Source organism: Oncorhynchus kisutch, linkage group LG17, assembly GCF_002021735.2.
Source record: "Oncorhynchus kisutch isolate 150728-3 linkage group LG17, Okis_V2, whole genome shotgun sequence".
NCBI classification, from domain to species: Eukaryota; Metazoa; Chordata; class Actinopteri; order Salmoniformes; family Salmonidae; genus Oncorhynchus; species Oncorhynchus kisutch.
The window spans coordinates 21,598,107-21,667,255 of record NC_034190.2 but is presented as its reverse complement, the minus strand read 5'-3'; the positions used below and the strand labels follow the sequence as shown (position 1 = coordinate 21,667,255).

At 45.7% G+C, this 69,149-nt stretch overlaps 3 protein-coding genes across 8 annotated transcripts; 1 reads left to right on the top strand and 2 right to left on the bottom strand.

Moving 5' to 3' along the window:
• Positions 1-1,163: 1,163 nt before the first annotated feature.
• On the top strand, positions 1,164-7,713 carry zftraf1 (zinc finger TRAF-type containing 1). 2 transcript variants are annotated; one of them, XM_020505226.2, is made up of 6 exons: positions 1,164-2,266; positions 2,990-3,084; positions 3,235-3,378; positions 3,909-4,129; positions 4,267-4,445; positions 4,536-7,713. In XM_020505226.2, exons 1-6 carry the CDS (start codon positions 1,964-1,966, stop codon positions 4,746-4,748), a joined length of 1,155 nt encoding a protein of 384 aa, XP_020360815.1. In that variant the 5' UTR covers positions 1,164-1,963; the 3' UTR covers positions 4,749-7,713. The 2 variants fall into 2 exon arrangements, with proteins under 2 accessions (XP_020360815.1, XP_020360816.1); XM_020505227.2 differs by having other exon boundaries at positions 1,166-2,266; positions 3,909-4,120.
• Positions 7,714-9,640: 1,927 nt separating this feature from the next.
• arpp21 (cAMP-regulated phosphoprotein, 21) lies at positions 9,641-33,969 on the bottom strand. Of its 3 annotated transcripts, XM_031793247.1 has the most exons (20): positions 33,703-33,969; positions 26,899-27,018; positions 19,308-19,454; positions 19,158-19,202; positions 18,927-19,010; positions 18,649-18,821; positions 18,492-18,551; positions 18,234-18,371; positions 17,949-18,045; positions 17,693-17,791; positions 17,602-17,624; positions 17,431-17,484; positions 17,093-17,295; positions 13,230-13,322; positions 13,023-13,156; positions 12,767-12,820; positions 12,484-12,651; positions 12,251-12,338; positions 11,840-11,973; positions 9,641-10,178 (listed from the first exon to the last, which is right to left on the bottom strand). In XM_031793247.1, exons 2-20 carry the CDS (start codon positions 26,905-26,907, stop codon positions 9,999-10,001), a joined length of 1,983 nt encoding a protein of 660 aa, XP_031649107.1. In that variant the 5' UTR covers positions 26,908-27,018; positions 33,703-33,969; the 3' UTR covers positions 9,641-9,998. The 3 variants fall into 3 exon arrangements, with proteins under 3 accessions (XP_031649107.1, XP_020360813.1, XP_020360812.1); XM_020505224.2 differs by lacking the exon at positions 26,899-27,018; XM_020505223.2 differs by lacking the exons at positions 26,899-27,018; positions 33,703-33,969 and adding an exon at positions 26,172-26,573.
• Positions 33,970-41,869: 7,900 nt separating this feature from the next.
• Positions 41,870-67,880, bottom strand: pdcd6ip (programmed cell death 6 interacting protein). Of its 3 annotated transcripts, none has more exons than XM_031793243.1 (18): positions 67,571-67,880; positions 59,939-59,993; positions 59,701-59,770; positions 53,699-53,826; positions 53,239-53,392; positions 53,049-53,149; positions 52,284-52,415; positions 50,280-50,502; positions 49,836-49,959; positions 48,991-49,168; positions 47,050-47,161; positions 46,749-46,918; positions 46,422-46,670; positions 46,151-46,285; positions 45,832-45,926; positions 45,507-45,624; positions 44,682-44,869; positions 41,870-44,539 (listed from the first exon to the last, which is right to left on the bottom strand). In XM_031793243.1, exons 1-18 carry the CDS (start codon positions 67,774-67,776, stop codon positions 44,314-44,316), a joined length of 2,664 nt encoding a protein of 887 aa, XP_031649103.1. In that variant the 5' UTR covers positions 67,777-67,880; the 3' UTR covers positions 41,870-44,313. The 3 variants fall into 3 exon arrangements, with proteins under 3 accessions (XP_031649103.1, XP_031649104.1, XP_031649106.1); XM_031793244.1 differs by having other exon boundaries at positions 44,057-44,539; positions 44,682-44,866; XM_031793246.1 differs by having other exon boundaries at positions 44,057-44,539; positions 52,284-52,400.
• Positions 67,881-69,149: the final 1,269 nt, after the last annotated feature.

Genomic DNA, 69,149 nt, shown 5'->3' with positions numbered 1-69,149 from the left:
ACCGTCCGCTTGCATAACTCAATTCTCAAACACATAAACCTAAAAAGAATGGTCGTAATAACTACCATCGACACTCACAGAATTACACAACAGACAGACAAGGCTTACTCAAACTCTAACCCCACCTGCTCACTTTCTTCTCTGGCTCACGAGTTAATATGGGTGTTTCAGATACAAGACAAACATTTATGGCAAAGTTTTCCTTTGAGAGTCTTTTATTTTCATTGACCAAATAGTGTAATAACAGTGTAATGATCCTTAACAATATCGCAACACCTGGGTCCTCTGGGGGTGGCCTATCACTGAATGCATCAGTCTATTAGCCTACATCATTTGACAAATGAAGGAGAGGCCTATTGATAGTACTGTTTGTAGGCTAGCCTACACTGTGTGTACAAAACATTAAGAACACCCGCTCTTTCCATGACATAGACTGACCAGGTGAATCCAGGTGGAAGCTTTGATCCCTTATTGAGGTCACTTGTTAAACCAATGTAGATGAAGGGGAGGGGACAGGTTAAATAAGGATGTTTAAGCCTTGAGACATGAATTGTGTATGTGTGCCATTCAGGGGGTGAATGGACAAGACAGAATATTTGAGTGCCTTTGAACGGCCTATGGTACTAGGTGCCAGGCACACTGGTTTGAATGTGTCAAGAATTGCAATACACCTTGGTCTTTCACGCTCAACAGTTTCCCGTGTGTATCAAGAATGGTCCACCACCTAAAGAGCATCCAGCCAACTTGACACAACCGTGTGACGCATTGAAGTCAACATATGCCAGCATCGCCACGTAACGCTTTCGACACCTTGTAGAGTCCATGTCCCAACAAATTGAGGCTGTTCTGAGGGCAAAAGGAGGAGTACAAGTACAACACAATATTACAAGGTGTTCTTCATGATTTGCACAGCGTATATTGTGCAGGGGCAGGGTCAACCAAGGGTTTTCTGGTAGCATAATGTGTCTGGCCATTTCTGGCTGTGTCCAGGAAGGTGACGCCATGCTGGTGAGGTGACGTGCTCCATTTTAGTTAAATTCATCCTACCAGTATATTCAGTCACTGGTCCGACCACGCTGACCCTGCAGACAGCCACTACGCATGCGCATCCACAATCCCCCCCCCCCCCCCCCCCACCACCACCACCACCACCCAAGTCATCTGATACAACAAAACATTCCACTGATAGCCAATCCGCGATGCAGCCCAGGGACTGGCAAGAAAGGCCATAACAGCTACTGGCAAAATATTGACAGTTTCTCCGAAACTCGGGCTTAGTTTTTTTGTGACCTTGGCTGAGTAACACCAGTAAGGATCGGAAATACTTAGCGCCGAGCTAGGGTGTAGTGAAGTCGGGGAGAGGAGGAGGCGACCGTCCGGACAGGAGAAAAACAAAGATGGCTGTGTAGTTAGAGAGTAGTCCCGGCGAACTGTCTGAACATATCTCTGCTTTTTCCAAAACTGACACTTCCCGGGGTCCGGTGGATAGTGAGCTGGTACAGGGGTAAAGCCATTAACCGATCTGCCGAACCGGGCAGTTGCTGAACGTCCGCTCACGCGCTGGCACGGCAAATAAAAGAATGGACAACACAAAAACATCTGACGGGGTGTTTTGTTATAGCTAGACAGCGGAGAGAACTGGAGTGTTTTGTGAGCTTGATACCTATAGCCTAGTAGCTAGCTGAATTTCGCTTATCTGCCAACATCGCTAAATATCCATCTACAAAAAACGATCATCAAATAACAATTTAGGATATTCCAGAACGTTTTACGAGGGTTCGTGATTCTAAATTCCAAGCGCGTTATTGCGTAACATTGCCTACGAACAGGCACGCTATCTAGCTAGCCAACTGACCCTGAGCTGGGTGGCTTGGTTTTCCCTTGCCTGTGACGTTAAACCTGCCAGCTAGGTAACATTTGTGACGGGTAGCTAGCTAACGCCTGACAATCACCACCACCCACCATGTCCTCGGTGGAAGAGCGGGGAGAGGTGGGCGTCGCGGCCACCCCAGGCTCCTCCTCAGGCGGCCTGGGTGTTGTGGCGGTGGGGGCAGCCCTGGAGGCAGTCGTCGGGGGGCCGTCTATGCAGGAGGAGGTGAGCATCCGGAGAGGAGAGGGGCTCGGTCCCGAGTCGGATCCGGACGAGCCGCCGCCCAAGAAGCGGATGAGACTGCCGGAGGGAGAGTCGGGAAAGCTGGAAGAGAGGCTGTATTCAGTCCTGTGCTGTACTGTATGCCTAGACCTGCCCAAAGCCTCCGTGTATCAGGTAAATACTGTCACAAACACGCCTGGCCTACTGACTTTGGCCCTCTTGTCAATGCTAGCTAACTTCGTATGAAGTAAGCCTAACTAACATGTCTGTTAGTTAGCTAACTAGGCTGTCAGGCAAGAAGTGGGGGTTGAAGACAGTTTGTAGACTGAGCACCACCTGTCATGGACTGTAACGATAGGCGAAGAGTTGTAGGGCCCAGGGCCGCAGCCTAGCAGCTACGTTAACTCTGTAGCTAACTTGTTCAGGAGGGTTAGCCAGAGCTCAGCGCAGTGCAGAGAGATGATCTGATCTATAAATCATCTGGATGTAGATAGCTAGGTGTCTGAAATGGCTGCCAATTCTATTCAGATTAGCCAACAACAAGACACGAACAGATACAGATGTGTGGATCCCAGGCTGCCCCCTAGGAGTTAGGAAAAGGCAAACCCCAACACATCTGCATGTAACACTGAATGAACTGCCTGCCTCACACCCAGTTTACACCTGTGTCATTACTGTGGTTTGGTACTGAGTAGTATGCCCTCAAATAACACCTGCTCTCCCCACCCCCAAAGACGTGTTAGAAAAGATGGCCATTCACAAACATACACACACCTCTGTGTTTCTCTGTACTATGCATTTCTGTATAGCGTATGAACACTGATTTATAAAGACAACTATCCACAGTATGGACACACCAACCACACCTACATTAACCCTTTCCTCTCTGCTCTACAGTGCACCAACGGTCACCTGATGTGTGCTGGCTGTTTCATCCACCTGCTGGCTGACTCTCGTCTGAAAGAGGAGCAGGCCACGTGTCCTAACTGCAGGTCTGTACACACAGTTTATAAATACAGTTGAATTGAGTGAGTGATTGACTGATTTAGGTGACTCTGTTTTAAGTGTGAGATTAGTAACCGCGTCTCTATAAAAATATATTTGGATTGACTGGTTGATTGATTACCCCCTTCTCCCTTTAGGTGTGAGATTAGTAAGTCCCTGTGTTGTAGGAACCTGGCTGTAGAGAAGGCTGTGAGTGAGCTGCCCACAGACTGCCCCTTCTGTCTCAAACAGTTCCCTCGCTCCAGCCTAGAGAGGCACCAGAGAGAGGAGTGTCAAGACAGGTACTCACCTCATTGGTATTCACGCACACACACACACTTTGTTTTTCTATCCTCGTGGGGACCTACAATGTATTTGTAGAAACGTGGTTTGCTTAGGCCTTGGGGAGGGAGGGGATATGACTTGCCGCTCTTCTGAAAAGAAAACAGCTGATCTACTTACTGACCAAACTGATTACAGGGTGTGTGTGCGCGTGCCTGTTGTTATGACGATCAGATGACCCTGCTGCAGGTGTTACTGACAGAACCAGCAGAAATGATACAGCCGGTCCCAAATCACGTCTTACCCCTCCCCCTCTGCCCTAACCCCTCCATGTTTGTAGATCTATAGGGTGATGGGTATAAGCAGTGCAGTGGTGGAGATTGTACCATATTCCTTCCACCTTACAGATCTGCAGAAACTAGGGGGTTGGACCAAGGGGGAAGGGTAGGAAGCAATTTGGGACTGGCTGATAGACACAAAACAAATTTTCTTATGGTCTTATTCCTCCTTATGATTGGCCCTAAACTCCCACCTCCTGATATGTTGCCAGGGTGACACAGTGTAAGTACAAGCGGATTGGCTGCCCGTGGAAGGGGCCGTTCCACGAGCTGCCGGCCCACGAGGAGGAGTGCTGCCACCCCACCAAGACTGGCACAGAGCTGATGGGCATCTTGGGGGAGATGGACCAGAGCCACCGCAGAGAACTAACCCTTTACAACTCTATATTCTCCCTGCTCTGTTACGAGAAGATTGGCTTCACAGGTAGGCTAGGTACACAGTACGCACTGTCTTACAAACCGTACCTGACCACCAGGACAATCGTTCCTATCGTTCTTGAAGGACCAGTCACACACATAGAAAACATGGATCTCTCTAATTCCTCCCTCCCCTCCCTCTCCCCTGCGCAGAGGTCCAGTTCCGGCCGTACCGCACCGATGACTTTATAACCCGTCTGTACTATGAGACTCCTCGTTTCACCGTGTTGAACCAAACCTGGGTTCTGAAGGCCAGGGTCAACGACTCTGAACGCAACCCTAACCTCTCCTGCAAACGCACCCTCTCCTTCCAGCTCATCCTCAAGAGCAAGGTACACACTCACTGAACTTATGCGCGCACACTCACTGACGTACACACACTCACACACACTCTTTCTCGCTAACCCTCCTCCTCTCTGTAGGTGAACTCCGCTATAGAGTGTTCCTTCCTGCTGTTGAAAGGTCCGTACGATGACGTGAGGATCAAGCCTGTGATCCACCACCACGCGTTCAGCAACGACACCAACGAGACAGACTACGTCCCACTGCCCATCACCGACTCTGTGGAGTGTAACAAACTACTGGCTGCCAAGAACATCAACCTTCGACTCTTCATCTTCCAGATCCAGAAATAGATGGGGGGGGGGTGAGAGAGGGGTAGAGGGAGGGGTAGAGGAAGGGGGAGAGAGAGGGAGGAGTAGAGGGAGGGGTAGAGGAAGGGAGGGGGAGAGAGGACGGACCGAGAGAGGGGTAGAGGGAGGGGGAGAGAGGACCGAGAGAGGGGTAGAGGAAGGGGGGAGAGAAGACCGAAAGAGGGGTAGAGCAAGGGGGGAGGAGAACGAAGAGAGGGAGAGCTTGTTCACCCCCTGAAGTTTGAGATTAAAGTGATACACCACTGAACCACTGATACCTCTTTACACAAACACACATACCACTGGCTGACATACTTCTGAGAGTTTTATAGAACCCTAACTTGGGGTGCTTTCATTGTTGCTATGAAGACAAGGTGGTGTTGCCAGGGGAATTCGTCTGTAGAGACTGACATGGTTCTTCCTATGGAGACGGGGATGTTGCTAGGGGAGAGAGGGTGTTGTTGCTATGGACTCGGTGGTGACATCTGAGCCTAAGGTAGCACATACAGTGCATTCGGAAAGTATTCAGACCCCTTTCCACATTTTGTTACGTTACAGCCTTATTCTAAAATAATTATTCTACACACAATACCCCATAATGACAAACCAAAAACATGTTTAGAAATTTTATTATAAATAAAAACTGAAATAGCACATTTACATAAGTATTCAGACCCTTTACTCAGTACTTCGTTGAAACACCTTTGGCAGCGATTACACCCTTAATTCTTCTTGGGTATGACGCTACAAGCTTGGCACACCTGTATTTGGGGGGTTTCTCACCATTCTTCTCTGCAGATCATTTCAAGCTCTGGAGCAGGTTTTCATCAAGGATCTCACTGTACTTTGCTCTGTTCATCTTTCCCTCGATCCTGACTAATCTCCCAATCCCTGCCACAGATGGTTCCAGGTTTCTTCCAAACGTGACTCTTGGCATTCGGGCCAAATAGTTCAATTTTGGTTTCATCAGACCAGAGAATCTTGTTTCTCAAGTTCTGAGTCCTTTAGGCAAATGGGCTGTTAGGTGCCTTTTCCTGAGGAGTGGTTTCTGTCTGGCCATTCTACCATAAAGGCCTGATTGGTGGAGTGCTGCAGAGATGGCTGTCCTTCTGGAAGGTTCTCCCATATCCACAGAGGAACTCTGGAGCTCTGATAGAGCTCCAATCGGGTTCTTAGTCACCTCCCTGACCAAGGCCCTTCTCCCCCGAATGCTCAGTTTGGCCAGGTGGCCAGCTCTTGGAACAGTCTTGGTGGTTCCAAACTTCTCCCATTTAAGAATGATGATGTGTTCTTGGAGACCTTCAATGCTGCAGAAATGTTTTGGTACCCTTCCCCAGATCTGTGCCTTGGCACAATCCTTTCTCGGAGCTCTACGGACAATTCCTTTGACCTCATGGCTTGGTTTTTGCTCTGACATGCACTGTCAACTGTGGGACCTTATATAGACAGGTGTGTGCCTTTCCAAATCATGTCCAATAAATTGTATTTACCACATGTGGACTCCAATAAAGTTGTAGAAACATCTCAAGGATGATCAATGGAAACGGGATGCACCTGAGCTCAGTTTTGAGTCTCATAGCAAAGGGTCTGAATATTTATGTAATAAGGTATTATTTAAAAAAAAACTGTTTTCACTTTTGTCATTTTGGGGTATTGTGTGTAGATTGATGAGGACATTTTTTCATTTAATCCATTTTAGAATAAGGATGTAATAAAATGTTTTTTAAAAATCAAGGGGTCTGAATACTTTCCGAATGCATTGTACCAACCAAAGCAGGATGGTCCGCGCGCGTTCCAAAGATGTGAATGTGAGTTTTGAATTCTGTTGACCACTCTTCTAGTTTGATCCAATGGAGAGGTAAAGGGTGTATGTGTGTCTTTGAGCCACCTGTATGCACACACACTCACTTGCTCCCTGACCTGCTCCTACTCTGTGTGTTTAGGACAGGTGTTCATTTTGTATCTGAGAGCAGCCAAGACCAGAGCCAAGATGGCTGTGTTTTGCCCTTTGACACACAGGAGAGGTGTTCATTTTGTATCTGAGAGCAGCCAAGACCAGAGCCAAGATGGCTGTGTTTTGCCCTTTGACACACAGGAGAGGTGTTCTGCATGCTCCTTTTTAATTAGCCCTTTAAACATTAGTTGTGATTTATATATTAACGTTATAAGCTAACTTATACCAATTCATATTTTCTTTTAACCCTGAATATTTAAATACCTGTGAACTTTTCCTTTGTAGTTAGTTTTTTGTGTGTGTGTGTGTGGAGAGACAGATTCATTTTGGGCCCAAGTGAACACATCCCTATAAACACACTTGCACACATGTGGACTCCTCCCTCTGCTCTGGTTGGTCTGTACTAGAGACCTGCTAGAATTGGAGAACCCCAGCTTGCTCTGAGAGAGGGGAAGCCCAGGGTTTGAACCTAGTTTGTCTGCGTGCCACGAGACTGTGTTGGTCCTCTGAGCTGAAGTGTAGGTATTAGCTTGGGGAGGTACCCCAAGTCATCTAGTCTCAGATAAGGCTATTGGCGATGGGAGGGTGGTTCATCTCAGAGAGGGAAAATATAACCTGAATGGTCCACCAGCTCAACCTTGTTCTAGAGGACTAGACCATGACTCCGGTTCTAAAGGGGGAGAACCCTTTGGGGCAGTGTGTGTGTGAGAGTGTGTGTGTGTATAGGGGGTGGGTGTGGTGCATTACTATGGTGACATGTTTATTAGAGCGTTAGACTTACTTGAGTGACGCTATGATGATGAGTGACGTTACTAAAAGTAGAATCTACTGTGATAGGTCAGGAGTAAAGACAGATCTATCTAGGTTGAGTATTTCGGTAGATCTGTCTCACCTCCAGGCCTATCTAGGGCTTGTATTCTGTGTTTTAATGCTTTCTGTCTCTATACCAATAGACTCACTGACTCATCTCACTATGGCTGCCTTTTTATTAAAGATCATGGAAACGGAAAAATACATTCCTCTCCTGTGAGTGAGTGTGTGAGGGTGTGTGTGTGTGAGAGTTATCCAAATTGTTAACTGCTGAAACTAGTGACAATGAGGATGATAACCCCTTTGGTCGGTCACGTATACTAAGTTTTGCTTTGCTTACTTCAATACTGTGGTGTGTATTATGTCCTTTTATGGAAATAGATGGCAGTGTTTGTGTTCCTGGGTCACTTCCTGGGCTATACTCACCAATGCCGACTGGCCACCTGTAGGGTGCCATGAAGCCAAATTGCCAAGCAGACAGCTTACATCCCTTTGCATTTTGAAAGACGGGGGGAGGGGAGTTGTGAGGTGTCTCCCCTGCACTGACAGAAGCCAAGCAGAACGTGTGTGTTTTATCAATTTGTGTTTGTCTCATCATTGACCATGTTGCATCAGTAAAGGTTTGTGTGTATGTGTGTGTGAGAGAGAGTTAGTGATGAAGACCATGAGAGTGAGTGAGGGAGAGAAAGACAGATACTGAGCAGAAAGGGTGAACAAAAAAATTGCCACATGAAATGTCTTAGAGTGGTTTTGTCTTTTTTTAAACCTCACATCACTCTTTTCCTTTCTGCAAAATGGACAGCAGTGGTTATTATGGTAGTGGGTGTCCTCATCTACTACAGATCCTACTATCCCACAACCACTAAATCCTCGATGGACCCTTAAGAGTGAAGACAAGACTTTGGAGACAGGACCACAACAAAAGGTGTAAATATACTGAAATATATATATAAATGCAACATGCATCAATTTCACTGAGTTAGTTCATAAGGAAATCTGTCAATTGAAATCAATTCATTAGGCCCTAATCTATGGATTTCACGACTGGAAATACAAATATTAATCTGTTGGTCACAGATTCCTTTTAAAGGTAGGGGTGTATATCAGAAAACCAGTCTGCCTCATGCAGCGTGACGCATCTCCTTCTCATAGAGTTGATCAGGCTGTGGCCTGTGGAATGTTGTCCCACTCCTCTTCAACAGCTGTGTGAAGTTCCTTGATATTGGCGGGAACTGGAAGACACTGTCGATCCTGAGCATCCCAAACATGCTCAATGGATGACATGTCTGGTGAGTATGCAGGCCATGGAAGAACTGGGACATTTTCAGCTTCCAGGAATTGTGTAGAAATCCTTGCGACATGGGGCTGTGCATTATCATGCAAAAAAAATGAGGTGATGGCTGCAGATGAATGGCACAAAAATGGGCCTTCGGATCTCAAATTGGCATCAATAAGATGCAATTGTGTTTGTTGTCCGTAGCTTATGCCTGCCCATACCATAACCCCACCACCACCATGGGGCACTCTGTACACAATGTTGACATCGTCAAACCACTCACCAACACAATGCCATAAATGTGGTCTGCAGTTGTGATGCCGGTTGAACGTACTACCAAATTCTCTAAAATGGCATTGGAGGTGGCTTATGGTAGAGAAATTAGCATTCAATTTCTGCAGTCATGTCAATTGCATGCTCCCTCAACTTGAGACATCGGTGGCATTGTGTTGTGTGACAACTGCAAATTTTACAGTGGCCTTTTATTGTCCCCAGCACAAGGTACACCTGTGTAATGATAATGCTGTTTAATCAGCTTCTTGATATGCCACCTGTCAGATCGATTAATTATCTTGGCAAAGGAGAAAAGCTCACTAACAGGGATGTAAATAAATGTGCACAAAATTTGAGAGATAAATGGAAAATATCTGGGATCTTTTACATGTTGCGTTTTATATTTTTCATAAGTGTAAGACTTGTTATAGATTGCGATCTGTGAATTACATTCTGGATCTATCAAAAAAAACAAACATCCGTTCAACAATTTAATAATTGTGATACACTCAATGCTAACAATGTCAGCAGTGTGTAGATTAGAAAATCAGATCAAATACTCAATGTGAAAGAGACCACAGCCGTTAGAAAGGTGACCTGTCAAAGCAGCCACATTAGTTTATTCTGCTCAAACACTACAATACATATATATAATCATTTCATATCCATACAAAACTCAACTGGAGTATATAAATGATGCTTTTAAATCAGTACAGTACCTCTGATACAGGTTTGGCACAATACATTGCCTGTGGTATACTGTGTGTGTAACAGCTTGAACACTGGTTGCATCTCAATCAACACAGTCCGGTGGGGTTGTGCAAGTAGAGGTGGGGGGGAAGGGAGGTCAAGTGTGTGTATGTGTGGGGGTTATGTAAGTTTAGGTTGGGTGGGGGCGTATGTGTGGGGGTTATGTAAGTTTAGGTTGGGTGGGGGCGTGTTAGTATTTTCCCGCCCACCCCTGGCTGCTGATGTTGCTACAGCTGGAGGCATGGCAGCCGGTGTGTAGAGGGGGAGGGGGTATGGGACCAGGGGGACAGGTTGGAGATACCATGCAGCAGTAACCCCCCTCACCCCGCGACATGAGACCAGTCTGGGGGTACGATACCCCCACACCACCCTGAGGGAGAGATTCAATTTAGGCACAGATTTGATTAGTAGCCTGACAACACTGCAACTTTAATTCAACACTGAGGAATTACTGTGGTCAGTTTATTAGGTACACCCATCTAGTACCATGCCGGACCCCCCTTTGCCTCCAGAACAGCCGGAATTCTTCAGGGCATGGAAATGTTGCTCATTTGGTCTAATATAAGCCATTTAGCAGACGCTTTTATCCAAAGCGACTTACAGTCATCCTGCAGACATTTGACCTTCCACACCATTACACCCCCACCACCAGCCTTTACCGTTGACACCAGGCAGGATGGGCCATGGACTCATGCTGCTTACGCCTCCTCAATTGTCCAGTTGGTGATTGCGTGACCACTTGAGCCAGCTCTTCTTGTTTTTAGCTGATAGTAGTACCAGGTGTGGTCGTCTGCTGCAATAGCCAATCCGTGACAAGGTCCGACAAGTGCGTTCCGAGGTGCCGTTTTACATACCACTGTTGTACTCTCACCAAGGAGCTGTTTTCGCCCACAGGACTGCCGCTGACTGGATGTTTTTGTTTGTGGCACCATTCTCTGTAAACCCTAGATACTGTCAAACGTGAAAAGCGCAGGAGTCCGTTTCTGAGATACTGAAACCTGCGCGTCTGGCACCGACTATCATACCACGCTCAAAATCACTTGGGCCACTCGTTTTGCCCATTCTAACGTTCAATCAAACAGTTACTGAATGTCTGGATGCCTGTCTGCCTGCTTTATACAGCAAGCCACAGTTACTGAATGCTTGGATGCCTGTCTGCCTGCTTTATACAGCAAGCCACAGTTACTGAATGCCTGGATGCCTGTCTGCCTGCTTTATACAGCAAGCCACAGTTACTGAATGCTTGGATGCCTGTCTGCCTGCTTTATACAGCAAGCCACAGTTACTGAATGCCTGGATGCCTGTCTGCCTGCTTTATACAGCAGGCCACAGTTACTGAATGCTTGGATGCCTGTCTGCCTGCTTTATACAGCAAGCCACAGTTACTGAATGCTTGGATGCCTGTCTGCCTGCTTTATACAGCAAGCCACAGTTACTGAATGCTTGGATGCCTGTCTGCCTGCTTTATACAGCAAGCCACAGTTACTGAATGCTTGGATGCCTGTCTGCCTGCTTTATACAGCAAGCCACAGTTACTGAATGCTTGGATGCCTGTCTGCCTGCTTTATACAGCAAGCCACAGTTACTGAATGCTTCGATGCCTGTCTGCCTGCTTTATACAGCAAGCCACAGCTACTGAATGCTTGGATGCCTGTCTGCCTGCTTTATACAGCAAGCCACAGTTACTGAATGCTTCGATGCCTGTCTGCCTGCTTTATACAGCAAGCCACAGCTACTGAATGCTTCGATGCCTGTCTGCCTGCTTTATACAGCAAGCCACAGCTACTGAATGCTTCGATGCCTGTCTGCCTGCTTTATACAGCAAGCCACAGCTACTGAATGCTTCGATGCCTGTCTGCCTGCTTTATACAGCAAGCCACAGCTACTGAATGCTTCGATGCCTGTCTGCCTGCTTTATACAGCAAGCCACAGCTACGTGACTCACTGTAGGAGCTCACCATTTCCGTGAACAGGGTGGTGTACCTAATACAATGGCCACTGAGTATATGACATGGTGGTTGTCATGGTTACCTGTGTTACACCACATGGGTGGGAGGAGCCAGGTGGATAAGAACCCAGCAATCTTTGGGCTTGGCTCTGAGGCAGCTGCAAACTCATCATCCCCTGGTAGGTCTGCTGCTGATTGGCTACGACAGGAGAGTAACCTACAAATACACACAGAGACAGATATACAGATAAACCCCCAGCAGATTATTCATAAAACATCAATCAATTGCTTGTTTGTTTAAAGCTAATTCAAAGCTGTATCATTTGCTGTAATATCTGACAAATGGAGGACTAGCAGCTAATCAGCATCTCTCTGTAGAGTAGAAGCAGCAGGAAAAGAGACCGGTTCACTGTGAGACCTCAGACTACATCTCTTACAGTGTAACGGCCCCCCTCCCTACTGCCGCACGCACGCACACACACACACGTACGTACCTGTAGGCTGTATGGCCTGGGTAGGTGTGGCAGGTCTTTGGGGTGCTGAGGTAGGATACTGAGTAGTAGAGTAGTAATACACAGGCACCTACAGTACAGAGTTCAACATCATGTCAACACATGGGACTATTCTATTATTCTGTTCTATCATTCTACGATTCTATGCTAACACATGGGACTATTCTATTATTCTGTTCTACCATTCTATTATGATTGTGTTGTGTTATTCCTACCTGAGTTGGAGGGGGTTGGCAGTAGCTGGGGGGGTTGTGAGGAGGGGGAGGTGCGGTATAGACATAACTCTGTGTGGGAGAGGCTAAGGGAGGGTATAGAGACGGAGCTTCCCCCAATGGCTGACAGCTCACAGTCATGTGACCAAACTGAGACGACAGGTCCTCGCTCTGAGGACCACAGAGAACATGTTAACAAAGACACGCAGACAGACATAATACATTTATACTGTTCATGCATACACTGTTATATCCACAAAAACACATGCATGAAAAAACTTAGTACCGTAGAGTATTGCAACTGCTGGGGAGGATAAGAGACGGACGAATATTGAACCACCTGAGAGAAAGCATTGTTATTTCCAGTCTTCTATTACAAAAACAGGCTCTGTTTATTGCTATTATCGACACGGCTGGAACACAATTTGGCCAATCGGGTTGCATGGACAGGACTGTTTATACATTTAGTATAACTAATGAATAGGTAGATTATTGTATTTGTATTCCAATTCTATATGGTTACTGTGAAATCAGTGTTTTACCTGAGGGACTGTGTGGCCAGCCATTGGCTGCTGCGGCAGAGGGGCCTGCTGCTGAGGCTGGCTTCTTGTTGGCTGCTGGGGGTCGGGGGGGTTGTAGATGGCAGGACTTCCATCTGGGTTCAAGAAGGGCTGGCCTGGGGTTAGAGGTCAAGGTTAAACTCACAAATCCCTTTTCACATATACATGTATGTGTATGTGTGTGTGTACCTGTATGTGGGTTCAGTAATATACTTCCTGGTGGAATCCCGTTCTCCATGGGCACCGTGAGGTAGTTGGAGCCTGTGGTGGGGGCATGGTCATCTGGGAGAGAGAGATACAGAGAGACAGATGACAGATGAGGTAAAGGGAGAAAGGAGGAGAGAAGGTGGGAAAGGGGGAGAGGAGGAGGGAAAGGGAGAGAGGAGGAGAGAAGATGGGAAAGGGAGAGAGGAGGAGGGAAAGGGAGAGAGGAGGAGAGAAGGTGGGAAAAGGAGAGCGGAAGAGAGGAGGAGGGAAAGGGAGAGAGGAGGAGAGAAGGTGGGAAAGGGAGAGAGGAGGAGAGAAGGTGGGAAAGGGAGAGAGGATGAGAGAAGGTAGGAAAGGGAGAGAGGATGAGAGAAGGTAGGAAAGGGAGAGAGGAGGAGAGAAAGTGGGAAAGGGAGAGAGGAGGAGAGAAGGTGGGAAAGGGAGAGAGGAGGAGAGAAGGTGGGAAAGGGAGAGAGGAGGAGAGAAGGTGGGAAAGGGAGAGAGGATGAGAGAAGGTGGGAAAGGGAGAGAGGATGAGAGAAGGTGGGAAAGGGAGAGAGGATGAGAGAAGGTGGGAAAGGGAGAGAGGATGAGAGAAGGTGGGAAAGGGAGAGAGGATGAGAGAAGGTGGAAAAGGGAGAGAGGATGAGAGAAGGTGGGAAAGGGAGAGAGGATGAGAGAAGGTAGGAAAGGGAGAGAGGAGAGAAGGTGGGAAAGGGAGAGAGGAGGAGAGAAGGTGGGAAAGGGAGAGAAGGTGGGAAAGGGAGAGAGGAGGAGAGAAGGTGGGAAAGAGAGAGAGGAGGAGAGAAGGTGGGAAAGAGAGAGAGGAGGAGAGAAGGTGGGAAAGGGAGAGAGGAGGAGAGAAGGTGGGAAAGGGAGAGAGGATGAGAGAAGGTGGGAAAGGGAGAGAGGATGAGAGAAGGTAGGAAAGGGAGAGAGGAGAGAAGGTGGAAAGGGAGAGAGGAGGAGAGAAGTGGGAAAGGGAGAGAGGAGGAGAGGAAGGTGGGAAAGGGAGAGAGGATGAGAGAAGGTGGGAAAGGGAGAGAGGATGAGAGAAGGTTGGGAAAGGGAAGAGAGGATGAGAGAAGGTGGGAAAGGGAGAGAGGATGAGAGAAGGTGGGAAAGGGAGAGAGGATGAGAGAAGGTAGGAAAGGGAGAGAGGAGAGAAGGTGGGAAGGGAGAGAGGAGGAGAGAAGGTGGGAAAGGGAGAGAAGGTGGGAAAGGGATGAGGGTTCCCCGAGAGAGGAGAGAGAGAAGGTGGGAAAGAGCGAGAGGAGGCAGAGAAGGTGGGTAAAGGGCGAGAGAGGAGGAGAGAAGGTGGGAAGGAGAGAGGAGGAGAAGAAGGGTGGGAAAGGTAGAGAGGATGAGAGGTCGAAGGTGGGTAAGGGAGGAGGAGGAGAGAAGGTGGGAAGGGAGAAGAGGCTGAGAGAAGGGTGGGAAGGGCGAGCCGAGAGGATGAGAGCAAGTAGGGTAGAAAGGGAGAGAGGAGAGAAGGTTGGAAAGGGCAGACGAGGAGGAGGAGAGAAGGTGGGACAGGGTGAAGAAGGTTGGAAAGGGAGCAGAGCGGCGGAGAGAAGGTGGGAAAAGAGCGAGGAGGAGAGCGAGAGAACGGTGGAGAAAGGAAGAGAAGGGTGGGAAAGGGAGGAGGAGGAAGAGAAGGTGGAAGGGAGGAGAGGGGGAGGGAGAGAGATGCGAGAAGGGGGAATGGAGAAGTGGAGAAAGGTGGAAGAGACTTTCTGAGGTGGGAAAGGAAGAGAAGGTGGGAAAGGGAGAGAGGAGGAGAGAAGGTGGGAAAGGGAGAGAGGAGGAGAGAAGGTAGGAAAGGGAGAGAGGAGGAGAGAAGGTAGGAAAGGGAGAGAGGAGGAGAGAAAGTGGGAAAGGGAGAGAGGATGAGAGAAGGTAGGAAAGGGAGAGAGGAGAGAAGGTGGGAAAGGGAGAGAGGAGGAGAGAAGGTGGGAAAGGGAGAGAAGGTGGGAAAGGGAGAGAGGAGGAGGAGAAGGTGGGAAAGGGAGAGAGGATGAGAGAAGGTGGGAAAGGGAGAGAGGATGAGAGAAGGTAGGAAGGGAAGAGAGGAGAGAAGGTGGGAAAGGGAGAGAGGAGGAGAGAAGGTGGGAAAGGGAGAGAAGGTGGGAAAGGGAGAGAGGAGGAGAGAAGGTGGGAAAGAGAGAGAGGAGGAGAGAAGGTGGGAAAGGAAGAGAAGGTGGGAAAGGGAGAGAGGAGGAGAGAAGGTGGGAAAGGGAGAGAGGAGGAGAGAAGGTGGGAAAGGGAGAGAAGGTGGGAAAGGGAGAGAGGAGGAGGAGAGAAGGGGAAAGGGAGAGAGGAGGAGAGAAGGTAGGAAAGGGGAGAGAGGAGGAGAGAAGGTAGGAAAGGGAGAGAGGAGGAGAGAAGGTGGGAAAGGGAGAGAGGAGGAGAGAAGGTGGGAAAGGAGAGAGGAGGAGAGAAGGTGGGAAAGGGAGAGAAGGTGGGAAAGGAAGAGAAGGTGGGAAAGGAAGAGAAGGTGGGAAAGGGAGAGAGGAGGAGAGAAGGTGGGAAAGGGAGAGAGGATGAGAGAAGGTGGGAAAGGGAGAGAGGATGAGAGAAGGTGGAAAAGGGAGAGAGGATGAGAGAAGGTGGGAAAGGGAGAGAGGATGAGAGAAGGTGGGGAAGGAGAGAGAGGATGAGAGAAGGTGGGAAAGGGAGAGAGGAGGATGAGAGAAGGTAGGAAAGGGAGAGAGGAGGAGAGAGGTGGGAAAGGAGAGAGTGGGAGAAGGGAGGAGAAGGTGGGAAAGGGAGAGAGGAGGAGAGAAGGTGGGAAAGAGAGAGAGGAGGAGAGAAGGTGGGAAAGGAAGAGAAGGTGGGAAAGGGAGAGAGGAGGAGAGAAGGTGGGAAAGGGAGAGAGGAGGAGAGAAGGTAGGAAAGGGAGAGAGAGGAGAGAAGGTGGGAAAGAGAGAGGAGGAGAGAAGGTGGGAAAGGGAGAGAGGAGGAGAGAAGGTGGGAAAGGGAGAGAAGGTGGGAAAGGAGAGAAGGTGGGAAAGGAAGAGAAGGTGGAAAGGGAGAGAGGAGAGGAGAGAGGTAGGAAAGGGAGAGAGGAGGAGAGAAGGTAGGAAAGGGAGAGAGGAGGAGAGAAGGTGGGAAAGGAGAGAGGAGGAGAGAAGGTGGGAAAGGGAGAGAGGAGGAGAGAAGGTGGAAAGGGAGAGAGGAGGAGAGAAGGTGGGAAAGGGAGAGAAGGTGGGAAAGGAAGAGAAGATGGGAAAGGGAGAGAGGAGGAGAGAAGGTGGGAAAGGGAGAGAGAGGAGAGAAGGTGGGAAAGGGAGAGAGGAGGAGAGAAGGTAGGAAAGGGAGAGAGGAGGAGAGAAGGTGGGAAAGGGAGAGAGGAGGAGAGAAGGTGGGAAAGGGAGAGAGGAGGAGAGAAGGTAGGAAAGGGAGAGAGGAGGAGAGAAGGTGGGAAAGGGAGAGAGGAGGAGAGAAGGTGGGAAAGGGAGAGAAGGTGGGAAAGGGAGAGAAGGTGGGAAAGGGAGAGAGGAGGAGAGAAGGTGGGAAAGGGGATGAGAGGAGGAGAGAAGGTGGGAAAGGGAGAGAAGGTGGGAAAGGAGAGAAGGTGGAAAGGGAGAGAGGAGGAGAGAAGGTGGGAAAGGGAGAGAGGAGGAGAGAAGGTAGGAAAGGGAGAGAGGAGGAGAGAAGGTAGGAAAGGAAGAGCGGAGGAGAGAAGGTGGGAAAGGGAGAGAGGAGGAGAGAAGGTGGGAAAGGGAGAGAGGAGGAGAGAAGGTGGGAAAGGGAGAGAAGGTGGGAAAGGGAGAGAAGGGAGACATTAAAGTACATGGAAAAGGATCAGGATCGTAGTTCAATTAAATTAGATTATTTTCTACCTCGTGCGTCCCAGCTGTGATTGGCTGGTCGGGCCTTGGGGGCGGGGTTTGGCCTCTGATAGGCAGAGTCTGAGTCTGTGCTGCTCCAGGGTCGGGGGTCATTGCTATAGCGACCTGAGTCAGTGCTGCTCCAGTTACTATAGCGACTATAGTCAGTCTCCGTGCTGCTCTGTCGGCTTGAGCCCGAGTTACCCCTGGTACCCCTGAAGGACACACAGACCAGCAACTGATTTAGACTAGTAAACTGGTCATTAAAGGCCCGGTAGTGTGTTCAGCTAAACGCTACTAGTACGGTCAAGATTCAGTACCACTCAGCCACCAGTCGAGAGCACACTCACCTAAAGAGCTGCCTTCTCTGGGTCGCAGCATGGGGGCTACCATCCTCAATAGACCTGCAATAACGACACACAATAATCATCACAATGTTATTACAACCGTCCATTGGGGAACATAAAAAAAAAATAACGTCAACACAACTTTATTTACGTCTAACATAAAAACAATATTACCTGGTCTCCTGGGGACAGGCAGGCTGTGGAAGACAGAAGAAAGAATAAGATGTGTGTTTGTGTGTGTGTTTGTGTGTGTGTGTGTGTGTACCTCCTGGTTGAATATCCTTTCTCTAGCTCTCTGGTACTCCTCCTCTCTCTCTTCCATTGATTTGCTCCGCCTCTCCTCGCGTAGTGGGTGGAGCCTCGCCTGGTGGGGGCAGGATAAGAACACAACCTCTCAAAATCTGGAACTCTGACAAGGACCTCTAAAAGCTGTCCAAATATGCAAGCTTATATAGTGCTTACATGCTACTAAGAAAGAAAGAAAGAAAGAAAGACAGACAGACAGACAGACAGCTAGCTACCTGGTTGTCTTCTGCGTTGTCTCTCTTCAGTATGGTTCTCCACTGAGTCTCCTCTCCTCTCTCCTCCTGGACATAGTCCATAAACCTCTGCTCTGGTCTACACACATACAGAAATAGAGAATAATACAACAACAATAATATGTCCTTTAGCAGACACTTTTATGTCCAAAGACTTATAGTAGTGAGGACACACGTTATTGTATGGGTGTCCCCGGCGGGAATCAAACCCACGATCCTGTTGTTGCAAGCGTACTGATATACCACAGAGAAGAGAGAGTTACGTACATGCGTGTGTTACTGGTGCTATTGATGATGACAGATTTGCCAGTCTGGTCCACATTGTGTTCCATGCCAAAGTAGGCTGCTACCCGGTGGACCAACATACGATGGTAGGAAGACATGTGAGGGAATTTCTTATAAGGACTGAGAGAGGGAGAGAGAAGAAGATGGGAGGGGATGACAGTCCTGCTTAGACAACACATTGAAGTAAATACAGTAAATCATATTTGCATTAAAAAAAGAATTATGGCCACACACACATACCCGTTGTCTGTGATGAAGTCGATCATGTCCTGCTCCAGTTTCAACAGCATCATCCTGTCCCTGAAAGATGCCAACACCATGACATCATATTATTACCATGACATCATTGCCAGCTAAGCAGTTACACACACATACACACACACACAGTTTTTTGTACCTGGGATTGCTGTTTAGGGTGGTGATGATAAACTGGTGCAGGTCAATCCCAGTAGAGTCTGTGTATTCCTGACTGGTGTCTGAGATAATTAGCGTGGGCACATTTGGCTCTTTGCTCTGCTCTTCCTCCTCGTTGTCATGGCAACCTGGCAGCATGGTGACTTCAACAGAGCTCTAAAACATCAAACATCACATGATGTGCGTGTTTTGTGTCTGTGTGTGTGTTATGAGAGTGTGTGTGTTGTGCGTGCATGTTTTATGTGTGTGTGTGTGTGTTACCTGGCTGTCTTGGGTGGTGTCAGGAGGGGATGGTGGGAATGACTCCTCACACACAGCCATGCTCCTCACCAACCTGCCTTTGGCCTGAAACAAGCAACAACATTAACCAATGAAATAGCCTCAGAAGTGCAAACCCTGCCCACCCGGGGCTAAATCAAGGCTGACACAGTGTACATACACAACAGTGATATATATGGCTCTACGTAGGTGTGTGACAGAAACAGAGTCTACCTTGGTTCTCTTCCTGGCTGGTTGCCCCTGGTTACTGACGGGTTTCTGTGTGACAAAATGTGACAAATCACATGGCATTCCTCAGGGACCACCAGTCATGTCACCTATCTGATCTATAATAACAACACCTCATTCAGTCACAAGTCTTACCTGCTGCTCCACCTTTCTGTTGTCATGGTGACACTCATCCTCTGTGGAAAGGGGGGGTGAGGATGGCAGAGCGGAGGGGTATAACTCGTTACATGACCTCAGCCCTGAGGATTCTGGGACGATCGCTTCAGACATCCTCTCTGAAAACTACAAAACACACACGTCAGTTACTGATATAAACACACACACCTACTTAATGTCACTTGCAGATCCCATAGAAAGGCTTTTACATATGCTGCCTCTCTCTGACCTCCTTCCCCCTGTACAACACACTCCATGGCTGCCTAGTTGGGTCTAAGGGTGTGTGCATGAGCGTGTGTGTACATAGTAAATGTGTGTGCGCAGTGAGTGTATGCGTAACGTGTGTATTCTTAGGCTTTTCTTAGTAACAGCAGCTGTGGGAGGCATCATCCGATCTGCCGGCAGCAATATTCCCAGAATTCCGAGCTGAGCTCCTGATCCCACTGGTGGGAAAAACCACATTCCGGCCAGCGCTCCAACCCCTTGGACAGGAACACTTATTCCTGTAACACCACAGTGTCATAGGGAACACTTATTCCTGTATCAGCACAGGGTCATAGGGGACACTTATTCCTGTAAAACCACAGGGTCATAGGGGACACTTATTCCTGTAAAACCACAGGGACATAGGGGACACTTATTCCTGTAAAACCACAGGGACATAGGGGACACTTATTCCTGTAACACCACAGGGTCATAGGGGACACTTATTCCTGTAACACCAGTGTCATAGGGGTAATATATATAGGGGTTAGAGAGGGGGTGGGGGGGTAAGGAGAGACAGATAGGGGTTATATATGAAACACCACCCTATTAGAGTTATGATTACTAATCTTGTGTCTAAAGCAGTTTGTCTAATAGATAGTTTGGGCAGATGTGGTCTACGTTTCAAATGGCACCTATTTCCTTATGTAGTGTCTGGTCCAAAGTAGTGCACTGCATAGGGAATAGAGGTGCCATTTGGGACACAGTCATGGCTACAAAGAAGTGTATTACATAGATCCAGAAAGAGGGGTAAAGAGATTTAGGGATACGGACAGAGAGAGATGGGAGAGAGAAAGGATACAGAAAAAGATGGGGAGAAGCAGTGATGAAAAGAGAGAGAGATCAGAGAGAAAGCTCAGAAAGAGGGTAGGGAAAGTGTAGAATCAGCAGGAAGAGGAGAGTGGAGCATATGGCTGCTGGGTTGAACTGATCACCATGGTAACAGAGCTTTATGGGAGACTTTAAGGAGGGGAGAGAGGAGAGTTTTAGCTGAACACTGCAGAAACTGTGACACGCTTGTTGGAGTGTGACAGATGGAGACGGGACACAGGGACTTGTGTCTGTGTGTTTAGGCCGTGCACCATCATTCATCTGCTGATCCAACTGCCCCTGTGCCCGAGGAGAGAAGAGTTTAGTTACCAGTTCTTCACCTGCAGAAAAAAGTGGTTTTGCACACCATATCGAGTAGCCTACTAAACTATACTGAACAAAAATAGAAAAGCAACAATTTCAATTTTTTTTACTGACTTACAGTTCATATAAGAAAAGCAGTCAATTGAAATAAATGAGGCCCTAATCTATGGGTTTCACATGAGTGGGCAGGGGCACAGCTTTGGGTGGGCCTGGGAGGGCAATAGACCCACCCACTTTGGAGCCAGGCCCCCCTAATGGGGAGCCAGGCCCAGCCAATCTGAGTTTTTTCCCCCACAAAGGGCTTTATTACAGACAGAAATATTCCTCAGTTTCATCAGCTGTCCGGGTGGCTGGTCTCAGACGAAGCCGGATGTGGAGGTCCTGGGCTGGCGTGGTTACACGTGGTTGGCGGTTGTGAGGCTGGTTGGACATACTGCCAAATTCTCTAAAATTATGTTGGAGGCGGTTTATGGTAGAGAAATGAAAATTAAATTCTCTGGCAACAGCTCTGGTGGACATTCTTGCAGTCAGCATGCCAAAACTTGAGACAATTCTGGCTTTGTTGCGTGGCAAAACTGAACATTTTAGAGTGGCCTTTTATTGTCCCCAGCACAAGGTGGACCTGTGTAATGATCATGCCGTTTAATCAGCTTCTTCATATGGCACACCTGTAAGGGGGATGGATTATCGTGGCAAAGGAGAAATGCTCACTAACAGGGACGTAAACAAATTTATGCACAACATTTGAGAGAAATAACCTTTTTGTTTGTATATAACATTTCGGGGATCTTTTATTTCAGCTCATGAAACATGGGACCAACACTACATGTTGCGTTAATATTTTTGTTCAGTGTAGTTCTGGGGGGGAAAAGTAAAAAAAAATCTTCATAACGTTGTGTCCGACCTTGTACGGCCAACCTGAGTCTGGAACCTTACAACGACAACAACACTTGGTACCTGCAGTGGGCTAACCACTGGTCAACCAGAGTCATGGTTGACTGGGGGCCACACATGTACGTACAGTGCACTCAAAGTATTCAGGCCCCTTGAATTTTTCCACATTTTTATTACATTACAGCCTTATTCTAAAATAGTTTTTTCTCTTCATTAGTGTACACACAATATTCCATAATGACAATGCACAAACAGGTTTTAAGAATGATTTGAAAATGCAAAAAAAAAAAAAAAAATATCACATTTAGATAAGTATTCAGACCCTTTACTCAGTACTTTGTTGATACACCTTTGGCAGCAATTATAACCTTGAGTCTTCTTGGATATGACACTACTGCAGATCCTCTTAAGCTCTGTCAGATTGGATGGGGAGCGTCACTGCACAGCTATTTTCAGGTCTCTCCAGAAATGTTCGATCGGGTCCAAGTCCGGGCTCTGGCTGGGCCACTCAAGGACATTCAGAGACTTGTCCCGAAGCCACTCCTGCGTTGTCTTGGCAGTGTAATTAGCTTTGTTGTCCTGTTGGAAGGTGAACCTTCGCCACAGTCTGAGGTCCTGAGTGCTCTGGAGCAGGTTTTCATCAAGGATCTCTCTGTACTTTGCTCCGTTAATCTTTCCCTCGATCCTGACTAGTCTCCCAGTCCCTGCCGCTGAAAAACATCCCCAAAGCATGATGCTGTCACCACCATGCTTCACCGTAGGGATGGTGTCAGGTTTCCTCCAGACGTGATGCTTGGCATTCAGGACAAAGAGTTCAAGCTTGGTTTCATCAGACCTTCATAGAGACAGCTCTAGGAAGAATCTTGGTAGTTTCAAACTTCTCCCATTTAAGAATGATGGAGGCCACTGTGTTCTTGGGGACCTTCAATACTGCAGAAATGTTTTGGTACCCTTCCCCAGATCTGTGCCTTGACACAATACTGTCTCGGCGCTCTACAGACAATTCCTTCGACCTCATTGCTTGGTTTTTGCTCTGATTGTGGGAACTTATATAGACAGGTGTGTGCCTTTCCAAATAATGTTCAATCAATTTAATTTACCACAGGTGGACTCTAATCAAGTTGTAGAAACATCTGAAGGATGATCAATGGAAACAGGATGCACCTGAGCTCAATTTCTAGTGTCATAGCAAAGGGTCTGAACGCTTAAGTAAATATGGTATTTGTTTTTTATTTGTAATACATTTCCAAATATTTCAAAAAACTTGTTTTGGCTTTGTCATTATGACTGTTTATTATTATTATTATTATTATTGAGTGTAGATTGATGAGGGAAAAATGTATTTAATCCATTTTAGATTAAGGCTGTAACGTAACAAAATGTGGAAAAAGTCAAGGGGTCTGAATACTTTATGAATGCACTGTATGTGTATATCATATTTCTCTGTAGAATCCACTTGACCCACTGAGACAGAGCTGATATAACCATAGTGGCCAGTCAAGCTACTATTCAGGGTGTGTGTGTGTGGCATTCCTGTGCCCTGGCTGAGCTAAGACATGATATTTTTACCCCTATAGACCTCCTGCTCACAACCTTCATTGGACTGTCAACTAAACCTCTCTCTCCTTCCCCCCCCACCCCCCTCTCTAACTCTCTCCCTATCTGTCTCTACTTCCCCCTCCACCCCCTCTCTAACTCTCTCCCTATCTGTCTCTCCTTACCCCCCACCCCCTCTCTAACTCTCTCCCTATCTGTCTCTACTTCCCCCCCCACCCCCTCTCTAACTCTCTCCCTATCTGTCTCTCCTTACCCCCCACCCCCTCTCTAACTCTCTCCCTATCTGTCTCTACTTCCCCCCCCCACCCCCTCTCTAACTCTCTCCCTATCTGTCTTTACTTCCCCCACCCCCTCTCTAACTCTCTCCCTATCTGTCTCTCCTTACCCCCCCACCCCCTCTCTAACTCTCTCCCTATCTGTCCCTCCTTACCCCCCCACCCCCTCTCTAACTCTCTCCCTATCTGTCTCTCCTTACCCCCCCACCCCCTCTCTAACTCTCTCCCTATCTGTCTCTCCTTACCCCCCACCCCCTCTCTAACTCTCTCCCTATCTGTCTCTCCTTACCCCCCCCACCCCCTCTCTAACTCGCTCCCTATCTGTCTCTCCTTACCCCCACCCCCACCCCCTCTCTAACTCTCTCCCTCTGTCTCTACTTCCCCCCCACCCCCTCTCTAACTCTCTCCCTATCTGTCTCTACTTCCCCCCCCACCCCCTCTCTAACTCTCTCCCTATCTGTCTCTACTTCCCCCCCACCCCCTCTCTAACTCTCTCTCTATCTGTCTCTACTTCCCCCCCCACCCCCCTCTCTAACTCTCTCCCTATCTGTCTCTCCTTACCCCCCCACCCCCTCTCTAACTCTCTCCCTATCTGTCTCTACTTCCCCCCTCCACCCCCTCTCTAACTCTCTCCCTATCTGTCTCTCCTTACCCCCCCACCCCCTCTCCAACTCTCTCCCTATCTGTCTCTACTTCCCCCCCACCCCCTCTCTAACTCTCTCCCTATCTGTCTCTCCTTCCCCCCACCCCCTCTCTAACTCTCTCCCTATCTGTCTCTACTTCCCCTCCACCCCCTCTCTAACTCTCTCCCTATCTGTCTCTCCTTACCCCCCACCCCTCTCTAACTCTCTCCCTATCTGTCTCTACTTCCCCCCACACCCTCTCTAACTCGCCCTATCTGTCTCTACTTCCCCCCCACCCCTCTCTAACTCTCTCCTATCTGTCTCTACTTCCCCCCCACCCCCTCTCTAACTCTCTCCCTATCTGTCTCTACTTCCCCCCCACCCCCTCTCTAACTCTCTCCCTATCTGTCTCTACTTCCCCCCCCACCCCCTCTCTAACTCTCTCCCTATCTGTCTCTACTTCCCCCCCCACCCCCTCTCTAACCTCTCCCTATCTGTCTCTACTTCCACCCCACCCCCTCCTCTAACTCTCTCCCTATCTGTCTCTACTTCCCCCCCCACCCCCTCTCTAACTCTCTCCCTATCTGTCTCTACTTCCCCCCACCCCCTTCTCTAACTCTCTCCTATCTGTCTCTACTTCCCCCCCCACCCCCTCTCTAAACTCTCTCCCTATCTGTCTCTACTTCCCCCCCACCCCCTCTCTAACTCTCTCCCTATCTGTCTCTACTTCCCCCCCACCCCCCTCTCTAACTCTCTCCCTATCTGTCTCTACTCCCCCCCCCACCCCCCTCTCTAACTCTCTCCCTATCTGTCTCTACTTCCCCCTCCACCCCCTCTCTAACTCTCTCCCTATCTGTCTCTCCTCACCCCCCCACCCCCTCTCTAACTCTCTCCCTATCTGTCTCTACTTCCCCCCCCACCCCTCTCTAACTCGCTCCCTATCTGTCTCTACTTCACCCCCACCCCCTCTCTAACTCTCCCTATCTGTCTCTACTTCCCCCCACCCCCTCTCTAACTCTCTCCCTATCTGTCTCTACTTCCCCCCCACCCCCTCTCTAACTCTCTCCCTATCTGTCTCTACTTCCCCCCCACCCCCTCTCTAACTCTCTCCCTATCTGTCTCTACTTCCCCCCCACCCCCTCTCTAACTCTCTCCCTATCTGTCTCTACTTCCCCCCCCACCCCCTCTCTAACTCTCTCCCTATCTGTCTCTACTTCCCCCTCTCTAACTCTCTCCCTATCTGTCTCTACTCCCCCCCCACCCCCTCTCTAACTCTCTCCCTATCTGTCTCTACTTCCCCCCCACTCCCTCTCTAACTCTCTCCCTATCTGTCTCTACTTCCCCCTCTCTAACTCTCTCCCTATCTGTCTCTACTTCCCCCCCACCCCCTCTCTAACTCTCTCCCTATCTGTCTCTACTTCCCCCTCTCTAACTCTCTCCCTATCTGTCTCTACTTCCCCCTCTCTAACTCTCTCCCTATCTGTCTCTACTTCCCCCCCACCCCCTCTCTAACTCTCTCCCTATCTGTCTCTACTTCCCCCTCTCTAACTCTCTCCCTATCTGTCTCTACTTCCCCCTCTCTAACTCTCTCCCTATCTGTCTCTACTTCCTCTCATGCTCTTTTTCTTTCTTGTTTTCTCTCTCTGGGAGGACAGGAGTAGACACCGTCACTGCCAGTTCACCACGTATTTCAGTTGCTGTTTGACCTCATTTTTCCTCTGGTAAACCGAGAAGGTAGCCTGCGTACAGGGCCCATTTAGCAAAACTTCGAAATGAATAAAATAAATAAATGAATGAATTGTCAAGGACCAAACCAGTATCTGGTGTTCGTGGACATTTAGCACACATTTAGTAACAATATCTGACCATGTGGACTTGTCTGTCAGCCCTCAGTATGAAAATAGGTAAAGCCATTTGGCCGGGGGATGACTAACCCATGGATATAGGTTTATCTATAAAAACTGCAACAACCCGAAGGCGAAGACACAGCACAACTCGATAGCACAGCGACATAAACAACAATAACATCATCATCATCATCAACCACAACATCAACAGCCACTTCAGTAAACAGTGGGAGTGTGTGTTTATTTTACCTCGCGGGAGATGATTCGTAAACCAGGAGCTCCTCGAGCGCCGTGTCCGTGTCAAATCTCCCCTCAGACGCTCGGGTCGGCTCTTTTTAGAGGTGTATTTTTGAGTGAGTCACGGTTGGTTTCCACTACGCGCCTTTCGCTTTTCTATCTGTCAGACACCGGCACAGTGCACGAGCTGCCTCTCTCTCCACCCACACGCTGTATCTCCAACACACACACCAGCTCTGCTGCCTGACACTGAAAGGCACGCGCACAAAATTCTCTCTCTCTCTCTCCCTTTCCCATCTATCTATCCATCTCTCTCGCACACACAGTAGCCTAGTTGTCACCTGCTAGTCTAGGTTTAGGCGGTATGGTTGGCACGGCGTGCAGAGATGGAGACTGGGTGTCGGCCTCATCTCCCCATGGCACACTGTCAGAAATAGACCCACCTATTATATAAAGTCTATTAGAAAGAGGACAGCTGTGTGTGTGTGTGTGTGTGTGTGTGTGAGACACTCAGCTGGTACATCAGCTATAGCTCTCTAGTGCGTCTGTACTGTGAGGTGTTTACTGTAAGTGTAAAATTGCTGGAGCTTTTGGGAAAGAGAGCAGAGCAGCCTAATACAATTTACTGTATGCTACATATTAATGTACTCTACTTAACTTGGTTTGTAAGGACATCCTTTGAATACTCTGCGTGTGTGCGCGTGCGTGTGCGTGCGTTGGTGCACCTGCTATAACACACCTGTCTCATTGTGGCTTAGTGGTGGGTAACGAACGTTTGCATAGAACAGCTAGAGGTTTTCTTACTCCCTTTTAATCTCTCATTTCCTTCTCTGCTTCACTCCCCCTCTTGGCTATTTATCTAGACAGAGGGAAAGAAAGAGAGAGAGAGGTATAATTATTGTTAACTGTCCTGGACTAATTTGCAGAAAGAAGCTGTAAAAAAGTCCTTCTCAAGTGTGTGAAAACAGCACTTTAGACGCTAGAGAGACAGCGAAGGGGGTGGGGGGTGAGGAAGAGAGAGCTCTCAAGCTTACACATTTTAGGCCAACAGGTCTCAACACTCTCAGATGTGGGTATCATGAAGATGATGGTGGTGATATGATGATGATACGACAAACTCGATGATGGCTATTTATATTTGTTCCTAATGAATTGAGATTTTTCGCCGACATAGCAACAGTCTCTATGGATACTCAGCAGTTAGATACCAGAGCAGATCACCCTATTTAGTCTTCTGAACTCTCTTATTATGGGCTGCGGTTCCCAGAGCCTGACCTGTGTGTGTGTGTGTGCACGCATACGTGTGCGTGTTTAACCAGAAGTCCCCACAAGAATATTAATCAAACAAAAATTTGACCAACTGGGGACATTTAGTTTATCCCGAAAAGAAATACGAGCTATGTAGATATTCCATTAAAAAACTGCCGTTTCCAGCTACAATAGTCATTTACAACATTAACAACGATCAATTTGATGTTATTTTAATGGACAAAAAAATGATTTTCTTTCAAAAACAAGAACATTTCTAAGTGGTAGTGTGCGTGTGTGTGTATATATATATATATATATATATATATATATATATAAATATGTATTAACCCCAAAATATATGGGGGATTGGAAAGCTACAATCTATCTGCAATATTAAAGCTGATCTAACCCCTGAAAAAAATAACATTTGTATTTTATCCCCATACAGTCCAATACCACTTCTAGGGGGTTTAGGGTTAAGAATTAGCTTCAGGAACTAGGGTTTGTTTTAGGAATTTATCTTTATTTAACAAGGCAAGTCAGTTCTTATTTACAATGACGACTTACACAGGCCAAACCCAGATGATGCTGGGCCAATTGAGCGCCGCCATATGAGACTCCCAATCATGGCCGGTTGTGATACAGCCTGGATTTGAACCAGGGTGTTTGAAGTTACGCCTCTAGCACTGAGACACAGTGACTTAGACCGCTGCACCACTGGGGAGTTTACATTTTTGGGTTAAGGTTTGTTTTTTGGGTTACGGTTAGGCTAGGGAAAATAGGATTTTGAATAGGACTGAATTGTGTGTCCCACAAGGTTAGTTACACAAGAAGTGTGTGTGTGTGTGTGTGTGTGTGTGTGTGTGTAGGCCCGACTATGAGTGACAGGTCATCACAGACACACGCAGATTAATTAACAGAGGAGGCAGTTTATTTCTCTATCACTGTTTCTGTATCTTTCTCTCTTTATCTCTGTCTGTCTACCTTCCTCTATACTGTATCTATCTCTTCAATCTGTAGGAGGAAACAAGTTCAAATAGAAAGGAGAAAACAATATTGTGTGTGTGTTAGTGTGTGAACGTGCATGTGTGTGAGAGCGAGGGAGAGAGAGAAAGATGGAGCTGACTATAGTGTAGCTAACCTAAGTTAGAGTAAGATCCTGTATGTAATTTAGGCTACTGTATGAGCCTTTTCTAGGTTTATGTTTATGCTACTAAATACGGGTCAGTCAGCTGTGTGTCAGTGTTTCTGATACTAAATACGGGTCAGTCAGTTGTGTGTGTCAGTGTTTCTGATACTAAATACGGGTCAGTCAGTTGTGTGTGTCAGTGTTTCTGATACTAAATACGGGTCAGTCAGTTGTGTGTCAGTGTTTCTGATACTAAATACGGGTCAGTCAGTTGTGTGTCAGTGTTTCTGATACTAAAGACGGGTCAGTCAGTTGTGTGTGTGTCAGTGTTTCTGATACTAAATACGGGTCAGTCAGTTGTGTGTCAGTGTTTCTGATACTAAAGACGGGTCAGTCAGCTGTGTGTGTCAGTGTTTCTGATACTAAAGACGGGTCAGTCAGTTGTGTGTCAGTGTTTCTGATACTAAAGATGGGTCAGTCAGTTGTGTGTCAGTGTTTCTGATACTAAAGATGGGTCAGTTGTGTGTGTGTCAGTGTTTCTGATACTAAATACGGGTCAGTCAGTTGTGTGTCAGTGTTTCTGATACTAAAGATGGGTCAGTCAGTTGTGTGTGTGTCAGTGTTTCTGATACTAAATACGGGTCAGTCAGTTGTGTGTCAGTGTTTCTGATACTAAAGACGGGTCAGTCAGCTGTGTGTGTCAGTGTTTCTGATACTAAAGACGGGTCAGTCAGTTGTGTGTCAGTGTTTCTGATACTAAAGACGGGTCAGTCAGTTGTGTGTGTCAGTGTTTCTGATACTAAATACGGGTCAGTCAGTTGTGTGTCAGTGTTTCTGATACTAAAGACGGGTCAGTCAGTTGTGTGTGTGTCAGTGTTTCTGATACTAAAGACGGGTCAGTCAGTTGTGTGTGTGTCAGTGTTTATGCTACTAAAGACGGGTCAGTCAGCTGTGTGTCAGTGTTTCTGATACTAAAGACGGGTCAGTCAGTTGTGTGTGTGTCAGTGTTTCTGATACTAAAGACGGGTCAGTCAGTTGTGTGTGTCAGTGTTTCTGATACTAAATACGGGTCAGTCAGTTGTGTGTCAGTGTTTCTGATACTAAAGACGGGTCAGTCAGTTGTGTGTGTGTCAGTGTTTATGCTACTAAAGACGGGTCAGTCAGCTGTGTGTCAGTGTTTCTGATACTAAAGACGGGTCAGTCAGTTGTGTGTGTGTCAGTGTTTCTGATACTAAAGACGGGTCAGTCAGCTGTGTGTGTGTCAGTGTTTCTGATACTAAAGACGGGTCAGTCAGCTGTGTGTGTCAGTGTTTCTCCAACTAAAGATGGGTCAGTCAGCTGTGTGTGTCAGTGTTTCTCCAACTAAAGATGGGTCAGTCAGCTGTGTGTGTCAGTGTTTCTGCTACTAAAGATGGGTCAGTCAACTGTGTGTGTCAGTGTTTCTGCAACTAAAGATGGGTCAGTCAGCTGTTTGTGTCAGTGTTTCTGCAACTAAAGACGGGTCAGTCAGCTGTGTGTGTCAGTGTTTTTGCTACTAAAGACGGGTCACTCAGCTGTGTATGTCAGTGTTTCTGATACTAAAGACGGGTCAATCAGCTGTATTTCAGTGTTTCTGCTACTAAAGACGGGTCAGTCAGCTGTATTTCAGTGTTTCTGCTACTAAAGATGGGTCAGTCAGCATTTCTGCTACTAAAGACGGGTCACTCAGCTGTTTGTGTCAGTGTTTCTGCCTCGAAAGACGGGTCAGTTAGCTGTGTTTGTTAGTGTTTCTGCTACTAAAGACGGGTCAGTCAGCTGTGTGTCAGTGTTTCTGCTTCTAAAGACGGGTCAGTCAGCTGTGTGTCAGTGAGAGGGACAGTTAAGCCCTCAGATATGATAAGTGAGTTTCAGGCACGGCAGAATCCACAGAGACTGACACTGGAGAACAGACAGCAGAGTGTGTGTGTGCATTGGGGAGACAGTACGTCAACAGTGCCACCTGCTCCAGAGGGACGAAGGCCAGAGGAACACACGCACGCACACTGTTGGTTTTACTATCCAAGTGGGCACCAAAAAATGTATTCCCATTCAAAATCCTATTTTCCCTAACCCTTACCCTAACACCAAACCCCTAAAATGAAACCTAACCCTTAACCTAACACCAAACCCCTAACTGTAACCCTAACCCAGGGGTTATTAAACTTTTTCAGCGTGGGACCCAAATGAGAAATTCTGTGTTTTCCTGGGACCCAAGCTTATGAAAACATGCAACTATACGTAAATATCGGTACTTTTCATATTGCCCTAATGTCTAAAACAAATGCAAAATAGACAAATAGTAAATAACAATGAAATATAATTATATTAATACAGTTGAAGTCGGAAGTTTACATACACCTTAGTCAAATACATTTAAACTCAGTTTTTCACAATTCCTGACATTTAATCCTGGTAAAGATTCCCTGTCATAGGTCAGTTAAGATCACCACTTTATTTTAAGAATGTGAAATGTCAGAAAAATAGTAGAGAGAATGATTTATTTCAGCTTTTATTTCTTTCATTACATTCCCAGTGGGTCAGAAGTTTACATACACTCAATTAGTATTTGGTAGCATTGCCTTTAAAGTGTTTAACTTGGGTCAAACTTTTCAGGTAGCCTTCCAATTTTGGCCCATTCCTCCTGACAGAGCTGGTGTGACCGAGTCAGGTTTGTAGGCCTCCTTGCTCACACATGCTTTTTCAGTCCTGCCCACAAATGTTCTGTAAGATTGAGGTCAGGGCTTTGTGATGGCCACTCCAATAACTTGACTTTGTTGTCCTTAAGCCATTTTGACACAACTTTGGAAGTATGCTTGGAGTCATTGTCCATTTGGAAGACCCATTTGCGACCAAGCTTTACCTTCCTGACTGCGGTCTTGAGATGTTACTTCAATATATCCACATAATTTTCCTTCCTCAGGATGCCATCTATTTCGTGAAGCGCACCAGTTCCTCCTGCAGCAAAGCACCCCCACAACATGATGCTGCCACCCCCGTGATTCACGGTTGGGATGGTGTTCTTCGGCTTGCAAGCATCCCCCTTTTTTCTCCAAACATAATGATGGTCATTATGGCCAAACAGTTCTATTTTTTCTTTCATCAGACCAGAGGACATTTCTCCAAAAAGTATGATCTTTGTCCCCATGTGCATTTGCAAACCGTAGTCTGTCTTTTTTTATGGCGGTTTTGGAGCAGTGGCTTCTTCCTTGCTGAGCGGCCTTTCAGGTTATGTCGATATAGGACTTGTTTTACTGTGGATATACATACTTTGGTACCTGTTTCCTACAGCATCTTCACAAGGTCCTTTGCTGTTGTTCTGGGATTGATTTGTACTTTTCACACCAAAGTATGTTCATCTCTAGGAGACAGAACATGTCTCCTTCCTGAGCGGTATGACGGCTGCGTGGTCCCATGGTAATTATACTTGCGTACTATTGTTTGTACAGATGAACGTGATATCTTCAGGCGTTTGGAAATTGCTCCCAAGGATGAACCAGACTTGTGGAGGTCTACAATGTTTTTTATGAGGTCTTGGCTGATTTCTTTTGATTTTCCCATGATGTCAAGCAAAGAGGCACTGAGCTTGAAGGTAGGCCATGAAATACATCCACAAGTACACCTCCAATTGACTCAAATGTTGTCATTTAGCCTATCAAAAGCTTCTAAATCCAATTTTCCAAGCTGTTTAAAGGCACAGTCAACTTAGTAAACTTCTGACCCACTGGAATTGTGATACAGTGAATTATAAATGAAATAATATGTCTGTAAACAATTGTTGGAAAAATTACTTGTGTCATGCACAAAGTAGATGTCCTAACCGACTTGCCAAGCCTATAGTTTGTTGACAAGAAATTGGTAGAGCGGTTGAAAAATGAGTTTTTATGACTCCAACCGAAGTGTATGTAAACTTCCGACTTCAACTGTAGCTATTCATGTTTATGTTTCCCCAATAAAAACACTTACAGTGCATTCAGAAAGTATTCATACCCCTTGACTTCTGGAGCAGGATTTCATCAAGGATCTCTCTGTACTTTGCTCTGTTCATCTTTGCCTCGATCCTGACTAGTCTCCCAGTCCCTGCCCCTGAAAAACATCCCCACAGCAAGAACAAATTTGTTCCTAACTGACTTGCTTAGTTAAAAATAGGTTAAATAAAAATATATATTTTTTAAGACTAACGTAACAAAATGTGGGGAAAGGGAAAGGGTCTGAATAGTTTCCTAATGCACTGTACTCATCTGTCTAGGTTGGAACTGCTGCTGTTAAAATCTAAGAAATCATTTAAATTCTGAACTGGAATAAGCTGATTGATCACATCACAGAGATGTAGAGCAGAAAACACAAGACACAGGGTCAGTTTTTGATAGTGCAACCCTAAGTAACAGTACAGAAGAAACAGGATCAGGCCTACTGTACATTTTACTGTAGAAATTACTGTTGAAAAAAAATTAGGTTGGAACTGTTGTTAAAATACAATAAATAATTAGCATTCTGAATTGGAATACACTGACTGATCACATCACACAGATGTAGAGCAGAAAACACACACGGTCCTAATGAGAGGTGTGTGGCTGGTTGAAGCTTTCAACAAGCATTTCTATTCTGGGCACAGTTTTTAACAGTGCAACCCTGAGGTCATGCTCGGCATGGAGTCTGTTTCTGTACTTGTTTTTTAAGTACACCAGAGTTGAGAACCTGGACTCACTGGCAAACTGGATCAGAACATCTACTGCTTTCTCAGTCAGGTAGGAGACTGCTTCCTGCTGTAGATGAGCAACCCAGAACTGTGTGTGAGTTTGCCTCAAAAAGCATCTTGCTTCAATCAGTTTACTCCAGTTCAGAATAACAATTATTACTTGTATTTTAACAGCAACAGTACCAACCTAGACTTGTTTATACCAATCCTTTCTACAGTAAGATGTACAATAGGCCTGATCATTTTATCTTCCTATGTACTGTAATTTAGGATTGCACTATTAGTATAGCAAGCTAGCTTGCTTACTTTGGCTAATATTAGCAATCTAACTAACGTTAATAGCTGTGTACAAGATAATTATTTGAAAGAGAAATTCACAACTACTACTTTGATAGTATTCCATTGTTTCTGTTTATAAAACGACAACAATGCCTTGCAAGTTGACTTACTTTTCCACTGGCGAGGCACTGTTACCTGAAGCATTCAGCCCTGCTCTGAAAGAACTCCCTGGCTTTTACTGTCATGCTGTGGATGTTTGGTCAGGACCTGTCGTTTTTAATTTGTTTGTTTTGAGAGACTCATTACTAAGCACTTCCCCGCACAAAACACATTGTGGGCGCTCCTCGTTATATCTCAAAGTTTGTATGAAACCAAGAGAGAGAAACTCATCGCTGTATTTGCGTTTCATGACGATTGAGCTGTCAGAACTTGCGTTTAGCTTGACTCCATTTGATGACATCGACGAGTGAGACAGCGCGTCATCTGCTGCTGAACTACAGCGCTGCATCGTGTGCGTCGCGGGGTGATCTTCAATAAAACTTCATTTAAAGAAATCTGGTAAACTGCGAAGCACACGGGCATCCCACCCCGTTATGGCTGAGTCATCAGGGACAGTTTAACATATCACAGAGACAGACAGACATAGACCTGACACAACAATGCAACAACTGTCAGTGTGTGTGTGTGTGTGTGTTTGGTTTTACTATCCTTGTGGGGACCAGAAGTCCTAAAACCTATGCATGCTATGCCTATGAGCGTGGGGAGCTAACACAAGTCTTCAAGGTTATTCTTGAATCGCCTTTTTTCGGGCCCATTTATTGATTGGTTGTTTAGGCAGGAAATGACATAGTAGGGGAGCCCAGTCAGAGGTTGTGTGGGTGTTTGTCTAAGTGCCTCTGTCCACCAGTAGTAGATCATATCTGTGACAGTGAACAGGTGCGACAGCGTGGAGAGCTCTTGTGAGTCATTTTGGCATGCTGGGTCATTTATAATCTGTCACAGTTATGTTCTCCCGCTCTCTTTCCCCCCTTCTTTTTCGATGCAATTAAAAGTGACACTCCTGTAGTTACACGTTGTGAATTACTGACGGACGACGTGCAGACACTTTAGATGAACACAGTGAAACTGTCCTTCTCTACATTCATCCTGTCTGAGAGATGGAGGTAGAGCGAGAAGTAGAAGGTCAGTCTTACTGAGCTGACCTCTCCATCTCTCCTCCCAGACCTCAGACTTGACACCCATCTGTCACACACACTCAGTGGAACATCATTTGCATAATAATTTACTTGGAGATGCCCAGAGCTCAGGGGTGTGATTAGTGGAACAGAATTAACCTCACAAATAAAATAACAGTCTTTTGGGCCTCCCGGGTGGCGCAGTGGTTAAGGGCGCTGTACTGCAGTGCCAGCTGTGCCACCAGAGACTCTGGGTTCCCGCACAGGCTCTGTCGTAACCGGCCGCGACCGGGAGGTCCGTGGGGCGACGCACAATTGGCCTAGCGTCGTCCGGGTTAGGGAGGGTTTGGCCGGTAGGGATATCCTTGTCTCATCGCGCACCAGTGACTCCTGTGGCGGAACGGGTGCAGTGCGCGCTAACCAAGGTTGCCAGATGCACAGTGTTTCCTCCGACACATTGGTGCGGCTGGCTTCCGGGTTGGATGCGCGCTGTGTTAAGAAGCAGTGCGGCTTGGTTGGGTTGTGTTTCGGAGGACGCATGGCTCTCGACCTTCGTCTCTCCCGAGCCCGTACGGAGGTTGTAGCGATGAGACAAGACAGTAACTACTAATAATTGGATACCACGAAAAAAGGGGTAAAAAAAAAACACCAAACAGCAAGCAATGCAGATTGAGACGTATGGTGGCTAGGAAAAACTCCCTAGAAAGGCCAGGACCTAGGAAGACACCTAGAGATGAACTATGGCTATGAAGGGTGGCCAGTCCTCTTCTGGCTGTGCCGGGTGGAGATTATACTATTCAACAACTGTTCATAGGGTCAAATAATAATATTCACAGTGGTTGTTGAGGGTACAACAGGTCAACACCTCAGGAGTAAATGTCAGTTGGCTTTTCATAGCCGATCATTCAGAGTATCTCTACCTCTATACCTCTATATCTGGAGTACTTCTCCTGTCTTATCCGGTGTCCTATGTGAATTTAAGTATGCTCTCTCTAATTCTCTCTTTCTCTCTTTCTCTCTCTCGGAGGACCTGAGCCCTAGGACCATGCCTCAGGACTATCTGGCATGATGACTCCTTGCTGTCCCCAATCCACCTGGCCGTGCTGCTGCTCCTGTTTCAACTGTTCTGCCTGCGGCTATGGCCTGTTCACCGGATGTGCTACCTGTCCCAGACCCGCTGTTTTCAACTCTCTAGAGACAGCAATAGTGGTAGAGATACTCTTAATGATCGGCTATGAAAAGCCAACTGACATTTACTCCTGAGGTGCTGACTTGCTGCACCCTTCGACAACCACTGTGATTATTATTATTTGACCATGCTGGACATTTGTGAACATTTGAACATCTTGGCCATGTTCTGTTATAATTTCCACTCGGCACAGCCAGAAGAGGACTCGCCACCCCTCATAGCTTGGTTCCTCTCCAGGTTTCTTCCTAGGTTTTGGCCTTTCTAGGGAGTTTTTCCTAGCCACCGTGCTTCTACACCTGCATTGCTTGCTGTTTGGGGTTTTAGGTTGGGTTTCTGTACAGCACTTTGCGATATCAGCTGATGTAAGAAGGGCTATATAATTTATTTATTTTTTTATGTAAAAAAAGTGACACACCCCTCCTAGGGATGGCATGGAATAGCACCAGTAAGCCAGTGACTCAGTCCCAGTAATAAGGGTTGAGGCAGAGAATCCCAGTGGAGAGAGGGAAACCGGCCAGGCAGAGACAGCAAGGGCAGTTGGTTGCTCCAGTGCCTTTCCGTTCACCTTCACACTCCTGGGCCAGACTACACTCAATCATAGGACCTACTGAAGAGATGAGTCTTCAATAAAGACTTAAAGGTTGAAACCTCATCTCTCACAAGGATAGGCAGACCATTCCATAAAAATGGAGCTCTATAGGAGAAAGCCCTGCCTCCAGCTGTTTGCTTAGAAATTCTAGGGACAATAAGGAGGCCTGCGTCTTCTGACCGAAGTGTACGTGTAGGTATGTACGGCAGGACCAAATCAGAAAGATAGGTAGGAGCAAGCCCATGTAATGCTTTGTAGGTTAGCAGTAAAACCTTGAAATCAGCCCTTGCCTTAACAGGAAGGCAGTGTAGAGAGGCTAGCACTGGCGTAATATGAAACACATTTTTGGTTCTAGTCAAGATTCTAGCAGCCGGGTTTAGCACTAACTAAAGTTTATTTTTTGCTTTATTTGGGTAGCCGGAAAGTAGAGCATTGCAGTAGTCTAACCTAGAAGTGACAAAAGCGTGGATGAATTTTTCTGCATCATTTTTGGACAGAAAGTTTCTGATTTTTTCAATGTTACTTAACCTTGTTCTGAACACCTCCAGAACAAAGGTATATCAGTCAATCTAATCATATCAATCCAAGATGACATAGCAGTAGGACGTCTGTTTGTCTTGTCCCGTCCCATGTATATATATTTTTCTTCGTATATATTTTTTATATATATATTTTTAAACTCAATTTCCATCTACAGACTGAACATACTCTCCTGCAACCCGCCTCACCCAATGGAGCCCTTCCGATCCATCACGACTGGTTTGCCGACGTAACCATCCGAGGGTTTTCAACAGGCTCTTGCGTTGCGACGTCCCCCGAAGGATAATCTGTTAGCCTGCTAGCCCCGGCCTGCTAGCTGTCTGAATCGCCGTGTCTCCAGCTCGCCTACCTACTCACTGGACCCTATGATCACTCGGCTACACATGCCTCTCCCTAATGTCAATATGCCTTGTCTATTGTTGTTTTGGTTAGTGATTATTGTCTTATTTCACTGTAGAGCCTCCAGCCCTGCTCAATATGACTTAGCTAGCCCTTTTGTTCCACCCCCCACACATGCGGGGTCCTCACCTGGCTTAATGGTGCCTCTAGAGACAAAACCTCTCATCGTCACTCAATAACTAGGTTTACCTCAACTGTATTCACATCCTACCATACCCTTGTCTGTACATTATGCCTTGAATCTATTCTTCCGCGCCCAGACATCTGCTCCTTTACCTCTCTGTTCCGAACGCACTAGATGACCAGTTCTTATAGCCTCTAGACGTACCCTTATCCTACTCCTCCTCTGTTCCTCTGGTGATTTAGAGGTTAACCCAGGCCCTGCAACCCATACCTCCACTCCCATCCCCAGGCGCTCTTATTTGTTGACTTCTGTAACCGTAAAAGCCTTGGTTTCATGCATGTTAACATCAGAAACCTCCTCCCTAAGTTTGTTTTATTCACTGCTTTAGCACACTCCGCCAACCCGGATGTCCTAGCTGTGTCTGAATCCTGGCTTAGGAAGGCCACCAAAAATCCTGATATTTCCATCCCTATCTATAACATTTTCCGACAAGAGGGGCGGAGTTGCAATCTACTGCAGAGATAGCCTGCAGAGTTCTGTCATACTATCCAGGTCTGTGCCCAAACAATTCAAGCTTCTACTTTTAAAAATCTACCTTTCCAGAAACAAGTCTCTCACCATTGCCGCTTGCTATAGACACCCTTCAGCCCCCAGCTGTGCCCTGGACACCATATATGAATTGATTTCCCCTATCTATCTTTCGAGTTCGTACTGTTAGGTGACCTAAACTGGGACATGCTTAACACCCCGGCCGTCCTACAATCTAAGCTTGATGCCCTCAATCTCACACAATTTATCAAGGAACCTATCAGGTTCAACCCTAAATCCGTAACCATGGGCACCCTCTTAGATATCATCCTGACCAACTTGCCCTCTAAATACACCTCTGCTGTCTTCAACCAGGATCTCAGCGATCATTGCCTCATTGCCTGCCTGCGTAATGGGTCGCTGGTCAAACAACCACCCCTCATCACTGTCAAACGCTCCCAAAACACTTCAGCAAGCAGGCCTTTCTAATCAACCTGGCCCGGGTTGCCTGGAAGGATATTGACCTCATCCCGTCAGTAGAGGATGCCTGGTTGCTCTTTAAAAGTGCTTTCCTCACCATCTTAAATAAGCATGCCTCATTTCAATAAGCTATTTTCTACGGCTGGCCATGCTTTCCACCTGGCTACCCCTACCCCGGCCAACATCTCAGCACCTCCTGCAGCAACTTGCCTAAGCCCCCCCCCCACACACACACACACTTCTCCTTCACCCAAATCCAGACAGCTGATGTTCTGAAAGAGCTGCAAAATGTGGATCCCTACAAATCAGTTATGCTAGACAATCTGGACCCTCTCTTTCTAAAACTTTCAGCCAAAATTGTTGTAACCCCTATTTCTAGCCTATTCAACCTCTCTTTCATATCGTCTAAGATGCCCAAAGATTGGAAAGCTGCCACGGTCATCCCCCTCTTCAAAGGGGGAGACACTCTAGACCCAAACTGTTATAGACCTATATCCATCCTGCCCTGCCTTTCTAAAATCTTCGAACGCCAAGTTAACAAACAGATCACCGACCATTTCGAATCCCACCGTACCTTCTCCACTATGCAATCTGGTTTTCGAGCTGGTCATGGGTGCACCTCAGCCACGCTCAAGGTCCTAAACGATATCATAACCGCCATTGATAAAAGACAGTACTGTGCAGCCGTCTTCATCAACCTGGCCAAGGCTTTCGACTCTGTCAATCACCGCATTCTTATCGGCAGACTCAATAGCCTTGGCTTCTCAAATGACTGCCTCGCCTGGTTAACCAACTACTTCTCAGATAGAGTTCAATGTGTCAAATCGGAGGGCTTGTTGTCCGGACCTCTGGCAGTCTCTATGGGGTGCCATAGGGTTCAATTCTTGGGCTGACTCTTTTCTCTGTATATATCAATGATATCACTCTTGCTGCTGGTGATTCTCTGATCCACCTCTACCCAGACGACACCATTCTGTATATATCTGGCTCTTCTTTGGACACTGTGCTAACAAACCTCCAAAAGAGCTTCAATGCCATACAACACTCCTTCCGTGGCCTCCAACTGCTTTTAAATACAAGTAAAACTAAGTGCATGCTCTTCAACCGATTGCTGCCCGCACCCTCCCATCCAACTAGCATCACTACTCTGGACGGTTCTGACATGTGGACAACTACAAATACTTAGGTGTCTAGTTAGACTGTAAACTCTCCTTCCAGACTCACATTAAGCATCTCCAATCCAAAATTAAACCTAGAATCGGCATCCTATTTCGCAACAAAGCCTCCTTCACTCATGCTGCCAAACATACCCTCATAAAGCTGACTATCCTTGACTATCCTTGACTTCGGCGATGTCATTTACAAAATAGCCTCAAACACTCTACTCAGCAAACTGAATGTAGTTTATCACAGCGCCATCCGTTTTATCACCAAAGCCCCATATACTACCCACCACTGTGACCTGTATGCTCTCGTTGGTTGGCCCTCACTACATATTCGTCGCCAAACCCACTGGCTCCAGGTCATCTATAAGTCTATGCTAGGTAAAGCCCCGCCTTATCTCAGCTCCCTGGTCACCATAGCAACACCCACCCGTAGCACACGCTCCAGCAGGTATATTTCACTGGTCACCCCCAAAGCCAAAACTTCCTTTGGTCGCCTTTCCTTCCAGTTCTCTGCTGCCAATGACTGGAACGAATTGCAAAAATCACTGAAGCTGGATTCTATCTCCCTCTCTAACTTTAAGCATCAGCTGTCAAAGCAACTTACCGATCACTGTACCTGTACACAGCCTATCTGTAAATAGCACACTCAACTGCCTCATCCCCATATTGTTACTTATCCTCTTGCTCTACTTGCACCTCATCATCTGCACATATATGTGTTAATGATAAATTATAATTATTTCACCTCCCTGGCCTATTTATTGCCTTACCTCCCTACTCTTCTACATTTGTGCACACTGTACATAGATTTTTCTATTGTGTTATTGACTGTACGTTTGTTTATGTGTAACTCTGTTTTGTTGTTTTTGTCGCACTGCTTTGCTTTATCTTGGCCAGGTCGCAGTTGTAAATGAGAACTTGTTCTCAACTGGCCTACCTGGTTAAATAAAGGTGAAGTAATTTTTTTTTTTTAAGATCATGTGGTTTGGTAAGACGAATGCCCCTCTCCCCACAGTTGTGATTACGACCTCTGAGGGTTTCGAGCTTGAGGTAGTCACCTCATACAAGTACTTGGGAGTATGGCTAGACGGTGCACTGTCCTTCTCTCAGCACACATCAAAGCTGTTGGCTGAAGTTAAATCTAGACTTGGTTTCCTCTATCGTAATCGCTCCTCTTTCATCCCAGCTGCCAAACTAACCCTGATTCAGATGACCATCCTACCCGTGCTAGATTACAGAGACATCATTTATAGATCAGCAGGTAAGGGTGCTCTCGAGCGGCTAGATGTTCTTTATCGTTCGGCCATCAGATTTGCCACCAATGCTCCTTATAGGACACATCACTGCACTCTATACTCCTCATCTCTGTATACCCGTCGCAAGACCCACTGGTTGATGCTTATTTATAAAACCCTCTTGGGCCTCACTCCCCCCTATCTGAGATACCTACTGCAGCCCTCATCCTCCACATACACCTGTTCTGCCAGTCACATTCTGTTAAAGGTCCCCAAAGAACACACATCCCTGGGTCGCTCCTCTTTTCAGTTTGCTGCAGCTAGCGATTGGAATGAGTTGCAACAAACACTCAAACTGGACAGGTTTATCTCAATCTCTTCATTCAAAGACTCAAATATGGACACTCTTATTGGCAGTTGTGGATGCTTTGCGTGACGCATTGTCTCTGTTGTCTGTGCCCAATAATGTTTGTACCATGTTTTGTGGTGTTGCTACCATCCTGTGTTGTCATGTGTTGCTACCTTGCTATGTTGTGTTGCTACCATCCTGTGTTGTCATGTGTTGCTACCATGCTGTTGTTTTCTTAGGTCTCTTTATGTAGTGTTATATATATATCTTTATGTAGTACTATATATATATAGTATTTATTTTTAATCCCTGGCCCCCAGCAGGCCTTTTGGTAGGCCGTCATTGTAAATAAGAATTTGTTCATACCTGACTTGCCAAGTTAAATAAAAATACCTGCCCTCTGTTGGCTACTACCTTTAACTACAGCAACAATGTAGAATATTGTATCAGTAGCTTTTAGCAGACTGGGCAAGGATGTATAAATGGTATGTGTCTATGGTGCTGAAAACTAAAGAATATGTTCAGCAGAAAGTAAAATACCCAGACACACACACACACAGGTGTCTGGTATGCAGAGGTGTTTTAATCACATTAGAACCAAAGAGAAACACTGTGTTGTTGGGTTAACCACAGTCTTTATATATAATAACCTTTATCCCAGAAAAACATCTACAGCCATTTACAGCTTTACTCTGATTGTAAAACAGAAAGACACATCCCCACAGAGAGAGAGAGGAGAGGAGTGATGGAGAGAGGGGAGTGATAGAGAGAGGAGTGATAATTGAGAGGGAGACAGAACAGAGACAGCGAGAGTGCATCTCCAACAGTCCTTATCTAAATTAGAAAAACCGATTATTATTATTACATAAGTATTATACATTACAAAAATATGATATAGTTGTTATAGAAGCGCCAGGCGTTAAGCTGAGTGATCGTAGCTGGGTCGTATTCAGTAGCAAAACGGTTTGAAAACAGACAAGGAAGAATTGCTTCTCTTATTGCAAAAAGTTCAAGCTGTAAACCCCCATTTCATTCCGTTTCTAAAATTTTTCTCCCTACTGAATACCACCCTGGGTCCTCAGGTTCTTCATTCAGTGACATTGAATGTGACCCCTCCCACTCGCTCCCAAATAAGGAATCATGCCACGCCCTCCTCATCCAAGAATGACATGCAGCTCCTCTAGTGTTCTATATCTAGGCCGAGTATATACAGGTTAGGACAACGCAATAATCAATAATTCCATGCGGCAGCATTCGAAAATAAACAAATTAATTGGACCAGCGCCACTGCTGATTCTACAGGATTAGCATTGAAAATGTGACAATCGGTCAGAAAAATAAAGGGTCTGTAGATAACTAGAAACACATTTAAATGAATAGAATGACAGTAAAACAGTTATGCTATGTGTTTGCTCACTAGTTAGCTGAAATTCACTACAATTGTGTTAATTTTCCACTTGATGGCAAACTTTCTCTCCTGCTAAAATTCACTTCCAGTCATTTTGGCTCGCATTGCTAGTCCCATTGTTTAGAATTTTTATGCATTCATGCAAAGACTTATGGAATCCTCTTATCCTAACCTGTATATTTTTGACCTAGGCCCATAGCAGGAAGTCAGGTATAGCAGGAAGAAAAGTTAGGACTTAAAGAATTAAAGCAATAATTAGAAAAATAATATGAAAAAAAATAAAAATAAAGAGGAGCTGGTTCGTAGATGAGTATGTAGAGGGAGGGATGGAAGAAGAGCGAGAGAGAGGGTAGAGCAGAGAGGGACAGAGAGGGTAGAGCAGAGAGGGAGAGAGAGAGGGTAGAGCAGAGAGGGACAGAGAGGGTAGAGCAGAGAGGGAGAGAGAGAGGGTAGAGGAGGGAGGGAGAGGGTAGAGGAGGGAGGGAGAGAGGGTAGAGGAGGGAGGGAGAGAGGGTAGAGGAGGGAGGGAGAGGGTAGAGGAGGGAGGGAGAGAGGGTAGAGCAGAGAGGGAGAGAGGGTAGAGCAGAGAGGGACAGAGAGGGTAGAGCAGAGAGGGACAGAGAAGGTAGAGGAGGGAGGGAGAGAGAGGGTAGAGCAGAGAGGGAGAGAGAGGGTAGAGCAGAGAGGGAGAGAGAGAGGGTAGAGGAGGGAGGGAGAGAGAGAGGGTAGAGCAGAGAGGGACAGAGAGGGTAGAGCAGAGAGGGAGAGAGAGGGTAGAGCAGAGAGGGACAGAGAGGGTAGAGCAGAGAGGGACAGAGAGGGTAGAGCAGAGAGGGACAGAGAGGGTAGAGCAGAGAGGGAGAGAGAGAGGGTAGAGGAGGGAGGGAGAGAGAGAGGGTAGAGGAGGGAGGGAGAGGGTAGAGGAGGGAGGGAGAGAGGGTAGAGCAGAGAGGGAGAGAGAGAGGGTAGAGGAGGGAGGGAGAGAGAGAGGGTAGAGCAGAGAGGGAGAGAGAGAGGGTAGAGCAGAGAGGGAGAGAGAGAGGGTAGAGGAGGGAGGGAGAGAGAGAGGGTAGAGCAGAGAGGGACAGAGAGGGTAGAGCAGAGAGGGAGAGCGAGAGGGTAGAGCAGAGAGGGAGAGGGTAGAGGAGGGAGGGAGAGGGTAGAGGAGGGAGGGAGAGGGTAGAGGAGGGAGGGAGAGAGGGTAGAGGAGGGAGGGACAGAGAGGGGTAGAGCAGAGAGGGAGAGAGAGGGTAGAGCAGAGAGAGAGGGTAGAGCAGAGAGAGGGTAGAGGAGGGAGGGAGAGGGTAGAGGAGGGAGGGAGAGGGTAGAGGAGGGAGGGAGAGAGGGTAGAGGAGGGAGGGAGAGAGGGTAGAGGAGGGAGGGAGAGAGGGTAGAGGAGAAAGGGAGAGAGGGTAGAGGGAGAGAAGGGAGAGGGAGAGAGCAAAGGTGGAGTGCTAGAAGTGCAACGTAAGTAAGGCAGAGGAAGAAGGGAGAGAGAGAGATTGAGGAGTTATTGCTGGGCGTAGTAGCATGGTTTCTGCTGTCGGTCGGAGTAGCTATAGCAGAGGAGAGGGATGGAGGAGAGGAGTGAGAGAGCAGTTATTGTTGTGGGTAGTATGGCTGTGGTGGTGGTTGCTGGGGCTGCTGTTGGTAGGTGTAGGGGTGCTGCTGTGTGGAGGGCCCTCCAGGGTAGCCCCCCTGTCCGGGTGCTGGGGCCTGCTGATAGGGGACGTAGGGCTGCATGTTAGGCTGCATAGTGGGGGGCATGTTGTACTGGCTGTACGCTGCATACGGGTTATAACCCATAGGCATCTGGTAGGCATACCTGAGGATACAGAGAAAGAGAGGTTAGTGTGTATGAAAATGAGAAGACAGGGATAGTGAGATGAACAACAGACGGGCTACAGTTGTGCAACACACACAGCCAACTGGGACAATAAGGATAATGATTGATTTGATTGACTCACCCGGGGTATCCCTGGTATGTGGGGTAAGGCGGTCCCTGGGCCTGTGAGGGAGGGGCCATAGGTGGGGGGTTTACTGGTTGAGGCTGGTTACTGGGAGGGTTGCCTGGTGCGGAGGCGGCCTGGGGGGTGAAGGCAGGGGGAGGGGGCCGCTCGGGAGGCTGGGCCTTCGCCTGGGGCTGCTGAGGCTGCTGGAAATGGAAGAGGGAAAGATCAGAGGTCACTAAAAATCATAGTCAAAACAGATCAATAGTAAACCTTGTGACAACTGCTGATGTAAAGTGGTTAACAAACATTTCACTGATTGTTTGAAACAGGATATTTTTACAACGTCACAATAAGAGACAACATTACGGTCATGTCTCTGTTGTGATTGAGGGAGTTCGTCAGGCTGAACCGGGCTATGGCCCGTCAAGACCAGGTAAAACTGCTCAAATCAAACAGTCATTGTCAACAAGGCAGCATGGTGCATCGTTCAGAAACATACAATATATGTTTTAATTTTCAAACTAGTTTTCCTTGGTAAGATAAAGCACATATGTTAATTTTATCAAGAGCAAACACTTTAGCATGTGGAAATGCAAATCGTAAGTCAATACTCCACGTGCCTCACATACGTCACTCTGTTGAGCCAACTTCGCCATCGGCTTTGAAAGGGGCACACAACTCACACCCGGGAGACCTCGGTTACAAATGAATGCAACCACTTTCACCCGATGCAAATTTCGCCCACCCAGTGAAGCAAGTTTAATTGAATCCTCATTGGAACAGAGCTACCCTCTGATTGGGCTGGAGGGAGGAGCCACCCAGCTGTGATTGGCTACTTACGAAGACAGTCCTTGGTGCGGGGGTTGGTAAAGTGGCGGTGGGGGTGGGGTTAGTCTGGTAGGCGGGGACAGAGAAGGACGGGGCACTGGGCTCCCTGGCGATGCTCTGCTGCAAATCCCTGGGTGGGTAACCACAACAACAGAAATGTCAGTCATTGGTCACCAAGGCAACCCCAACATCAGTTGCTCGTCATGGTCACTTCTAGTTCACATAAATCACCAATCACGTAATCAATGATATTTCACTAATAACACAATACAGTGATTATTACAAATATTCATAACAACTGAAGCATCGTTATTGAGACGACATCACCACCACATACTTCAGCAGTTCATCCCGTTCTGTCTTGCGGGCGAAGACGATGTCACTGCACTTGTTCTGGAACTTCAGCAGGATCTCGGTGAGGTCATTGTAGAACTACAGAGAGCGAGAAGGTGATTGGTCAGATTGAGAGACAACCAAAGTCATCCAATCATCAAGCCCTTGTCAAGTTCAACCTGTTGTGTTTTTCAGGGGGTTAGAATTTTTGTTGTTGTTGTATTGTTGGGTGACACTGTCTTAGAAACAGTCCTCCTTTTCCCTGGACAACCCACCCATTCCCTAGAAACAACCCTCCCTGACGTTCCCTAGGCGACAGTTACCTTGGTGCCTTCTCGGAGGTTGCTGGTGATCTCAATGTAGCTGTCGTGGGCCGAGGCCAGCTTCTTCAACACCTCCTCACGATCATTAGCCTCCGAGTTGGACTGCTTCAGACTGGAGAACTCCTGGTGAGATGCCTGGGGGGAGATAATCAACAGGTAGAGATGGAAGGAGAGAATCATTAAAGTAACATTTCTCGACATCTGAAAAAGTATTTGTGGAAATTGCGTATAGGGCTGTTTAGGCGAGTGTGTTTCTGTGTCTGTATCCTACCTGCACGTTGCCCAACAGCTCTTCCTGAGAGCGGAGGCTGGCTTGAACCCTCTGGCTGTAGCTGCCGTATGATTGGTCCAGCTGGCTCATTGACAGTGCCTCCTCATTGATGGCCCCGTCCTGAGCCAGAGCCGTCAGGAAGCTGGAGGACATGTCAAAGGTCACGCCCTTAATCTCCGTCTCCAGCACCTCCCTCTCTCTCTTCACCACCTCTAGCTGGGACAGCTGGGAACGCAACACACTCACAACCTAGAGGGAGAGAGAATACATAGTTAGAACACACACACACACACACACACACCCACCCACACACACACAATCCCTCACCTCGCTGCCCTGCAATGTCTTAGCAGGGTTGGCTGAAGGTATGGCAGCGGTGAGTTCAGCCTCAGGTTTACAGAGGAGAGCGATCATTTCACAGTGTGCATTATAACGCTCTCTGACCACCTGGTCAGCCTGCACTGCCTTGTCCAACACGCTACGGAAGTTACCCCCCTCTGGACCGCCGGAGGTAGAGAAGCAGAAATAATTATCATTTGATTCCAAGGTAGTACACAACACCACACATATCAGTATGTTTGTTTTTGGATGTGTGTGTAGGCATGAATAGGTGTGTGAGTGTGTGTACCCGCTCTGAGTGGTTTGTAGAGGTCTCCAGAGGGATTTCTGTTCCAGCGTTGGATGAACTTGGATCTCAGCTCGCTGTCTGTCGACTCCTCATCATCCAGCATCTTCAGAGACTACAAACACACACACACATTACACATGGGTATACAAACTAGAGGTCGACCGATTAATCGGAATGGCCGATTAATTAGGGCCGATTTCAAGTTTTCATAACAATCGTAAATCGGTATTTTTGGGCGCCGATTTGCCCAATTATTATTATTTTCAATGACGGCCTAGGAATGGTGGATTAACTGCCTTGTTCAGGGGCAGAACAACATATTTTTACCTTGTCAGCTCGGGGGATCAAATCTTGCAACCTTACAGTTAACTAGTGCAACGCTCTAACCACCTGCCTCTCATTGAACTCCACGAGGAGCCTGCCTGTTACGCGAATGCAGTAAACCAAGGTAAGTTGCTAGCTAGCATTAAACTTATCTTATAAAAAAACAATCAATCATAATCACTAGTTATAACTACACATGGTTGATGATATTACTAGTTTATCTAGCGTGTCCTGTGCTGCATATAATCGATGCAAAGCTGGGGGATGATTTAACAAAAGCAAAATTGCGAAAAAAATCACAATCGTTGGACAACTGTACCTAACCATAAACACCAATGCCTTTCTAAAAATCAATACACAGAAGTATATATTTTTAAACCTGCATATTTAGCTAAAAGAAATCCAGTTTAGCAGGCAATATTAACCAGGTGAAATTGTGTCATTTCTCTTGCTTTCATTGTACGTAGAGTCAGGGTATATGCAACAGTTTGGGCAGCCTGGCTCATTGCAAACTAATTTGCCAGAATTTTACGTAATTATGACATAACATTGAAGGTTGTGCAATGTAACAGCAATATTTAGACTTATGGATGCCACCCGTTAGATAAAATACAGAAAGGTTCCGTATTTCACTGAAATAACAAAAGTTTTGTTTTCAAAATGATAATTTGCAGATTCGACCATATTAATGACCAAAGGCTCGTATTTCTGTGTGTTATTATGTTCTAATTAAGTCTATGACTTGATAGAGCAGTCTGACTGAGCAGTGGTAGGCAGCAGCAGGCTCGTAAGCATTCATTCAAACAGCACTTTCATGCGTTTTGCCAGCAGCTCTTCGCAAGCACAGCTGTTTATGACTTCAAGCCTATCAGCCTAATGGCTGGTGTGACCGATGTGAAATGGCTAGCTAGTTAGCTGGGTGTGCGCTAATAGCGTTTCAAACGTCACTCGCTCTGAGACTTGGAGTAGTTATTCCCCTTGCTCTTGCTCGGCTTTTGTGGAGCGATGGATAACGCAGCTTCGAGGGTGGCTGTTGTGGATGTGTTCCTGATTCGAGCCCAGGTAGGGGCGAGGAGAGGGACGGACGCTATACTGTTACACTGGCAATACTATAGTGCCTATAAGAACATCCAATAGTCAAAGGTATATGAAATACAAATGGTATGGAAAGAAATAGTCCTATAAATACTATATTAACTACAACCTAAAACTTCTTACCTTGGAATATTGAAGTCTCATGTTAAAAGGAACCACCAACTTTCATATGTTCTCATGTTCTGAGCAAGGAACTCAAACGTTTTTACATGGCACATATTGTACTTTTACTTCTCCAACACTTTGTTTTTGCATTATTTAAACCAAATGGAACATGTTTCATTATTTATTTGAGGCTAAATGGATTTTTATTGATGTATTATATTAAGTTAAAATAAGTGTTCATTCAGTATTGTTGTAATTGTCATTATTAAAAAATATATATTTTTTAAATGGCCGATTAATTGGTATCGGCTTTTTTGGGCCTCCAATAATCGGTATCGGGGTTGAAAAATCATAATCGGTCAACCTCTAATACGAACACGTGTGTGTGTGTGTGTGTGTGTGTGTATACACACACACCTCATCCAGGATCTCTCTGTTGCGTGTCAGTAGTTCCGGCAGGTCTCTGATCAGCTGCTCTATGCTCTGCAGCCCCCCCTGCTGGACGATGGCATGGGCCTTTTCAATAATGGATTGTGGGATAGAATCTCCAGACAGGTCCTCCAGAGCCGCAGGCAGGTTCAGAGATGCCAGGACACTGTTGTTAAATGATCAATACATGATCAATATAGACATGCCAACACGCTGTTTAGTTATTAACGCAAATCACCACCAATAAATATGACCTACACAGTGTACAAAACATTAAGAACACCTGCTATTTCCATGACAGACTGAACAGGTGAAAGCTGTGATCCCTTATTGATGTTAAATCCACTTCAATCAGTGTAGATGAAGGGGAGGAGACAGGTTAAAGAAGGGTTTTTAAGCCTCGAGACAATTGAGCCATGGATTGTGCCATTCAGTGGGTGAATGGGCAAGACAAAATATTAAAGTGCCTTTGAACAGGGTTTGGTAGTAGGTGCCAGACGCTCCGGTTTGTGTCAAGAACTGCAACACTGCTGGGTTTTTCACACTCAACAGTTTCCTGTGTGTATCAAGAATGGTCCACCACCCAAAGGGCATCCAGCCAACTTGACACAACTGTGGGAAGCATTGGAGTCAACATGGGCCAACATCCCTGACGAATTGAGTCTGTTCTGAGGGCAAAAGGGGGGATATCAGGAAGGCGTTCTTAATGTTTTGTCCACTCAGTGTATGATGACTTAACCGGGTGCTGTTGACTGTGTTGATAATGTATTGAAATCAATAGAGTAGAAAAAAATAACGATTCAATTGTTAAATGATCAAAGTAACATCCATACCCGTTGCAGAGGTTAGTAGCTTCCCTCATGGTTCCTACCAGTCTGTTGACAGTCTCAGCCTTCCTCTGGCTGTACACACTCATACTCTGCTGCACAGCCATGGGCACCATCTTCTCAAACAAGTCTATACAGACACACACGTCAGAAACTAACCCACACGTTTACAAACTCTTTTAGACATCTACACAAAAAGCAAAAGTATGCCTCCCCGCACCAGTGAACTTGGTGCCGAGTGGTTGTGTGTGTATTCGGTCTCTCACAGGTGAACTTGGTGCCGAGTGGTTGTGTGTGTATTCGGTCTCTCACCAGTGAACTTGGTGCCGAGTGGTTGTGTGTGTATTCGGTCTCTCACCAGTGAACTTGGTGCCGAGTGGTTGTGTGTGTATTCGGTCTCTCACCAGTGAACTTGGTGCCGAGTGGTTGTGTGTGTATTCGGTCTCTCACCAGTGAACTTGGCGCTGAGCGGAGGTGTGATGGTGGTAGCCTTGACCAGCGCTGCCTTGCCGATGTGTTCCAGGTCTTTGACCTCAGGGACGCGGTCGTGGTAGATGAAGTCGTTGTCCTTCTTAGCTGCGGTCAGAGCACGGCTGATCTTATCACTAAGGTCTTTCACACTGACGTACTCATCATAGCGAGATGCTACCGTCTTCACCAGCTCTGAAGCATGCTGCAGGGATGGAGGGAAGGAGAGAATAGAAAACAATGTATGAGTACCTTGGTTGAGTGGTTGTGTTTACAGTGGGAAGAACAAGTATGTGAACCCTTTAGAATTACCTAGATTTCTGCATAAATTTGTCAGAAAATCTCATCTTCACCTAAGTCACAACAATAGACAAACACAGTCTGCTTAAACTAATAACACACAAACAATTACATGTTTTCATGTCTTTATTGAACACACCGTGTAAACATTCACAGTGCAGGTAGGAAAAATATGAACTGGATTTAATAACAGGTTGACCCTCCTTTGGCAGCAATAACCTCAACCAAACGATTTCTGTAGTTGCGGATCAGACCTGCACAACGGGAGGAATTTTGGACCATTCATCTTTACAAAACGGTTTCAGTTCAGCAATATTCTTGGGATGTCTGGTGTGAACAGCTCATTTGAGGTCATGCCACAGCATTTTAAATCCGGTTTAGGTCAGGACTCTGATTGGGCCACTCCAGAAGGTGTATTTCCTTCTGTTGAAGCCGTTCTGTTGTAGATTTACTTCTGTCTTACTTACGGGTTGTTGTCCTGTTGCATCACCCAACTTCTGTTGAGCTTCTATTGGCGGACAGATAGCCTTACATTCTCATGCAAAATGTCTTGATAAACTTGGGAATTCATTTTTCTGTCGATGATAGCAAGCTGTCCAGGCCCTGAGGCAGCAAAGCAGCCCAAACCCTGATGATGCTCCCTCCACCATACTTTACAGTTGGGATGAGGTTTTGATGTTGGTTTGCTGGGCCTTTTTTTCTCCACACAGTGTTGTGTTCCTATAGTTTAATCTGTCCACAGAATATTTTGCCAGTAGCGCTGTGGAACATCCAGGTGCTCTTCTGCAAACTTCAGACGTGCAGCAAGTTTTTTTTTGGACAGCAGTGACTTCTTCCGTGGTGTCCTCCCATGAACACCATTCTTGTTTAGTGTTTTACGTATCGTACTCGTCTACAGAGATGTTGGCATGTTCCATATATTTCTGCAAGTCTTCAGCAGACACACTAGGATTCTTCTTAACTTCATTGAGTATTCTGCGCTGTGCTCTTGCAGTCATCTTTGCAGGATGGCCATTCCTAGGGAGAGTAGCAACAGTGCTGAACTTTTTCCATTTATAGACAATTGGTCTTACCGTGGACTGATGAACATCAAGGCTTTTAGAGATACTTTTGTGACCCTTTCCAGCTTTATGCAAGGCAACCAATCTTAATCTTAGGTCTTATGACATCTCTTTTGTTCGAGGCATGGTTCACATGAGGCAATGGTTCTTGTGAATAGCAAACTCAAATTTTGTGCGTGGTTTTTAAACGGGGCAGGGTAGCTCTAACCAAAATCTCCAATCTCATTTCATTAATTTGACTCCAGGTTAGTGGACTCCTGACTCCAATTAGCTTTTGGAGAAGTCATTAGTCTAGGGGTTCACATACCTTTTCCAACCTACACGGTGAATTTTTAAATTATGTATTCAATATAAAAAATAAAAAAAAGTGAAAGACTAAAGTTACATACATGGGATGCTTTAGTGAATTTCAGAATGTCTAGACAAAAATACAACAATTTGTGTGTTTTTAGTTTAAGCACACTGTTTGTCTATTGTTGTGACTTAGATGAAGATCAGATCAAATTTGATATCAAATTTATGCAGAAATCCAGGTAATTTCAAAGGTTTCACATACTTTTTCTTGCCACTGTATTTGGTCATAGGAAAATCACTACATTTTCAGGTGGGCTACACTGGTGTGTACCTGCAGGCGAGCGATCTCCTCCCCAAAGTGTTTCTTCTGCTTGGCGAGGATAGACTGGTGTAGCTCAGCGTTGGCCTGCATGATGCAGTGTTTAGCTGCCAGCACCGGCAACACCTCCTGGAAATAAATACACTGACCAGGGAGAAGCAACCACAGAGCAGTGCGCACACGCACGCACACGGGGCAAACCAAAACACATACATGCAAACAAAGGGAAAACCAAAGAACAACACCGCCAAGAGCAAATCACGAACGAGTTTCACGTCACAGAAGCCAAATCAGGAACACAAGGCACACACACCACCATGAGGGATGCAGAGAGCGGAGGATAACGGGAGAGAGAACAGAACAGTGAGTGATTAATCTTTCTGCAACATTCACCCAAACTTTATTACAAAGTAGTGTGTGTGTGTCTGCAAAGTCCAGCCCATGTATTCCCACCCCAGAGCACGTGTGTGTGTGTGTCTGTGTGTGTCTTTTAGTAGTAAGACAGGTCGGTCAGATTTCAAACACACATAATTTCAGAAGCTCATTATTAGGTAGTGAGAGACCAATAAGAACGGGGGTGAGACGGTGAAAGCGCCACTGAGAATACAGCCCAAGTAGTGAACAAGCACAACCAATGAGAAAACAGCCCAGGTAGTGAATAACAAATCAGAATGGAGACTGTATGGTAAACAACCAATCAGAACAGAGATAGTGAAACGAGAGAAATGGGGAAAGTTCCACACCCTGAGTGTTATCCCCACACACACACACACATACCTTGGGCAGGTTCTCTTTGTACTGACACTGCTTGAAGGCATCGCTGTAGAAATCTGCCGCCTGATTGGCCAGTTTAGCGATGATGGCGTCCTTCATCTTATCTGTAGGGCAAACGATACCATGGTTACTTGATTTATGCACACACGTGCAATGTGTGGGTATACCATGTGTGTGTGACATATATGTGTACCTGAAGTAGCCTTGAGAAAGAAGACTTCCTGTGCCTGAGCCAGCATGATGAGACTGAGGGTTCCTACGGTCTCAGGAGAAATGTCCATTGTAGGCTCTCTGTTCAGAGCCGACAGCACTGTGTCCTTAATGTGACCAAATGCTCCACTTGCCAACTGAAGGGGGTGGAGGAGGGAGAGAGAGTGTATGACAGAGAGAGATGGAAAGACAGACAGACAGGGGGGGGGGGGTTATTGGTTATATTATTACTACGTAGAATTCAAGTATTATTATAAAAAAGGTAGTCATTGGCTGTAATATCATTAGCAGTACTGTAGCAATACCTGGTAGTAATATCAGTATTACTATAGATTTTGGTAGTATTTGGCTGTAGTATTTGTAGTACTGTAGTAATTAGATGTGGTATAAATAGTAGTGTTACTATAGAACCTGGTAGTATTGTAGCATTACTATAGTAGTACCTGGTAGTATTTGGCTGCGGCCTTCAGTCCTTCATCGCTGTCCAGGTTTTGTTCTGAAGCGATCTGACTTGCCAACGCTGCTCCATTGAACAACACACATGTCTTCTCATAGCCCAGACTGGCCAGGGCTAAAACACACACACCTGTTCATCAGGCTGACATACCTCACAATAGGGTTACAGAGGTACCTCTCGCTGGGAGATAGCACACGCCGGCCCAGCTCTACACATGCCACAGACAGGTAATCATTTAGGTTGCAGGGTTTCCATTAGGAACATTTGGCACCGGACAAGTGACCTGAAAGATGACATTTGAGAACTGTACCGGTCATCCATCTGCATTGGGAAAGTAACCCATTAGGGCATCCATCCACGCAGCCAGCACAATCAATAAACAAGGGATATTGGCCAAATGAGCCACACTTACGTGTCCTTAAAACCAGCCTTTTAACAAATTACAAAAACACTATCCCTTGTGTTTCGATGTTTAGCATATGCAGAACTTTAGTCTGTTTTATTGGTTTTAACTTTCCTCAAATATCAATTGTCCACCTTACGGTTCAGCTGTCAGAGATCTGATCACAAAATGCATCAGGGCATTGCATGCATAGGCCTATAGGTATCTACTGTATGAAATTAATATTAAAAAGATCAAATCCAAATTTGATTTGTCACATGCGCTGAATAGACCTTACAGTGAAATGCTTTCTTACAAGCCCTTAATCCGTTTAAAAAAGTACAATATAAATAAAAAGTTACATTTAAAAATGGTTAAAAGAACAACAATAAAATAACAGTAGCGAGGCTATATAAAGGGGTACTGGTACAGAGTCAAGGTTAGTCGAGGTAATATGTACATATATATATGAAAGCGCCATAATATGTACAGGTAGAGGTAAAGTGACTATGCATAGATAATAAACAGAGAGTAGCAGCAGCGTAAATAATGGGGGTGGGGTCAGTGCAAGTCCGGGTAGCCATTTGATTAGCTGTTCAGGAGTTAAGGGTTAGAAGCTGTTAAGAAGCCTTTTGGACGTAGACTTGGCACTCCTGCACCACTTGACATGGGGCGGCAGGGTAGCCTAGTGGTTAGAGCGTTGGACTAGTAACCGGAAGGTTACGAGTTCAAACCCCTGAGCTGACAAGGTACAAATCTGTCGTTCTGCCCCTGAACAGGCAGTTAACCCACTGTTCCTAGGCCGTCATTGAAAATAAGAATTTGTTCTTAACTGACTTGCCTGGTTAAATAAAGGTAAAAATAAATAAATAAATAAAATGCGGTAGTAGAGAGAAGAGTCTATGACTAGGGTGCCTGGAGTCCGAGCAGTTGCCATATCAGGTGGTGATGCAACTCAATGGTGCAGCTGTGTTGTTACCTACCCTTACTACCTGGGAGCGGGCTGTCAGGAAGTCCAGGATCCAGTTGCAGAGGGAGGTGTTTAGTCCCAGGGTTCTTAGCTTAGTAATGAGCTTTGAGGGCACTATGGTGTTGAACACTGAGCTGTAGTCAATGAATAGCAATCTCACGTAGGTGTTCCTTTTGTCCAAGTGGGAAAGGGCAGTGTGGCGTGCAATAGAGATTGCGTCATCTGTGGATCCGTTGGGGCCATATGCTAATTGGAGTGGGTCTAGGGTTTCTGGGATAATGGTGTTGATGTGAGCCGTGACCAGCCTTTCAAAGAACTTCCTGGCTACAGACGTGAGTGCTACGGGTTGGTAGTCATTCAGGGAAGTTACCTGGGTGTTCTTGGGCGCAGGGACTATGGTAGTCTGCTTGAAACATGTTGGTATTACAGACTTGAACAGGGAGAGGTTCAAAATGTCAGTGAAGACACTTGCCAGTTGGTCAGCGCATGCTCGCAGTACACATCCTGGTAATCCGTCTGGCACTGCAGCCTTGTGAATGTTGACCTGTTTGAAGGTCTTGCTCACATCGGATACAGAACGCGTGACCACACAGTCTTCCGGAACCGCTGGTGCTCTAATGCATGCTTCAGTGTTGCTTGCCTTGAAGCAAGCATAGAAGTCATTTAGGTCGTCTGGAAGGCTTGTGCCACTGGGCAGCTCGCGGCTGTGCTTCCCTTTGTAGTTCGTAATAGTTTGCAAGCATTGCCACATCCGACAAGCGTCGGACGCTTTGCCTGTTTGATGGTTGGTGGTGGGGCATAGCGGGCTTTCTTATAAATATCCGGGTTAGAGTCGCACTCCTTGAAAGTGGCAGCTCTACCCTTCAGATTAGAGGTCGACCGATTATGATTTTTCAACGCCGATACCGATTATTGGAGGACCAAAAACCCGATGCCGATTAGTCGGCCGATTCAAACTTTTTGGATATATATATTTTTTTATTTGTAATAATGACAATTACAACAATACTGAATTAACACTTATTTTAACTTAATATAATACATCAATAAAATCTATTTAGCCTCAAGTAGATAATGAAACGTTTAATTTGGTTTAAATAATGCCAAAACAAAGTGTTGGAGAAGAACGTAAAAGTGCAATATGTGCTATGTAAGAAAGCTAACGTTTCAGTTCCTTGCTCAGAACATGAGAACATATGAAATCTGGTGGTTCCGTTTAACATGAGTCTTCAATATTCCCAGGTAAGAAGTTTTAGGTTGTAGTTATTATAGGACTATTTCCCTCTATACCATTTGTATGTCATTAAACTTTGACTATTGGATGTTCTTATTGGCACTTTAGTATTGCCAGTGTAACAGTATAGTTTCCGTCACTCTCCTCGCTCCTCCCTGGGCTCGAACCAGCAACACAACGACAACAGCCACCACATCGAAGCAGCATTACCCATGCAGAGCAAGGGAAACAACCACCCCAAGGCTCAGAGCGAGTGAAGTTTGAAACGCTATTAGCACGCGCTAACTAGCCAGCCAGCCATTTCACTTCGGTTACACGAGCCTCATCTCGGGAGTTGATAGGTTTGAAGTCATAAACAGCGCAATGCTTGATGCACAACGAAGAGCTGCTGGCAAAATGCACGAAAGTGCTGTTTGAATGAATGTTTACGCGCCTGCTTCTGCCTACCACCGCTCAGTCAGATACTTGTATGCTCAGTCAGATTATATGCAACACAGGACACGCTAGATAATATCTAGTAATATCATCAACCATGTGTAGTTAACTAGTGATTATGATTGATTGTTTTTTATAAGATAAGTTTAATGCTAGCTAGCAACTTACCGTGGCTTACTGCATTTGCGTAACAGGCAGTCTCCTTGTGGAGTGCAACGAGAGAGAGGCAGGTCGTTATTGCGTTGGACTAGTTAACTTTAAATTTGCGAGATTGGATCCCCCGAGCTGCCAAGGTAAAAATCTGTCTTTCTGCCCCTGAACGATGCAGTTAACCCACCGTTCCTAAGCCGTCATTGAAAATAAGAATGTGTTCTTAACTGACTTGCCGAGTTAAATGAAGATTAAATAAAGGTGTAATAAAAAAAAATAAAAAAAATATAATAATAATAATAATAATAAATAAAAAAATATATATATAAAAAAAAAAAAAGACGCCCAAAAATACACATTTCCGATTGTTATGAAAACTTGAAATCAGCCATAATTAATCGGCCATTCCGATTAATCGGTCGACCTCTACTTTAGATAGTGCGGATGTTGCCTGTAATCCATGGCTTCTGGTTGGGGTATGTGCAGTACCAGTCAAAAGTTTGGACACACCTACTCATTCGGACTACACACTCGCCGTCGGATCCTTACAAGGCACACCGACCTACGTCCCCGAAATCTCTGTCTCTTCTTCATGCGAATGACGGGAATTTGGGCCTTGTCCGGTGTCTGAAGTAAATCCTTTGCATGTAGACACGTTAAAGAAAAAAACATTTGTCCAGTACGAGGTGAATAATCGCTGTCTTGATATCCAGAAGCTTTTTTTGGTCATAAGAGACGGCGGCAGAAACATTATGTACAAAATAAGTAACAAATAACGTGAAAAAACACACAAGATAGCACAATTGGTTAGGAGCCCGTAAAATGGCTGCCATCTCATCCAGCACCATAAATATAGAAGAAAGAAAAGCTTAGTCCTAGCCCCAGAGAGAGAGAGAGAGAGATGGAGATATAATGGCAGAATGATCACAGGACATTATTTCTTTATCCTTGTCAGATAGGCTACTGCGTCTGCTATACAGATATATACAGTCGTGGCAAAATGTTTTGAGAATGACACAAATATTAATTTTCAAAGTCTGCTGCCTCAGTTTATATGATGGCAATTTGCATATACTCCAGAATGATATGAAGAGTGATCAGATGAATTGCAATTAATTGCAAAGTCCCTCTTTGCCATGCAAATGGCACGTGCCGTCATGATTGCTTTGCACAAAAAGGGCTTCACAGGCAAGGATATTGCTGCCAGTAAGATTGCACCTAAATTAACCATTTATCGGATCATCAAGAACTTCAAGGAGAGTGGTTCAATTGTTGTGAAGAAGGCTTCAGGGCGCCCAAGAAAGTCCAGCAAGCTCCAGGACCGTCTCCTAAAGTTGATTCAGCTGCGGGATCGGGGCACCACCAGTACAGAGCTTGCTCAGGAATGGCAGCAGGTAGGTGTGAGTACATCTGCACGCACAGTGTGGCAAAGACTTTTGGAGGATGGCCTGGTGTCCAGAAGGGCAGCAAAGAAGCCACTTCTCTCCAGGAAAAACATCAGGGACAGACTGATATTCTGCAAAAGGTACAGGGATTGGACTGCTGAGGACTGGGGTAAAGTCATTTTCTCTGATGAATCCCCTTTCCGATTGTTTGGGGCATCCGGAAAAAAGCTTGTCAGGAGAAGACAAGGTGAGTGTTACCATCAGTCCTGTGTCATGCCAACAGTAAAGCATCCTGAGACCATTCATGTGTGGGGTTGCTTCTCAGCCAAGGCTGCCATCAGTCAGGATGTGGCCCAGAAGTTAATTGACAGCATGCCAGGGCAGATTGCAGAGGTCTTGAAAAAGAAGGGTCAACAATGCAAATATTGACTCTTTGTATCAACTTCATGTAATTGTCAATAAAAGCCTTTGACACTTATGAAATGCTTGTAATTATACTTCAGTATTCCATAGTAACATCTGACAAAAATATCTAAAGACATTGAGGCAGCAGACTTTGTGAAAATTAATATTTGTGTCATTCTTAACTTTTGGCCACGACTGTACAGCTAATTCGTACATGTTCTATCAGATTTTTTTTTATAAAGATAAGCATTATTGTTAGATTACAGGAATAACTATGGTAGGCTTAGAACATTCTTCCTCGCATCAAGTTCAAGGAGTGCAAGTCAGTTGGACTGCCGGAACGCAGTGCCTTCATATCATAGGCCGGCAGTGTAATAGCCAGACCAAAAGTAATTAAGTCTAGCCATTGTTCATAGGGAAAATACAAATGTTGTGTTGTGGCAAACACAACATTACAGTTGGAACTTAATTTAGCTAAAGAAAATTACAACAGAATGAAACAAAACATGTTTGGCATATTTAAAGAACTGGTTTAGATGACTAAATAGGCCTAAAATAATAACAATGAGCGAGTTGCACAGAAGCCACACCAACATTTCTCTCGTCTTTGACACCTACAATATTAAAACTTGTCCATACGGAGGACATTCCCCCTTGTAGGCATACTCTCCAACTTTACTTTTACTTAAATTAAAAAGGTCTCCATCTTCGCAATCAACAGTAGCCTAGGCCAAAGCTCCTCTCTCCTTAGCAGCAGGTGCATGTACATAAGGCAGAGTGTAATGAGTGAGAGAATGGTGCTGAAGCGCAAAATCTGGGTTTATGATAGGCAGCCCTGGGCAATTTGGCAGCATACGATTGAATTTATCGTCTTTTAATTTATTTGATCGGCCAAAATCCGGGGAACGGAAACCTTGATATGTTGAAAAAGACAAGGAGCGAACACACATCATACAATATTACTGCTTCCTACACCTACTGGAACAGCCATGCCCGCAAGCCTCGTGTGTGTGTGTGTGTAGCGTACCTAGTTTGACTGAGCCCCCGAACAGTGAGCCCTTATCAAAGGCATCTTTCCATGTGAAGGTTAGACACAGCTGCAGGAACACAGAAAGAGAGATTAGCAACATTATCAGACAAACCTTATTTTTTATTAGCGTATCATGTGTGACGTGATTCTCTGTACCACACAGACACATACTGTATTCTATTGTTTTCAGCAACAGTGTGTATTTTGTATTGAGTGGATGAGAGGTTATATGTACCTGGTTTTCAGAGAAGGGAAACTTTGGCTCCACGGCACACAGCTGATCATAATACCTACAGAAGAGAGAGATGTTATTGACTGTGTTACTGACCAACTACGCTTGGGCGGAATCCAGATTCTCATACCTGCCTTGTGCCATACCAGGATACTCTGGAATTTTGTATTTTTATACAAAATTTTATCTTTATTTAACTAGGCAAGTCTGTTAAGAACAAATTATTATTTACAATGGATGGCCTATGAAGTGGGTTAACTGCCTTGTTCAGGGGCAGAACGACAGATTTGAACTTTGTCAGCTCAGGGATCTTTCGGGTTACTAGTCCAACGCTCTAACCACTAGGCTACCTGCTGAATGCTTATGTAAATATTGTTTTATTTATACTCAGTAAGAAACTTTGGCAGCCACTAGTTTTCTTGGCACACCTGTACTTGGGAATTGTCTCCCATTCTTCTCTGCAGATCGTCTCAAGCGCTGTCAAGTTGGATGGGGAGAGTCGTTGTACAGCTATTTTCAGGTCTCTCCAGAGATGTTTGATCGGGTCCAAGTCCGGGCTCTGGCCGGGCCATTCAAGGCATTCAGAGACTTATCCTGAAGCCACTCCTGTGTTGTTTGGCTGTGTGCTTAGGGTCATTGTCCTGTTGGAAGGTGAACCTTCGCCCCAGTCTGAGGTCCTGAGTAGGTTATCAAGGATCTCTATGTACGTTGCGCCGTTCATCTTTCCCTCGACACTGACTAGTCTCCCAGTCCCTGCCGCTGAAAAATATCCCCACAGCATGATGCTGCCACCACCATGCTTCACCGTAGGGATGGTGCCAGGTTTCCTCCAGACGTGACGCTTGGCATTCAGGCCAACGAGTTCAATCTTGGTTTCATCATACCAGAGAATCTTGTTTCTCATGGTCTGAGAGTCTTTAGGTGCCTTTTGGCAAACTCCAAGCGGGCTGTCATGTGCCTTTTACTGAGGAGTGGCTTCCGTCTGGCCACTCTACTATAAAGGTCTGATTGGTGGAGCGCTGCAGAGATGATTGTCATTCTGGAAGGTTCTCCCATCTCCACAGAGGAACGCTGTCAGAGTGATCATCGGGTTCTTGGTCACCTCCATGACCACATCCCCTTTTCCCCAGATTGCTCAGTTTAGCCAGGCAGCTAGCTCTAGAAAGAGTCTTGGTGGTTCCAAACTTCTTACATTTAAGAATGATGAAAGCCAATGATGCAGAATTTTTTTGGTACCCTTCCCCAGATCTGTGCCTTGACAAAACCCTGTCTCGGAGCTCTACGGACAATTCCTTCGACCTCATGGCTTGGTTTTTGCTCTGACATGCACTGTGAACTGTGGGGCCTTATATAGACAGGTGTGTGCCTTTCCAAATCATGTCCAATCAATTGAATTTACCACAGGTGGACTCCAATCAAGTTGTAGAAACATCTGAAGGATGATCAATGGAAACAGGATGCACCTGAACTCAATTTTGAGTATCATATTTTTATTTATTTATTTCACCTTTATTTAACCAGGTAGGCTAGCTGAGAACAAGTTCTCATTTACAACTGTGACCTGGCAAAAGAGTCTGATTATTGAATACTTGATTTATTTGTATACATTTGCAAAAATGTTTAAACAACTTTTTTTTCGCTTTGTCATTATGGGGTAGTGTGTGTAGATTGATATGGATTTTTTTTTATTACACATTATAATAAGTGTGTAACGTAATAAAATGTGGAAAAAGTGAAGGGGTCTGAATACTTCCGAATGCACTGTATTAGACAGCAAGGCTCTTGATTCATTCTCTACTGTTTCCAAGCAAAGCTTGATTTTGGAAGAAGCTAACCACTTAGCTAGATAGCTTCTAAATGAACAAACCAAATGGACAACTGCAGAGCATTTAGTGAATTTTAGACAGTTGACTTAATAGATATAAGATACATAGTTGGAGAACATTTGTGAACTCTATACTGTAACTAGACCACCTGGAACATGCTGTGAGTGACTCACAAGGCTCCAGTCTTCCGTCCTTGTGTGCTTGTAAACAAACACCACGTAACTGGGGACTACTAGTAAGCTTCATAATGAAAAATTGTGACAGGTGAAATTAAGAACGCAATCTTCTTTATCTCCTAATGTATTGCACAAGTTGAGTGCAGGAATTTACTTAAAAAGTAGCTACAAATATTTAAATGTGTAAAAATAAATAAAAACCCCAGATGAAATAGTTTCAACAGTATTGACTAGAGGTCGACCGATTATGATTTTTCGACGCCGATACTGATTATTGGAGGACCATAAAAGCCGATACCGATTAAATCGGCCGATTTTTTTATTTATTTATTTGTAATAATGACAATTACAACAATACTGAATTAACACTTATTTTAACTTAATATAATACATCAATAAAATCCATTTTGCCTCAAGTAAATAATGAAACATGTTCAATTTGGTTTAAATAATGCAAAAACAAAGTGTTGGAGAAGAAAGTAAAAGTGCAATATGTTCCATGTAAAATGTGCGCCATGTAAGTAAGCTAATGTTTCAGTTCCTTGCTCAGAACATGAGAACATATGGTGCTTCCTTTTATGTGGTTCCTTTTAACATGAGTCTTCAATATTCCCAGGTAAGAAGTTTTAAGTTGTAGTTATTATAGAAATTATAGGACTATTTCCCTCTATACCATTTGTATTTCATTAACCTTTGACTATTGGATGTTCTTATAGGCACTTTAGTATTGCCAGTGTAACAGTATAGCTTCCGTCCCTCTCCTCGCTCCTCCCTGGGCTCGAACCAGCAACACAACGAAAATTAGCGAGGGTTAACTAGCTAGCCATTTCACTTCGGTTACACAATCCTCATCTCGGGAGATGATAGGCTTGAAGTCATAAACAGCGCAATGCTTGACGCAAAACGAGGAGCTGCTGGCAAAACGCACAAAAGTGCTGTTTGAATTAATCTTTACGCGCCTGCTTCTGCCTACCACTGCTCAGTCAGATACTTGTATGCTCAGTCAGATTATATGCAACGCAGGACACGCTTGATAATATCTAGTTAACTAGTGATTATGATGGATTGTTTTTTTTATAAGATAAGTTTAATGCTAGCTAGCAACTTACCTTGGTTTACTGCATTCGCGTAACTCCTTGTGGAGTGCAACAAGAGAGAGGCAGGTCGTTATTGCGTTGGACTAGTTAAAGTTGCAAGATTGGATCCCCCGAGCTGACAATGTGAAAATCTGTCTTTCTGCCCCTGAACGAGGCAGTTAACCCACCGCTCCTAAGCCTTCATTGAAAATAAGAATGTGTGTTTGCTTGCTTGTTGACTTTTTTTGTACAGATTTAACTATACTACTGTATCATTTTGACACGCAAAGACTCAAACGGTGTTCCATAGCACACTGCTCAACAAAATAAAGGGAACACTTAAACAACACAATGTAACTCCAAGTCAATCACACTTCTGTGAAATCAAACTGTCCACTTAGGAAGCAACACTGATTGACAATAAATTTCAGATGCTGTTGTGCAAATGGAATAGACAACAGGTGGAAATTATAGGCATTTAGCAAGACACCCCCAATAAAGGAGTGGTTCTGCAGGTGGTGACCAGACCACTTCTCAGTTCCTATGCTTCCTGGCTGGTGTTTTGGTCACTTTTGAATGCTGGCGGTGCTTTCACTCTAGTGGTAGCATGAGATGGAGTCTACAACCGACACAAGTGGCTCAGGTAGTGCAGCTCATCCAGGATGGCACATCAATGCGAGATGTGACAGTGTAGCCTAGTGGTTAGAGCATTGGACTAGTAACCGAAAGGTTGCAAGTTCAAATCCCCGAGCTGACAAGGTACAAAATCTGTCGTTCTGCCCTTGAACAGGCAGTTAACCCACTGTTCCTAGGCCGTCATTGAAAATAAGAAGTTGTTCTTAACTGACTAGTAAAATAAAGGTTAAAAAAAAAGAAAAAAGTTTGCTGTGTCTGTCAGCGTAGTGTCCAGAGCATGGAGGCGCTACCAGGAGACAGGCCAGTACATCAGGAGACGTGGAGGAGGCCGTAGGAGGGCAACAACCCAGCAGCAGGACCGCTACTTCCGCCTTTGTGCAAGGAGGAGCAGGAGGAGCACTGCCAGAACCCTGCAAAATGACCTCCAGCAGGCCACAAATGTGCATGTGTCTGCTCAAACGGTCAGAAACAGACTCCATGAGGGTGGTATGAGGGCCCGACGTCCACAGGTGGGGGTTGTGCTTACAGCCCAACACCGTGCAGGACGTTTGGTATTTGCCAGAGAACACCAAGATTGGCAAATTCGCCACTGGCGCCCTGTGCTCTTCACAGATGAAAGCAGGTTCACACTGAGCACGTGACAGACGTGACAGTCTGGAGACGCCGTGGAGGACGTTCTGCTGCCTGCAACATCTTCCAGCATGGTGTGGGGTGGCATTTCTTTGGGGGGCCGCACAGCCCTCCATGTGCTCGCCAGAGGTAGCCTGACTGCCATTAGGTACCGAGATGAGATCCTCAGACCCCTTGTAAAAGGCTATATAGGACTAAATATTATTATTGATATTACTTATAGGAGTATGGTTATACTTAATTTGCCCTGTTAAACCTATCCTTTAGAATGACTTCGATAGCAACAGTCAATTATGTAGTTATTATGCTGGTGTGGTTGGCCCTGGGTTCCTCCTAATGCAAGACAATGCTAGACCTCATGTGGCTGGAGTGTGTCAGCAGTTCCTGCAAGAAGAAGGCATTGATGCTATGGACTGGCCCGCCCGTTCCCCAGACCTGAATCCAATTGAGCACATCTGGGACATCATGTCTCGCTCCATCCACTAACGCCACGTTGCACCACAGACTGTCCAGGAGTTGGCGGATGCTTTAGTCCAGGTCTGGGAGGAGATTCCTCAGGAGACCATCCGCCACCTCATCAGGAGCATGCCCAGGCGTTGTAGGGAGGTCATACAGGCACGTGGAGGCCACACACACTACTGAGCCTCATTTTGACTTGTTTTAAGGACATTACATCAAAGTTGGATCAGCCTGTATTGTGGTTTTCCACTTGAATGTTGAGTGACTCCAAATCCAGACCTCCATGGGTTGATAATTTGATTTCCATTGATAATTTGTGTGATTTTGTTGTCAGCACATTCAACTATGTAAAGAAAAAAGTATTTCATTCAAATATTTCATTCATTCAGATCTAGGATGTGTTATTTTAGTGTTTCCTTAATTTTTTTGAGCAGTGTATATATGTTGTGAAGCTCATAGCAGTGATGCTATTACTGTGTAACTCCGGTAGGGCAACATCGAAAAAAATTGCACACTTGGTATTGTTAATCGGTGCTCGACCAGTTGGCGAAAGCCAACATCACCCACGACAGAGAACGTTTGATTATCAAGGGCAATGAATTCCATTATCTTGGCTTTAATAGATTTCACCTTTGAGTTGTTACGCTGAAATTTTGACTTGACTGCTCGAGCCACACAGCAGACATTGTGGGCTAGTTTAGGAATGCTGTGTTGCACTTATAGCTCAAAATTGTACGTGGCATCATTACGTCATGTACCTTTGTTATATAGGTATGCACGTCAGCTGTGACATGGTTTTGCATATCGGGTGTTAAACTAGACATCGGCCGATTCCGATATGTTCACCAATATATCGTGCATCCCTAATTGCGTCTCGGTCAAAAGGCACCTAATTGGCGGAACAAACCTGGTACTATAGTTGACTCTCAGGTCAGAGAGGCAATGAAAGAATGTGAAGGAAGGAGGGAATGAGGAGTACTTACAGAAGTGCAGTGAGAGAATGGGAAAATAAGGAGAGGGGGGGTTAGAAGTGTAGGGAGAACGGGAGAGGGAGGAGAAGAGCGGTCGCTAGGTGGGTGCACTGAAGGTTTTTAGGTACAAACAATGGTTACACTAAGATTAGCAAGGCTGTGACTACTTGGTAGGGAACAAAGTACATCCCTGGTAGGGACCAAAGTACATATGGGACCAAAGTACATACAGAGTTTGCATTTTTGGGTACATTTCCATTGGATCCATTACACCGGGGTAGTTAATGTGGAACATGCGAACCTCAAGTATTTGATGGAAAACAAATAATTTTTTACAGTTTAGAGTTCTGTCCTAGACAGGTCTGCTGGTGACTAGACCACTGCTGCTGACACAATGGCAGTCTGTCTGCAGAGCTGTGAAAGGGATATGGAATACAAGGCCCGTTGCCATAGCTACCTGGCACATGGCTCACTCTGTACATGAGCTGAGAGCTAAGAGGCTACAATGCTAAGACTCACCTCCTAGGCATCTACCCACTCTGTATAGCAAAGCGTAGCCTGAACGCTAACATACTGTAGGCCAGCAATAGCATGTCCCTATCCCATCTTGTAGTTAGGAAGCCTATGCTAACATTGAATAAGTTCCTCCAGCAAACACTCCTTACAGCAAACAGAGATGCCAAGGCTCTATTGTAACGCACTAGTATTAAATAATGCTTTGTGGACAATACAATGCTAAACTATTAGTCAATTGATTCTATACAGGGGAGCAAAGTCTAAATCCTGCTCATATCACTAGTAGCCTACTGTATAGAATAGATGACTGGCTGGAGAAACTGAGGAAAGAAAATCAGAAAAGTCAATAGGTCACCACTCCAAGATACGTGTGGTGATATCACACAGGACTGGAGACACATCTTTGGTAGGGTAGAGGAGGTTTGTTAACCAAATAACAGTCCAGTTTCCTCCATGGAACTCTATGCAAAACATTCCTACCATCTCCCAGTGTGGGTATTCTTGTTAGATGAGATGGCTCGGATTTAGCTGAATAATGCCTCCGAGGCAGGCAGACTATATTAAATGTACATTATATAGCATAGCCTACTTCTACTCTGAAAGTTATGTGTAGGGTTGCATCCTCCCACCTAGATCTTGGATCAGTTGAGTATCTATCAAGAAGCGATAGTGAGGGACCTTCCAAGGGGTCCGAGTCTTTATGGCACAGGAGGTAATGTTAGCCATCCTGAAACCACCCCCGCGTAACCCTCCTGAAACTAACATTACTTGTATAATGTTGTAATAACATATCAATAAACACTAGCTAGAAACATGGAGATTTTGATGAGGTTAGATAATTTGACAATGACACATTCAAATTTGATATTGGGGCCGGTCAAACTGACTCATGAGGATGACAGCTGGGAAATACCCCTGTCAGAAAATACATACCCTACCATTACGCTTGTAGGGTCGGTAACTTCTGGCAAGGAAATAGCCATTACTTAATTGTCACTGTTTTAAGCTAATGTTTATTGGAATTGGCTAACATGGAAGTTAGTTAACTAGCTAGCTAAACAAGCTAGCTAGTTACTTTACTAATTGACAGCAGGTTCATTTCACATGTAGAAATCGTTATTGAGCCATTACAGTAGCATCACATGGACATTGATTGTCAATGCGTTAACTTTTCATAAATTGTTAAACACATGACTCAAAAGGAAAAACTGCTTCCGAGAATTTCAGGGTGCGGCAATGGAGTTAACTAGTAGCCCAGCCATTTCCAAACAGGTGAAATAGCTAGTTAACTGTTAGGTGTCTAGCTGGAGTTAGCTAGTTACGTCAGTGCGGCAGTATTTCAAACCTCAGGAGGATTTCCAGCGAGCTTTCGTGTTTGTCGAGCGGCCTCCCCAGAGCACTCTTGCGCAGCTTGTTCAACTCCTCCACGGATCGGATATACTCAGCTTGATCCTCGCCCGTTGGGTATGTCGCCGTAACGAATTTCGAGAGCGGTTTAACTAGTTCGACTTCAGACGACTTCTTTAACGGGACAGAAATAAAAGTCGCCATTTTTGGCCCGCGAAAAGTAACAAATAAAATGTGAAAGGACTATCAATCGCCAAAAACAACAAGCGACTCCTCACTTCCTGGATTCTGCTGCAAACGTCAGAAGACGTTGACGCATAGAGCGAGCTGCGCAGACGCAGTGAGGGCTGGACAGGGGCAATACAGGTTTCTGATATCTCGATGTATTTTTTTTCTTCATGTTATTGGATGCTTACATTAAGGGCTTTATTTAGACAGGACATGTCTATGATTATTTATATTTAAAGGTGCTCCGTCATTTCCTGGTTGCTAAAATTCTAAAAGTTTGCATAATTTCAGTTATGTAGTGTAGAGAATCATTGTACGATCTTAACTGCTGTGAAATATATTTCTCCATTACCAAAAATATTGTATTTTCAGCTGTTTGAAGCTGGTGTACAAAACCAAAAGTTCAAGAAGCAAAAATACACTTAATTGACGCATACAAATAGCGCACATAGAACATATCTACTGCTTCTGAGACTTGCTTTCATTGAGAATGACAGATCTATAACTAACGTCTTTGTGAATTTGGTGGTTGGCCAAAAAGTTACATATTGCAGCTTAATAAACTCAGCAAAAAAAGAAACGTCATCTCACTGTCAACTGGGTTTATTTTCAGGAAACTTAACGTGTAAATATTTTATGAGCATAACAAGATTCAACAACTGAGACATAAACTGAACAAGTTCCACAGACATGTGACTAAGATAAATTGAATGTGTCCCTGAACAAAAGGGGGGATCAAAATCAAAAATAACAGTCAGTATCTGGTGTGGCCACCAGCTGCATTACGTACTGCAGTGCATCTCCTCCTCATGGACTGCACCAGATTAGCCTGTTCTTGCTCTGAGATGTTACCCCACTCTTCCACCAAGGCCTGCAAATTCCCAGACATTTCTGGGGGGAATGGCCCTAGCCCTCATCCTCCGATCCAACAGGTCCCAGACGTGCTCAATGGGATTGAGATCCGGGCTCTTCGCTGGCCATAGCAGAACACAGAACACAGAACAGTGACATTCCTGTCTTGCAGGAAATCACACACAGAATGAGCAGTATGGCTGGTGGCATTGTCATACTGGAGGGTCATGTCAGAATGAGCCTGCAGGAAGGGCACCACATGAGGAAGGAGGATGTCTTCCCTGTAACACACAACATTGAGATTGCCTGCAATGACAACAAGCTCAGTCCGATGATTCTGTGACACACCGCCCTAGACCATGACGGACCCTCCACCTCGATCCCGCTCCAGAGAACAGGCCTCTGTGTTACACTCATTCCTTCGACGATAAACGCGAATCCAACCATCACCCCTGGCAAGACAAAACTGCAACTCGTCAGTGAAGAGCACTTTTTAC

Excerpts from the sequence above, each read along its gene's own strand:
- zftraf1 (XM_020505226.2), top strand. The coding sequence starts at position 1,964 with ATGTCCTCGGTGGAAGAGCGGGGAGAGGTGGGCGTCGCGGCCACCCCA. Across the intron at positions 2,267-2,989 it reads CCAAAGCCTCCGTGTATCAG|TGCACCAACGGTCACCTGAT; the intron begins GTAAATACTGTC and ends TCTGCTCTACAG. Across the intron at positions 3,379-3,908 it reads AGAGAGGAGTGTCAAGACAG|GGTGACACAGTGTAAGTACA; the intron begins GTACTCACCTCA and ends ATATGTTGCCAG.
- arpp21 (XM_031793247.1), bottom strand. Across the intron at positions 18,372-18,491 it reads GACTTCATCACAGACAACGG|TCCTTATAAGAAATTCCCTC; the intron begins GTATGTGTGTGT and ends TCCCTCTCTCAG. Across the intron at positions 13,323-17,092 it reads TCACAGCTGGGACGCACGAG|ATGACCATGCCCCCACCACA; the intron begins GTAGAAAATAAT and ends TCTCTCTCCCAG.
- pdcd6ip (XM_031793243.1), bottom strand. The coding sequence starts at position 67,776 with ATGGCGACTTTTATTTCTGTCCCGTTAAAGAAGTCGTCTGAAGTCGAA. Across the intron at positions 59,994-67,570 it reads TCGCTGGAAATCCTCCTGAG|GTATTATGATCAGCTGTGTG; the intron begins GTTTGAAATACT and ends TCTCTTCTGTAG. Across the intron at positions 49,960-50,279 it reads GCTCAGCGCCAAGTTCACTG|ACTTGTTTGAGAAGATGGTG; the intron begins GTGAGAGACCGA and ends GTGTCTGTATAG.